Here is a 72,089-nt window from a genome sequence, read left to right as displayed (position 1 = left end):
AATCTAGACAAATGATAGGTGAAGAGCATAAGGTTACCTAGAAGAACTCTGACCAGCACAAGTGAAAGATAGATTGATGATGGATTTTGAGGGATCTTCCTTTTATGGCTTGGAAAGGTAATATAGTCTGCATGTCCAATCATATTATGAATCATTCTTACCTGACCAAGGAATATTCTCTTTACCATAAGGAAACTCCCATATTTTTCAACTTGATGCATTGTGCCGAGAGTTTCTACCAATGTAACTAGTCTATCTAAGTGAAAGACTAGATCCACAAAGATCACATTTTTGCCATTTGGTCATATAGACCTCATTTAATATACAAGTCGAGACTCAACCAATATCTAGGTTCACACATGGCTTCTCCACATAATGAGGTGTTAGATATGGTGACCTATCCTCATAAGGTGCCACCAATGATCCATGGTGCTCTAAGTTATAATGCCCCCATTAATAACATGGCTTCTCCTCGTAATGAGATATTAGATATGCTCAATGGCCCACCCTCATAAGGTGTTCCCAATGATCCATGATGCTCTAAGTTGTAAGGGCCCCACTAATAAGGAGAAGCCGTGTGTGAGCCCAATTTTTTGTTGGGTCCTAACTTGTATATCATATGAGGTCTATATGACTACATGGAAAAAAGGTTACCTTTGTGGATCTAGCCTTTGGGTTAGATAGAGTAGTTATGTTGGTAGCAATTTGAAGCACAGTGCATCAAGTTACAAGGTGTAGGAGTTATCAAGGGCCCCTAGTTTGGAGCAAATCTAGTGGGCACTCTAATCAAATCAATACAAGCGTGGAGTCAAAGTGTAGTGATGACAGCATTCAACACTCACACAAGGTGGATAATGTGTAGAAAAATGTTGGATAGGCCATCGCAATAGAAGCAAGGTCAACATTGACAACACACACAAGCTAAAAGTACAACATAGTCACAAAAGATAATGGCTATTAAATGCACAATCAATCTTGGTTGCTAGGATGGAAATTATTGGATGTGTAATTGCTTTCGAAGTAGCCAAAGGCTGGAGCTTATAGCATATGGATGTGAAGAATGTTTTCTTGCATGGTGATGTAAAAAAATATATGTATATAGAGTAGCCACTAGGCTATGAGGATTTAGAACATCCCACATATGTGTGCAAGTTAAAGAATGCACTCTATGGGTTGAAGCAAGAACCTAGAGCATAGTTTGACAAGATAGAAGAGTATATTGCCAATGTTACCTTTTATATTTTTAATATAGATCACTCACTTTACATGAGGAAAGGTGATGCAGGTTTAGTCATCATAGTCATTTATGTGGATGTCTTAGTCATTACAAGTGATAGTGACAATGAGATTACTTATGTCAATAGCCTTTTGAGGTAAAATTTTGAGATAATTTATTTGGGTGAGCTAAGGTACTTTCTTAGCGTATATGGCTATCCCAAAGGCAATATGGCTTGGATATGTTATCTGAGTATGGTATGACAACTTATAAGCTTCTTTCAATGGCATTGATACAAAATATAAAGTTGAGTGTTGATATTGGGGATGAGATAGAATATCCTAAAAGGTTCGGGAAGATAATGAGGAGTTTGACCTATATGACTATTACAATGTTAGACTTGAGCTATATTGTTGGACGTGTGAGTCAATTTATACAAGTACCTAGGAAGCCTCATTTGGATGCAATTAGATGCATATTGAGGTATATGAAGTCCACCCTACATTATGAAATTTTTAATGAGGTAGGTAAGAATGTGCATGTGTTTGGGTACATATATGCAAATTGGGCATTGGCAAGTCTGATAGAAGATTTAGTAACAGATTCATTTTCTCCCTTCATGGTACTACAATTACTTTGAGAAGCAAAAAGTAATCAACTATTGCTTTATCAAGTACGAAGGCTAAGTATAGAGGTATTGCTATGCAATATCTGAGATGGTATGGCTACAAAAATAATTGGATGATTTGGATGTGCAAGGAGATGGTACTGTTGTCATTCACTATGACAACATGAGCAATATATTGTTGGCTTGGAACCTAGTGCTCCATGCTAGAACAAAACACATTGTGGTGCATTACAATTTTATGAGAGAGAAGTTAATTACAAGATAAATTAACTTAGTATATGTCAACATGATTAAATCGTTGACATTTTCACAAAGGTATTGGATACAGAGGCTTCGAAAATTTCAAAGCTTACTTGGAGTTACAAAGATACATTTGAGCTTAAGGTAGAGTGTTGAGATGCAAGCTCAATATATGAGAACATTAATGATAGACCACCTGGTTAGATAGGTCTACACATCTATACTTAGCACGTTAGTTGTCATTATGATCCTCACATTTCCATTGACTTGTCACTTATTATATTTGGTTTGTTACATGTACCTAACAGCTAGCATAAATATAGCACCAATTCATTAGTATAGTCAGTTATGCATTGTTTGACTTAGTAGGTCACTTTTCTATATATTGTAACTTATCTATACTTTTTATACATTTTATTCTTAGAGAAAGAAAGAAGAAAAGCCAACAAGAAAAAGTTTTGGCCTCCATCTCTCTTCTTGTGTTCTTGAGTGTGCTTCCTCTTATGTGTATTGTGTGTGTTCAATGCAAAAGCTCAAACAGGTCCTCTCACCCACAGAATTCATGACACAATGTAGTCCAAGCTAAGTATCCCACACTGTTTGGGGGATACCTCCCTTAGACTAGTTCACAGAGTTCCTAAACTAGTATCTCTCGAGCCAGTTTCTAGTTGAGATTCATAGGCTTCACACATCATTACTATAGGCAAGTACCCTATAAAGAAGGGAACCATAGTCATAGCTCATCAATTTCTTCTAGATAGTGAGCACACACAACACCTATACAAAGAGCAATAACAACCGCAGCTCGCCAGCTTCTTCTAGATTGTGATCACACACACAACACTTATATAAAGAGAAGTGACAATCCAAAAAGCTAAGGAAATTAGAGCAACACACTGATTATGGGTGCCAAGGTACTAGATACAAAGGCTACACTAGAGAGAGATGAGAAAGATTTACCATGACCCGAGGACTACGTGATAGAGTTGAGGGATCAATCCTGACACTACCCGATACTATCTCATCAGGGATGTATGACATACTCTAGGGATGTATGACATACTCTACCCACCATTAATATTGACTAAGTGGAGCTAGTTATCAATGTATCGCATTCATATTCAACCACATAGCTAGACATGTACTACTTCATGTATCCACCTCATCATCCTTATATTGTATCCCTATATGGACATTGTCTTGCCTTATACACCTCTTTAGATTATTTGCATAGGATGTCATTGATTATCTTTTAACATGTCACACTTTGATGTCTAGCAACAATCATCTTTGTACATGGTTTTCTCTCACAGGCCAATTTTGGTCTCAGAAGATGTTAATTATCTTTCTCTCTTTCTTCCTTTCTTTCTCTCTACCATTCTCTCTCTCTCTCTCTCTCTCTCTCTCTCTCTCTCTCTCTCTCTCTCTCTCTCTCTCTCTCTCTCTCTCTCTCTCTCTCTCTCTCTCTCTCTCTCTCTCTCTCTCTCTCTCTCTCTCTCTCTCTCTCTCTCTCTCTCTCTCTCTCTCATATGAAAATTTCCATCTTGGTACTCCTTATGCTACTTGTACAATGCTTGTTACTATAGTCATGCTTGTTGGGTGTAAATGATGAATCCTTTGAATGCCACTAGTGGTCAAGTCCTTGACGTTAATATTGTTCCCACTTAAAATGCACAAAGGATGCCACAATATGAACCCCAATGTTTCATTAGGTCAACAAAGACTGGCACGTTGATATGCTAAAATAATGGCACCACTTTTGAGTTCGGCATTAGCACATGATATGCCTTTATTCCCTCCTTGGATTTCCTAGCTTGCGTTGGGCATGGTCATATATACCTAGGAAGGAGGAAAGTCTAACTTCACCCTTTACCACTTTTGGAACAAGTAAGCTCGCTAGTGCATCATTTTGGATTAGGGTTAAGGGCAGTAGAGCTCCTCAAATTTTACATTGAAGAAAATCAAACCAACACATACAGCAAGGAATGAGCTAGTGCCAACAGTGGGATTGTGGCTCAAGTGGTTTGAGTATGTGGGTGTATACAAGGGTGCATGAGTTCAAACCTTGGGTATGCCTTTGACGTATCCTTCAAATCTCAAGGGGAAAAAGGGAAAAGAATCCAGTTCCAATAGTTGGTTGAGGTGGGTGGGTGAGTTTCTTTGGGTCTGAGGGTCAATTCCTCCTTGCTATGCACTTGATTCCGTAGTACACTTTGGGCAACGTCCCAAATAAGCAGTCGAGAACGGCTCACATTATATATATATATATAGACACACACACACACACATACACACAAAAGGCTTTGAGGCAAGACTTTGCATTAGATAAGGGCAATTTAGTTGGAGATAGTCACTCTCCCAAGGCTCAAAAGAACCACTTGGTTATCTTGTTCATGCGACAGCCGACTAATTGGTAGGTGTAGACCTATCGCAGTGTACTACTACCTTGAATCGTAGGCTACCTTTAACGTCATCGTTAGCGATCATCGTTGCCCCTTCCTCATGTAGACCATCTGTTTCATGCAACCTTATAGCATCTTGGCTATGGCTGATATCAACTGAATACTTTCGGTTTGCAGTGGGTGGATGTTGCCTGTGGCGTCTCAGTCCTTAATCTTCTGTTCTTCCCACATCACACGCTGGCCATTGCGCCTTTCTTCCACCTTATGCTCCTAATTAGGCAACCAGTAGATAGATCTTCCAGGCATGAACTCTGATTCAATGTCCATAATCCAGTATGTAATCACTCATCTACTCTCTGGAGATACCCCCACCATAATAATCCATTAACAGCCTCTCCCTCATAATGGGGTGGCACCCACTTTATTCAATGTTATTGCTGATCATTTGATATATGTGAGATGTATCCCTGTGCACTAGTTTACTTTTTAAATTTTTCTATGATTTTTCGTAGTTTTGATGAAAATTTGGACATAAGTTGAGGTTTTGTTGTCTAGCATCTTTGTAGTTGTAACCGGAATGACAATCAAATTTCATGACAAGACTTGCAATAGACATTAGGAGGCAAGGTTCTCGCCTTCTTTTTCTGTATAGATGTAGGTAACAATTGGAGCACATCCTCCATTTTTTGCTCACAAAAACATCTTCTTAAAAGAGCATCTGACCCTACATGTTATAATTAACTGATGATCATTTAGAAGGGTGGAGTCTCAAGAAGAAGACAAGTGTGTCTTGCCTTCTCTACTAGGCATTCTGATCATCCTTTTTCAATCATTTGGACAATGTCATCCACTCAATATGCTATGATATCAACTTCAAAGAGTTGTGCCTTTTAACTCATTGTGAACGAGTGTGCAAGAAAATTGGCGTCAATTTGTGTAGCCTTTTTGCCACTTGTTATGGGAGACATGATCATTTGTTTTCTGCATTTTCACGCACACAATTACAATGGAATCAAACTCTAGTAGAAGCAATCGTCATCTTACAATCCTTCCTATAATGCATTTTGCGAAGTAGAGCAACCCTTTATAGTTTATGAAGAAGGTAATGATGTTGCAAACAAGTAGTATCAAAACTTCTATCTACATGCACCATGCACATTCCTTCCCTCTTGGTTGGTTGTCCAATAATTCATAGCATCAACAAGTCCCTCTTGGCTGTCAAATAATCCAGAGCATCAATGAGTTGTTTGCTAGCAAAATCCACTAGGTAGTCCATGTTGTGGCCTTTAAGAGCTTATCAAATTATTCTCTAACATGATGTGTATACCTAGGATTCATCAAGTAGATTCTTTGTTTTACTACCTTGGCATCAAGTTTGTTCGAATATAGTGTGAGTGATAGGATATGTAGCAAACCTCTTTTAACGTTTGTGTTTTCCAATCAAGTATATCTTAGAATTCCTTGAGAAGATTCAATGAGATTCTTGGTGTATGTCTCTTGGCTACATAGACATATTTGGATGTTTCTTCCTCGCCCAAGAGGTTAATTTCATTCACTTTAGCAAGTCTCTCAATAAGTTTGCTTGTCTCACTTTGTCTTTGATACCAAACATTGCAATTAGCCAATCTCCTTTTTTGAATTTCATGAAGCACTTTGGAAGATCTTGGGGTTTCTTCTAGTTTTTTAACTCCTTGGTCTTTGTCCTTCCTAGAATCCTTCAATTACTTCCTATGTAGACGAACAAGTCTCTTTTTGTTCTTTTGAGGATGGAAGGTTGAGGAATCTTAGGATCACTACCAATGCTAATTTATGAATCTGAGCTTGACCCTTTTGACTTCCCTAAGTGTTCCCCACGAGGGCACAAAAAATGATGAAACATGATATTGCCTTCACTTACTACCATTGATGCCACATGCATACATATACATGTGTGCATGGATGCATATTCACACACAACATAGAATTGTGGAGATCAAATGAGAATCATGTGTATTGAATGAAAGGACCATAAACAATATTTCTCTCACCCTCTCTTGCTTTATACTAAAAATAGACTCAAAGCAACAAGATTACAATGCAAATTGGGAGCATTGTCTCCCATCCATTGAGAGAGACTTTCCAATGCATGTGGTAAGTAAATATATTATTCCCAAAATGGCCCTTTTATATATAAGTAGTAATCAATTTTTTTCAATTGTGCTTACAAAGCAAAATAAAGATATAAAACATTCATATAAAATATCAAATGACTACTTGTACCTCTTAGCTATATGCCAACCAATAAAAATCATGATCCAAAGCTACACACCTCATCATTTTAAAAGGCAATGATGGCATAAATATAAAAATTTTAGTGCATCTCCACAATAAAATGATCACGATAATATCAAAAAATAGTAGTAATATGTTATAATCAAATATAAGTTGAATTTCCAACTCAACATTGCAAACATAAAAATGTGAATTAACAAATAGTGGTTAGTCACCAAAACAAATAGTTGGCTAGTCACAAAAATAAGAATTGGTAAATAATGATTAGTCAAAAACAAATAGTTAAGGGATATTCTATGAACAAATAGTGGTTAGTCACAAAAACAACTCTACAAACACTTGGCTATGAGAAAATGAAACTAGTATAACTTTTTGTGTATGTAAATACTAGTATTAGTTCATGTGAATATTATGGAATCACCCACTATTGAACTCACCAATGTACATAAAAGCAAGTCTCTAATTAAAAAAGATAGATTTTATTGGGACCTAAGAAAGAAAGGAAAGGATAAATGTCTCCATCAACTTTCTATTTTGAGAGAATCATCTAAGGCCATCATTGCCTTGATGAGAACGTGCTCCAATGCATAGAGGAGAACCATTTAAGATTACTACCCTCTCGCAATAAAAGTAATGTCATGTGGCAGTATACCCTCAAGATGGAAAAGCAACTATTGTAAGTTGCTAAATGGCAATATGTGTAAAAAGTAAAGTGAGCTAGAAGCACAAAGTATGTACTTTCATCCATTAGGATGCCTCAACCTAATTATTCTAATTTTCACAATATATCTAGACTAAGTATTTCTTACACAAATAGTCATAGGATCGGTATCTATGATAGCCTCAAGTTGTAAAATCTTTCTACACTCATCAAGCAAAAGGGAAGAGAGTTGTAAATTGGATGAACATGCAAAGTTTTATTAAAGAGTCGAAGAAGACTTGTGCAAAAATAATAAAATCTTCTTTAACACTAAGATATGATTAGATGAATAAAATGTAGGGATATGTTTTCTTCTACCATAAACAATTTCAAATTGGGTCTTTTTAGATGAGGTGTATCATTGTAGGTGAGGGATATGTATTCTTCTACCATAAACAATTTCAAATTGGGTCTTTTTAGGTGAGGAGTATCATTTTATGCAAATTGAAGTAGATGACTATAAGTGTCCCAAGTGTCAAGACATCAAATAGCATATGCATGCAAAAAACCAAGAGTTATACTATTAGAAGCTTCATTTTGATCATTATATTTAGGATGAAACACAAGATTAAAGTCAATTTTAGTACTCAAATTAACAAACAAGGTAACCCAAAGGTTATTGCAAAAACAAGAATCACAATTAGAAATAATAATCTTAGGTAATTGTGATGCCCAAAAATGGTTCGAAGAAATAAATGAGCTACTTAGAAATAGTCAATGTTTTCTTCCAATGAAAAATAGGTTTATTTAAATGGTCAACAATGGTCATGATCATATTCTTTTGAGAAAGCGTAGCTGAAAAATCAATCACAAAATCCATATAAATGTATTCCTAATGTAAATTCAAAATTAAAAGAAGTATAAGTAATTGATATTATTTCCCATGATGCTCTTTTTCCTTTGGCAACTTTGACGTTTGGAAACAAAAGAAGCAATATCTTTATCCATACGAGGGTAACAAAAACATCCTAAAGATTACAAAGAGTAGAAATAATACCACAATATCTCACATAAGGAGGATTTTACACATCCTAAAATAAGAGTTCAAAAAGAGTGAGTTATACAAATGCATTTCAACCAAAAGAAAGCAAACAACTTAAGCAAACTCCTCAATAGAGATCCAGTTGTTGCTAAAGATTCAAAGCAAGGATCATGAAAGTCAATATCATTCGTAACATTGTCTTTCATAAAATCCGAATAGAAGAGAGAACAAAAATAACAATACACATCAAAGGGCAATAACTTAATGTATCAACAACAAACAATTACACACTCATAACCAAGTTAGTGTTTAATGAACGTATGAAAAGATTGAATGAATGAAAGCTCATTAGATATGATGGTTAAAAATTTGAGATTGGGTAAGGATATGTTTTAAACTAGGTAATGAATTAACTACTGTTAGAAGTTCCTTATCATAAGTACTATACTTAAAATCCATAGGTTTTACCCTATATCTTAAAAAGGCAATTGGATGTGACTCTTACATTAAAACTACATCAAGATCAAACCAATCAAACATATAATTTGAATTGTCATCATATCCATCCCCTACTTAAGAAATGACTTCAGTAAGAGGCTTCCTATAATTGTTATTAGATATAAATTGATTATCAATATGACCTAATTGTTTGTATCTATAGCAAATAATATTGAAAGCTTTAGGAGAGTTTATTGTACTGTTATCATTAGCTTACGAATAGGTATTCTTCTTTCGTCGAGGCCTTTGATTGATCTTCTACCACCATTAAATCAATTTGAAAATGTTCAATAAAGATTACCATACTATTGATATTCTTGTGACCTTCAATCCTTTTTTTTTCCCCATTCAACATCATGAGCTAAAGAAATAGCTTCATCCAAAGTAGTGAGCTTGAAAATAGTTACTTCTAAGAATCTTTGAACAATGTTTCATGTAAGAGGTCAATCAACACTCTTACAAGTATATTAGAGATGACATGAACCACATTTAATCTCTTTTTACTTGATCTATTTCTACTCATCATTGATAGATTCATCCTCTAAACTTTCAACCATAGGCCTCTTGCCTTTCGTAATTTCCGAAGTCTTTTGTGAGCTCCTCAACCTACCACTCCATGGACTATAGCTACCACTGCTTTTTACATTTTCTTGAGGTCCAAACATATCTTCAAAGTGCTGATTTCCAAGCTTACCATTCACTAAAATTTTCTTCCCATGAGCATCATTATCACTACTCTCACAGGAATCTATGTCCACTACAATCTTGGGCTTGTACCATGATTCATACTCACCGAATCTAACATTCTTGCTAATGCAAACTTCCTTAGTCATTGGATCATAGCATTTGTAACCCTTGTAATTACTTCATTGACAATTGGATTGTGGCATGGTTTTCTATTATCAAACATAAAATACTTGTTAATTGAGGCCCGATTTAAGGAATCATAGCAATTAAAAATTTTATGATCTTATTCAATTATCATGAGAGATTCCATATCTTCTTCTCCAATGCAAGAAGGTTTTGATTTGCCTCTTTTACCATCATTGACATGAGGGAATGACTAGATCTACCTATGCAATTGGAGGAAGACTGCAATGAATGAATTTGGCTTCAAGAATAACTTTTTTCTTGGAAAATATGGCATGAAGAACATCAAAATCAAATTGCTCTTATTATGGTTACAATTCTTGATACGCAAGCTTAATGAAAGGATGTTAGCATTAGTAAGTGTACGTTTGAATATTAAACTTTCATAGAACTTAAGGTAATCACCACGATTCTTCTTGGATTAGACGATTGCAAGCATCCTCAAACACGCGTATATCTTCTTGTCTCAATCTTGAGCTACTATGATGATCTACATATCTGTTCAATAACACTACAATGAATCTACATATCCATGTAGGTTAGCCTGACAACAAATCACTTTGTCAAAATATGTAAGAAATGATGTTAAGATTGTGCCATTTTTGTGCTAAGGGATTTTGGGGGGTGCATCCATGTACAATCTATATCAATCTTCACAATATCTGACCTAATGACTCATTTTTTCTTAATATGAATGAGATCTAATCCAAGCTATACTATAATGGTGAAATCTACTATCCATGTGTCCTAAACCATGGCTACATCTACATATCAATAATGCGTCCCTCCACTTTGCTAAATATTTTGAGGAAGCTAATGCCAATCATGAACATAATCTATATCTTAAGAGCTCCTATAACCTCTGTAAGCAAATTAGTGACTAAAACAATGGCTTGATGACCATGAGTGCTTCACCAATCTATACTCTACTAATCTCATGGGGTACTAATGTTTTGCTTTGTATCATACAAGCTATCATCATTACTAGTGGCCTCTCAATATTCTTCTAGGTCTTTTAGCAAAAACACGAGCCCCATATTGGAAATCCCTATAACTAAGTTGGGATAGCCAATGTGTCAAACCACCACAACTTAGTTTGTAGTTACTACTACACCACACTAGTATTATATATCATATTAGACGACCCTCCCGAAGCACAAACCTTCTATGTCACTAACTCATACAAGGCATAAATTTTCTACTATAGATCCTCTACAATGCAAGTATCATGTAGTCATTACATGAGCCTAGCACGGGGCACTATGTCTAATGGCTTGCGAAAATCCACAAAGTGAATAATAGATCATCTTGCCATGCCCCCTACCCCCTCTAATAGCTCTTAAGGGTCAAAATATGATCAAGCATAGTGAAACCTCTCCTGAAGCTTGCTTGTCTACCTCAATGCTTTATATCCATGTCTCTCTACTCTGTGTTGCGCTCATGTTTTGAAATGTTGTGGTATGTCTCACCCATGTAGAGACCAATCATGATCATCCTTCGGTTCTTTGGTGCCATAGGATCCTGAGCAATACAATGGCATTAGGAAAAATATGGACTAAAAAATGGCCTTTAAGATTATGAGTTACTCTTTTTTGGAAATCCCTATAACTAAGTTGGGATAGCCATGTATCAAACCACCACGACTTAGTTTGCAGTTGCTACTACACCCCACTAGTATTATACATCATATTAGACAACCCTCCTGAAGCACAAACCTTCTATGTCACTAACTCATACAAGGCATAAATTTTCTACTATAGATCCTCTACAATGCAAGTATCATGTAGTCATCACATGAGCCTAGCACAGGGCACTATGTCTAATGGCTTGCGAAAATCCACAAAGTGAATAATAAATCATCTTGCCATGTGCCCTACCCCCTCTAATAGCTCTTAAGGGTCAAAATATGATCAAGCATAGTGAAACCTCTCCTGAAGCTTGCTTGTCTACCTCAATGCTTTATATCCATGTCTCTCTACTCTATGTTGCGCTCATGTTTTGAAACGTTGTGGTATGTCTCAGCCATGTAGAGACCAATCATGATCATCCTTCGATTCTTTGGTGCCATAGGATCCTGAGCAATACAATGGCATTAGGAAAAATATGGACTAAAAAATGGCCTTTAAGATTATGAGTTACTCTTTTTTAAGTGAGGGAGATTTGAGGTGTGGACCAATGGGAGAGGGAGTGGTGTGCACATTCTATCCACTTACTTTCCTTCCTTCAATCCACCACTAATGGTTTTCCTCAAAAGTCCAGTGGAAACAAAATCTTTTCAATTTTTTATTTGTCCTCACTTCTCAAGATGGACTCATGTGCTACCATATGTGAAGGTGATGGAAGGAAGACTCAATTTTCAAAGTGATGATAGTCACTCCTTCAATCAAAAACTATGTTTTTGACAGCTCACTTTTCGAGGATGTAGTGCAAAATAAATGGTGGCAAATCCACTCCAAAGACCAAAAAATTAGCTTGTTCATGTCGCAAATTGAACCCTTGGGCTTGCACTTATAACCCCATGGCCCTACCACTAGGCCAAGGGCCACTCACATATCGACACATTGAAAATAGATTTGATAAGTGTATTTTCATGGTGTCTTTATCTAGGACATCTAGAAACTCAAGTGACAAGTGACCTCTCATGGCAATTGCTAGTCATTGTAAAACTAAAATATGCACGATGCTAAAACAATATGTCTACTTGAGGGGGCAAATCAAAGAGAACCAACAAAAAAAAGGTAATCCCATCAAACAATCAATTGTACTTAATTGCCCCTTGGGGTTCTGTTACCTCCCCGTCACATGATGAGCTTCGCAAATTCCTATCTCTAGGACAATCTCACCACACACACGTGGAGAGAGAGAGCGTGTGTGTGTGTGTGTGTGTGTGTGTGTGTGTGTGTGTGTGTTTACACCTATCAAAATGATTCTTTCCTTCCAATGCAATGTTAAAACATGTGGCTGGAGAGGCAACATCTTCTCTCCAACCACTTCCCTCACTAGATGTTTTTAAGGCCTTGCTTGATCACTTGCCTCTACACTTCAATCCATCCTTTTTGTTACATGACTAATTCTCAAAATTTGCAGCAATGCATAGACCATTTATGAACAAGTGCTTTTGGTTAGCATGCACATATGATCAATTTTTTAAGAAAATGTACACACAATGTCCCAAGTACATGGGAAACGACAACGTAGCACTGATGCTCAGGCTGAATGGCAACATCTGTGATGCCTATTGAAATACTTTGAATCAATGACCCTTGCGGTGTCACTTGCATTCAATTGCTGACCTACAAGGTTCAATCTCTACGAAATGCACAATATAAAAAGTATAAATTGTTGGCACAAATAAATGCATTGTAACATAATAACAAAAAAGCCCATAATCTTTTTGCTCATCTACACCAAAATCATACCAGAGGATATTGCACAATTGCAAAACAGTCGCAGAATCAAGGTTATTAAGTCTAATTTCATTCTCAATGTGTACAGATTATTACTCCTCTGCAAGGCTCAAAAATCAATCAGATCTTGTAATTACTACTCACTCGTGTTATAGGTGCAGAAGGACAAAGTAAAGCTGGAATGAGCAGTATTTAATATCTTGATATCACTGATGAGGAGGTGAAGATGAACTTGTCTCACCTTCTATGAGAAGCCTCTAGATTGTGGCCATCTAGGGATTATTTGGTTTGGCTTCAAGCCTCTAGATCAATGCAAAGAGACCTGCATGCTATTGAGCAAGGAGGGATTATTTCATATGGAGAGGTCACTCGACACCAACTATCCTATTGGAAAGGATGTGACTCATAGAGCAATTCTAAATTACATGTCTTAATGCATTCAATCTAACTTCCAGTAACCTCCAAGTTGCTTAATTGGCCTAACAAGGACACGGAGCATAAGAAGTTTAACAAGATAGCAAAGCTCAGTTCGAGGATTGCTATCACTTCTTTTTGGTCTCAGCTGAATTGTCCCTTCCATATCCACCCATACATCTGAGTTCCTTGAAGTTACCAGCAAATTTTGACCAATTTGGAGGAATGCATCCAACAGCATTCCCCTTTACCTGCATTACAAGCTTTGTACCCATGGTTGAACTGGGATTTTGTGCATCTGCAAGACTTTTTGAATGGATCAGTCAATCATGTCAATCACAAGATAGTACAAAATAAAATATATGTGATTAAGAAAGCAAACAATAAAGTTTGGCCTACAAAGCTAAAGTGGCAAGTCCAATGGCTTTATTTGAGGATGTCTAAACTTTTCTATGAAGGGGAAGTATTTATTTAGGGGTTCTTATAAATGCTCTCTCCACCAGTATAAACACCACCACCACAGAGATCTCTACTGGTAGATGTGAGTTCTACACCATGTGATGAGACTCTTGGTCATCTCTTCATTTTCTATGCAATGGCTAGACAAGTCCAGGCTTTTATTTCCGGAGTATGGACTTCTATGCCAACTGCTTGCAGTCATCGACAACCACTGTACAGCAGAAGCATCCCCATCTCTTTAATTTTATGTTGGACATGAAATGCCTCATTTTTCATTCGACCTCAAGTATTCATGGTCATGTGGACCGTGTGTGAGGACTAATGTTGTAGCAAGTGGATTCCATGATTTCTATTGGTGATGTTCTCAAAGAGGTGGCTACACCATGGATAGAGATCATTCAATCCACTCAGCTTGTACCCACTTAGAAATTTCTTTCTTATCCTGATAGCCTTGTGGCTTATATGTGGTTTTCTACATATCTTTGGCACTGCCCAATGGACAGAAGGCGCTTTGTAAATTTTATTATTCTTTGATTCAAATTCCTTCACAAAAAACAGAACGTCATGAAGAGAGCAAGTACAAAAGATCATCATTACTCTAATTGGCGTGCTTTAAATACTCAACCAACAAGATCGTTAATAAACTCACATTTCACTTTTTTTCAAAAATGACTTCTTTCCCACTTAAGGGTAACATGACCGAAGAGGAAACAAACATACAGACCTACTTCTTGCCTCTTCATCATTCTGTGTCATGTTAGGCCAAGCCCTGCAAATAGACACAAGCCATCTACGCCATACTCAACATTCGGACAAGATTTTATGCTAAATTGTAAACAGTCCTGATTCCAAACATACGTCTAATTTCTTCATTCAAGATTGAACCCCTCAGCTCCCGACCAATGCGCTGTGTGTTCACCATCCCGCCATCGCACCTCCCCCGTTTATCCCACCGCTACAGCACCTCCCCACCCCGTCTGTCAGCGTGCCCCCCTCCCTAGCCGCCACTGCACCGCCCTCCCACCGCCTAGTCACCTCATGCTTCCCCCCCTCCCGGCAGCCACCGTGCCCCCTCCTCTTGCCGCCACTGCACCTCCCCCCCTTCCGCCGTCTGCCCACTTGGCCCACCCACCCCCCCCCCGTCTAGCTACAACACGCTCCATCCTCCCCCCGGCAGCCATCGCACCCCCCCCCCCCCCCAATCTACCCGCCTTTGCACCTCTCTCTCCACACCTGTCCGCCTGGGCCTCCCCCTGTAGTGTGCGCCCCATCATCGTGACAGGCTGGTCCCCCTTGTTGCTCCCTCCTTTGCAGCAACACACCCCCCCCCCCCCGGGCCGGCAACATTGCAGCGTGTTTGGTAGGTTCTCAGCAGGGACACGCAATGGAAACCCCTAGTCAGACGCTGGTGAATTCAGCGAGTGCCCCCAGTCAAACACCTTGCGTGTCGTCCTCTCTAAGGAACAGCTCTTAACCGTCCGTCCCACAAAGCTAAAGCTAAAGGAAACATCAATCTTTGGTCAGGTAGTAGGACACTCCCCATCCAAGGCCCAGCTTCAAGACTGGCTTCACTCCACGCTACGCATTGGCACAATGCAGATCATGGAGGCAGTTCTAATGGGCCAAGGGATCATGGTACGGCTCACCTCGACAAACGCAGCCAATGAGTTACTGGCCAGTTCACCCTATGCGTCCACGAAGGGGGTCATCTACATAGTCCCTTGGTACAATGGCTTCACAGTGGAGGCATTTGCACTCCACAATAGGTTTCTTCGGCACCCGTTCACCCTTCTCTTTCCCGAACTGGAGAGTATCGCCAGTTGGTGGAAGACTTTGGACGGCTCTTCGACACAATCCTTCCCGCCTCTTTAGCGGACACAATGACAGCCGCAGAAGTCCCAAAGGTAGGGGTGGTAGTGAAAGAGGCCAAGAATATTCCACAGTTCCTAGAGATTGAGGCAAGCGGACACTCTTTCAGGCAGCAGGTCATTGTGACTGGGCAGCCAGGGCAGTGCCTGCGTTGCCATGACTTTGGGCACCAAGCAATAGAATGCATAAGCTTCAGAGCTAGGGCGGCTTCATCAACAGGCCCACAGGTGGATACGGACGGTTTCACACAAGTACAAAGATGACAGAGAGGGAGACAGCACGGGGCGCCGCAGGCAACTCCGTAAACACAACCATGGCACGGAGCAGAAGGGCGAGCGTTGCCCCCAGTAGAGCACCACGCAGTCCCCCCCCTCCTTGCCCTACCCAACAAAATAACTACCCCAAGCTTTGTGTGAGGAGCTTCCTTATTGCAAAAAGAATGTAGAGTGTGTTCTAAGATAAGAAAATAACTAGAGCTAAGTGATCCTTCGACTACAAAAGAATTTAAGGTATGGAAAGAATGGAATGTAAAATACAAAAATGTAATGTATTAGTTATTTACAATCATTGATAATACAATACTAGGGCATATTAGAAATGTATAGAGTTCACATGCAGCTTGGACCATCTCCAAAAATATGTTTTTAGTAAATCATTAGGGAAAATATGGATTGAAAAAAGCACCCTTTAGCTTAAGAGTTAATGGCATCGAGGCTCTTGAGGTGCTCTCTTCTGCAACGGAAGCGAAAATCAACTGGCGAAAGTGGATTGGTTTCCTCACAGACCCGAACTCTAGCACGGAGTGGGACATCCACTTGGGATTTAGATGGATGAGCAGAGGGCAGACCGTCCATTACCTAGGGTTCCAGGTGGGACTCGACATCACTCCTGCCCAGCAGTTTCTTCCAGTTCTCGACTCTATTCGGAGGAAGCTGACCTACTGGAGCATTGCTCGCCTCTCACTAGTAGGCCGAGCCCCGGTGGTTAACCAAGTCCTCCTAGCGATGGCCTGGTACATTGCCTCGTGTTGATGCTTCTCCTCATCCTGCGTAGTGCAGCTTCACCGCCTAGTGCGAAACTTCCTTTGGTCCGGGTTCGACAGCTCCAGGGATTCCAAGGCCAAGGTGGCGTGGGCAACCATCATACGGCATCGGCCAGAGGGGGGGCTTGGGATCATAAACCCAGAGTATCAGAGTATGGCCCTCATAGGCAAGCTAGTAGTCCGCGGCCTAACACCAAGAGGGCAGACCTGGAAGGTCCTATTGTAGGAGGATCTTCAAGATTGTAGACCAACGCTTGGCGGTGAGTGGAGCCCATCCCTGAGATAGATCTTCACGACAACCCAAATCACCCCCCCCCCCAAGATCACCTTTTCTATGCAGCTTGCTCCGCGAGTGGCAGGGCCTCCGTAAGGCCCTAATCCAGAGCCCCCCAAGCTGCCAGGAGGAGATAGACCATCAGCCGGTGATTTGAAACCCCCAAGTCAAAGATTGGGAAGGGGCAGAGATAGGCAAGCGCCCCCACATCCAGTGGGCTGGTTGGGAGGCCGTATACAAGATGGTGGATGAGGAGGTAATGCAACGATTATCAAGCTACCAGAGAGAAGTGGAGTTGAGGGGAAGGGAGATAGACGCAGCAATACCTCGGGAGTGGCTTGCTCCCTCGATACGAGAGCCGATAGAGCCCTGAGAGGTATGGACCGCTAGGTTTTCACCAGCAGACACCTCCCTACAAGTGGCAAGTAGAGTGGGCGATGCTCCACCTAGGATCTTCTTCACCGTGCAGGAAGGGGGGCGTCTGGCTCTTAACAAAGGGCAGCAAGATGAGGGGATAGATGTCCTTTCATGGAGGAGGATCTTGGTGATTGGCCTTCAGGGGAAGACATGGCGGCTAGATCCTTTTGTCGTCTGGGAGGAGCTCAGGGAGTGGCGCCTCTGGATCTAGGAGGGCAGGCCACTTGATGAGCTGGAGTGGGATCTGGGAAAGTGGCTATGGCCGGCCACTACAGTTGCCAAGAAGGCACCAAGGTTCCTGGAGTACACTGCCAGGATTGATACACGTACTGATGGAGGAGGATATGGATTGGGCGCCATCACGTAGCAGGCACTGGATGAAGCAGAGCATCACCGAGCCTTTCCGACGGACCTTCTGGCGCCGCCTATGGGATAGCTAGAGGCCGAGGAGGGTATCGTATTTCTTATGGCTGGTGGTACATGGAGGCTTGACAATGGGAAGTTGGCTTGCCCAGATGCAGAAGGAGAGAGGTTGTAAGCGCTGCACACAGCAGCCTCTGGAAACCCCAAAGCACTGCCTTTGGTTGTGTGAGGCGGCGCAGTGCATGTGGAGAGGAGCATGTCGCATCCTTCACCGTATAGCACCCAACCTTGGATGTATCTCATGGGGAGCTTTCTACTGGCAGGCAGTCAGCCAGGGCCGTCACCTTCTGTATGAGGCTGGGATGCAGGACACGATATTCATTATGAGGTCGGTTTGGAGGCTCTACCTATCCGTCAGGTACTATAGCCCACAACAGACCGCTCTGAGGTATGGAAGATCATAGGGAGTCTTACTGAATGGCACATTTGGAAGGCATAGTGTCAGGAAGCTTTTGGAGGAGAGACTTTCAGTACAGGCGACCTTCACAGAGCTCTAGACCTCCATCATCCACTCCCTCCGCGGCCGATGGGATCAGGTGCAAGGCGAGTCCAGGGCTTGTCAAGAGCTCTGTTATCATTTCATGCCCACTTGGGGTGGCCATGACCTATTTTTGTGATGCAGGCAGGCAGCCTCAGATGGCAATACACCCCCCCTTCATGGCTTCTTGCCCCCATCCCCCCTAGAACGCCCTGAGAGGCTTGTACATATGATATATCTGTGACTCTGCATCAGCTCCAGCTAGTCTGTTGAGCATGAGCACTTCCTTGTATTCAGGGTTTTTTCTGAAGTAATATAATTAGCCACATTTTTCTGAAGTAATATAACTAGCCACATTTTATTTGCCAAAAACAGTCCTGATTCCATGTGCCTCCATTGTATTCCTTGTGGGATCATAGACCATCACTGCAAGCCAACGATGTGTATTATTTGCTTGTACCGGTCATTTGCTTGCCAAGGGAAATATGAGGTAGACAAAAATACACATATAATTATGCATGGTTATACTAGAGCTACTTTGAAAACTTACTTGGGTGCGGCTGCTGTTATTTTTCAGGATATTCAATCAATTACAGTGGAGATTGATCATTACAAGAACCATATTTCAAATAGGTAGTACAAGGTCACAGGATGGACCTGTAGCAAGGTATGGGCATAGCAGACAGGCTGTGACTGACTGCGCAGTTAATAAGGGATGTACATAACTATCTACTGCATCATGTACTATGTAGGGGAATAACATCTATTCAAAACCACTTCAACCACTCTCCAAAGGCATGACAAGAAAGGTGTTCTGGTAATTCAACCTGCCAAGAGATCTGAATAGTCAAGAGGCTGCATTCATAATTCCATCCAAACATGCTCAAATAGCAATAATGACCACAGAAAATGTATATCTGAAACTTTAAAATTAAGAAACATATCTCACAGAATCCAGGAAAAAAAAAATTGGACAGTATCTGAAGAATCCAATTTCAACTCAGCATTCAAATAAGTACGACCTTCAGTCCCCAGTGAAACCAAAGGCCAAATAGATACGGTGGTATTGACAGGTACTCATTTCAAGCAGGTTTATTGACTTCTTGGCAGTGGACTTGGAAAATGAGTTCTAGAAAAGCAGCTAAATCAAAGCCACATGAAAGACTTCAAATTTTTTACTTGGCATACTCTTCTCTAAGGTTTTCAGCAATTCAAACATCAACAGAATCAAACTGTCAAACGCTTCTTTAAAATGCAATAGCCACAGGCCACTGCAAACATGTGGCTCTATCTGTGCTTCTGTCTAGGGAGTGAGACTCCAGAAGAATACAAACTCAGGTAATGTTTCTTAGACAGTAATATATCCCTTTAAAATTTAAAACTCACTGAAAATTAGCCACTACAGAACTTGACCTGGGAAAGCCTTTTTGAGTGTTCTGAAAAAATCCAATGAGCACAAGGATCTGAAAGGCCAACCATGTGCAATGAGGCAAAAAGGGTCTTATCGACTCTCAGCTGTCAGAAGACCACGGAACAATGAATCTAGCTAGGACAATGACTTTCACAACTGGATAAATGATGCCATGCTCGATGCAAAACTAGAATGTAACCTTCCATGCAAAGTTCACCCACACTGGCCAGCAATCTCCAGCAGACTAAATTCTAATCAAAAGTCAGGATCGAGCACCTGATCTCATCACCGCAAAAACAAGAAAGATCCAGCAAGAGAAAATGTACCTGCAGTTGTAGCAGCAGAACATTTAAAACAAATGACTTCTGTATGCTAGTAAGGGTAAACATGAAAGTGTTTTCAAAAATTGGGGTCCATTTCCACCAAACTGGCTTCCCCACTTCATGGTCTTCCGGACATGAGCAGAGATATTGATACTGCTAGAGAAGATGAGCAGCTGCCCATGCAGTGATGTCCTTTCTGTCCTTTGCAGATATTGTAGGAGTGTATATCACCATTAATGCCATATTAGTAAAGATGCACTTCTCACTTCCTTTTCCTTTGCTCCCTCATAATTTCATAATTGCTCACATCAGCGAGTCAAGAGTAGTCCCTGGGGAAGTACTAGGCTGTGCAAAGAAACACACAAGAGTGTACGAACATGATTAACACAAATGAAGAAGAAGGAGATGAATAACGAATGCTGAATGAAAACGCAATGAAACACATGGAGTACATGAGGTGTGATACAAGTTACAACGGATGCTCAAAGAATGCAAGCTGTCCAACAGCCAATCTCTAACGGGAGCAATCAGAGGCAGTGCTGGAAAGAGTCATCCCCAAAAAGGGATCCTCAGTGCAGCAAGAAGGGATGAGGAGAGGATGCAAGAAAGCTATAGAGCAGTAAACCACCAATGCTAGATGTTGGATGATGAGGCAGAGATGCCCAAGAAGCAATAAGAGTAGTAGGACTCAGTAGGAGACCTAGAACAAAGCAGTCCCTCATGTGCAAAGGGATGCCAAGGCCTAGGAGACATTGGACAGAAGCAAAATGCAGGCAGCAGCAGATCGTGCATCATGGAGCAGTCCAGCGCAAGAACACAGCCACCAAAGATGACAACCAGATGAAAACTACTATTTGATGAATTTTTCTTTTTGGAATTGTTTGGAGAGATTTAAAAATGCAATAAATGTGGCAATTTCCACATCACTTTAACACCCTCTCAAGACCAAAAAGGATGAAGGGAGGGAATGAGAGAAGCAAGCTCTTAGTCTGGCCCAAAAGGTACCCCCCCAAAGAGACCAAGGTATCAGACAACAGGTGCACAATGTGCTGCCTGAGGGTCTACAAAGATTGCAAGGGTGGTCGATATCTTCTTTTGAGTTTCCCATGGCAGTAAAATCAAGAGATCCAACCAAGGGTGCCACAAAGAACTTCCCAAGGGCTTGCAATGATCGCAAAAGGCCATGGAGCTCTCCTATGGGACATGGAATTTTTTTTCACAATGTTTAACATAGCATATTAGTTCATTATAAAAGTGAAAGAAAAGTGTCCAACAATACGACCATCATCATGAGTGTCGATGTAGAAGACAGGTCGAGGTAAGGGATAAATGCAAGGAGTGAGGTAGGTGCTCTAAATCTTGGGCTGAGCAATGGAAGCTCATGACACTCCGCTCAATGATTAAAAGAAAACATTCTTCATACAGGTGTGCTTTTTTGCTTGGAAACATATTCAAACTAAGGTCCTCATCTGTCCAAGTGCCCAAATCACAAAACACGATGTTATGCAAAAGGAAATGCAATAAGGGGAATGCTCATGAAACAGGATTTCACTTGGACAGTGCCTCACAAGTGTTAGAACTTTTGTGAGAGAGAGAGAGATGGAAAAGAGAGGTAACAGTAGACAATGCAATAGATTCAAGATGGAAGCAAAGTAAAGTTAACTGTTTATTCATGAGAATGAGGTGCTTTTGGCTGTCCAACAACCTCTCTTGTGGGAATAGCTTATAGAGAAAGGTGTGTGACATACTTTGAGGGATCCCTAGTGCAATAAGCCACCGATTCTCAATGTTGAATGCTGAAGTAGCAGGCCTGGCAGCACGCTGACAGGAAAGAACTGCCAAATGCAACAATTCTAAGGCTGGAGGGTCGCCTAGGCTGAAAAGCCGCAGTCTTTAGGTCATCCATGGGCGCAGCAATGAAACGTATTGTCGTGACTTCCATATATGTCGCTTCACCAAAGTGGTGAAAGCATCCTTCGCATCCTGCCAATCGGTCTTCAAGCCCATATGCTGCATCTTATCCGCCAAAAGCTCTCTTAGCTGCGCTTACAACACAGGATCCACTACCTATATGAATAACTCCACTTTTTCAGGCTCTAAGGCTGCTCAACCTGCAGCACCCATCTCATAAAATCTAGACTCAAACTCCCGCTGAAGCTCAGTCGCCACCATGAATCCACTCACAGAAACTACGCCTCATATCCATCCTGATATCCTCCAAGAAGTATTCTTCCTTCAAGGCTTTCTTGAATGTAGGCCATATAGGACTCAAAGCATAAAGCTCACTAACGCGTGGCTTCAAAGAAAAAGTAACCAACCACACAAAAAATTGGATCATGATGTGTGTAGACACACCAAAGAACTCCATCTTTGACTCATAGAGCTTCAAGTAGCTCGTAATATTGTGGCCATGAAAGAGCTTCCTCTGCCTTTCTACCGCCTCCATAACCTTCATGGTTATAGCTTCGTATTGCAAGTTGGCTTGTAGCTTCATCTGTTGCAACATCTGCTACTAAAGGTCATGTTGTTGTTGTTGCATGAGTGCATTGAAGGTACAAAGAAGCTGCCTTCACATCTTCCGACTCGAATGTACCTGTAGAAAAGGGAGATTCTTCCATCTTGTCAACAATCAAGACGTGGCTTTCACGTCGGGTTCACCATTGATGTCAAAGGGCAGTCGCATCATGCCACAAATCCACAGAGGATCAGGAGCAAAGCAAGATGAAAGAAGTCACGAAACTGCAAGTGAGAATCCTTTTTATAATCAAAAATTGAAGCACAAGTCCTTTGTCAACTCCTTTTCCAAAACATAGTACTTTTGCTTTGTCGTAGATAAGGTTTCAATGTCTTTGATTTCAAAGATCTGAGAAGCTTAGGAAACAAGGGAATAATAGGGATTTCAAGTTGAACTTCACTAGGATGGCAATGTTTCATATTTTTTGGAACCTAAGAAGTTACAAACACTCAATACATCAATATGTCATGGATAAGCATGAACATGATAGGAGACATGGAATGCAAGGTAAAGCTTTTGAGAAAGGCAATGAACTGACGATGTGTTTGACAATGCATTAAGATACAGGCTCAAGGAATGAAGATTTACAACAAGCAAGAGGAGTTAGAACTTAGATGGCTCTTTTTAGCAGCACTTGTAGCCCATTTTGAGGAAGCTCTTTCAGCTTAGTTCCGTGGTACATTGGCACCTTTGTGGTAAATTCATGGGTGAGGTATTCTTCCAACCTGTGCCAACTAAGTCAAGTCAAAGGCCTTCTTAACATAGGCATGTGCATTGAGGCACTGAGGCCTTTATGGCTTCTGCAGGATCAATCCTCTTGTATGCAGCATTCACAGACCCTCATCCAATCTTCAACGAGGATGACGTTTGACAACCCCACAAATCTGTCAGCCTGCAATGATATTTTGGTCACCAAGAGATTGTCACCCATAAAACCAACCTAATGCTCCTTCTTGAGTTGTTTGTTTACATGCCATGGATTGCTGCTGTTGCAGATTTTATTGACACCCTTCTTCGCAAGTTTTTTCATTCAGCGCTGATTGCACTGCAGCACTTCTGTCAAGCTTCCATATCACCAAGTCGTAGAGTCAATAGCCCTTCATGGTAGTGCTGTAGCCCACGAAAATAAGCTTCTTGGACTTCAAGTCAAGCTTCGTCTTTCTCTTCTTCTTGTCCACATAGACAAATGTGTCACATCCAAAGATGCAGAAGTGAGACACATAAGGCTTTCAACCAAAGAAAGCCTCGTAGGAAGTCATGTCCTGTAATACAAAAGTCGGGGAGCAATTGCAAATGTGAACTGCAATAGCCACCGCCTCACCCCAAAGGCTATGAGGAAGACCCCGATGCTCCAACATCAATCCGGCCATCTCTAGTATAGTCCCATTCACATGCTCCACCATAACATTCTCCGAAGGTGTGTTCGGATGGATATACTCCACCCGAATACCATGATCCCTGCAATACTGAGAAAAGAGATTAGAAGTAAACTCTCTACCATAACCTCCTGGTGTGCCTCAAACTTTGGAAGTAGTCTATGTTTCCACAAACACCTTCCACTTGCAGAAATGGTAGTACTCCTTGCTCTTGTACTCCAGAAAATAAGGCCGCACATTACAACTGAAGTCCTCTATAATCACCATCAAATACTTGGCCTTCCCAAGGGAGGGCATGCCCATAGGCCTACAAAGGTCAATGTGAACCAACTCAAGCAAGGTAGCAGCCCTCCTAGTGGCAACCTGTGGATGTGGCTATCTATGCTCCTTGCCCATCAAGCAACTAGAACATAAAGTGTGAATAGGAGGAAAATCAGGAAGTCCCTCCACCATCTTCTTTTGAGAAGCCTGTCGAATAGCATCAAAGTTAAGATGACCACAATGAGCATGCCAAAGTAGCCCAAGCTTGTAGGAAGACCTTGCAACTAAGGCTATAAGCATATAAAGCCCACCCTCCTAGGATCCTGTCCAAAGAACAACACTTGTAGACTCATCCTCCACTGTCACCGCATCCTATATAAAGACCATGTGGATACCAAGCCGTGTAAAACAATGAACAGACAATAGATTAAAACCTAAATCTAGTACATAGAGAACTTTGGCTGAAGAAAAATGCTTGTCTAGCAACTAAGGAATAGTCTTCACTCCTTGAACGAGAACAATAGAGTTGTCGCCAATGGTGACAATGTCCCCTCTAGCACTCGTATCCTAAAGTCAATCCTATATGTAGGTCATGTGAAAAGAGGCCCTACTGTCCACAAGCCCAGGCTTATCCTAAGTAGAAGAAGCAAGAGTTGTATCCTCCTCTGCAAATACATGCACAAAGATAGACTTTGTCATAGCGGTGGTGGAGTTTGTATCCTTCAAATCCTTCTTCTTTGGCTTCAAATGGAGCTACTTTTGCCAACACTTCTCTTCAGAATGAGTGCCCTTCTCACAGTGTGGGCACTTGGGCTGCTTCTCCTCCTCATCATCATTATTGTGCTCATGCTTCTTGTCCTTGGTCTGCGCCTTCTTCTTCCACCCACCTGTACCTACAATAAATGTATCAGTGGAGCCAGAACCACTGGCCCCAACCTCTCTGAGTTGCTCGTCATGCTCCAAGAAAAGCGCTAAAAGCTCCTCCCATAAGAGTGTCTTGCGGGTCCTCGATACAATAAGGCTAGTATAGAAGACATAGAACCGAGGAGATGATAGATGAGTCAAAAGGATCATAGTTGTGTCTTCAAAGAATGTCATCCGACCAAGAGAGGCAAGCTCACCCTAATATTCTCCATCATAGAGGAGAAATTGTCAACACTAAGTATCCGCAACTTCTTCTCAAGGTGAATATTGTGGGCAAACATCTTGTCCTGATACAAAGACGCAAGTTTCTTCCACACTTCCGCTGCGGTCTTCAATCTACAAATATGCACACGGACAGAATCTTGCAAATTCATAAATAGAGAGGATACAGACTCAAGAATTGAGCCGATCCCACAAGGCTACTCAATCCATAGAAGTCCCATCTGTTGTTGAATCCTCCTTAGAACGAGTGATAGAATCAGAAACAAGAGTCCAAAGATCGAAGATATTGAGTATGCACTCCACCTTACATGACCACAATGAATAGTTGAAACCATTGAGTGTCTTCTTCGGGTAATGAAGGTAAGACAGGCACCTATACCGAGGGTATCAAGGATGGCATCTTCACTTCGGACGAAACCTTCTATGATAGATGAATAGAAAGGGGTCAATGATGTCGCCTAAAACCATCCTTTCTTCCATGGATGGGTGGTAAATCCCTGATTACAACTTAGTTACAACAACAACATTTATTACAAACTCAAAAATGCAAATTAACTCACAATCTTGCACAATGGACACCTTGTTGGCCCCAAATTTGATGCCCCCTTCGGTATTTCTTTAACTTAATTGAGGAAGAAGTAGATGTACAAAGGAATTTTTCCAATCCCTTACGGTATTCCAACTCCCCTTGCTGTCCAAAATGACTGGCAAGTCTTCAATCTGATTTGCCCCTTGATTCGGACAGTCAATTGGTCTTCCCTCACTTCAACGGAGATGGAAAATACCCCAAACTCAATGATTTGTTGATCCCTCCACTTGAATTTGACTAAAAAAAGCTTCAGCCTTGTTGAATCCAAGTCTTGGAGCTTCTAATTTCTGGCACACTTCCCAAGGTTGCTGCTAAACCCTAATATATGATGCTGTAGATTAGGATTTACAGTGAAGAAATCTGAAATTTCTCAATCTCTGGTGATCTCAATGCTGTAATCTTTGAAGCAAGGCTATAGAAAGGCTAGGAGATAAGAGAGAATGCTGTAGAGAGAGAAATTTCAGAGTTTCATCGCAAGAAACACTGCAAAACTATTGTTGCCCTACTTAAACAACCATGGAAGCTGTCACCCACAGCTTAGGACCACCAGAAAGACTACTACCCCCTCTTGTAGGCTGTCATCTACACCAAAAGAACCCTGGGCTGATGTCACCTGACCCTCGAGGGCTCTGAACTACGTCACATGCGGTAGGACTGATCCCTAGTGGCTGCAAATCACATCAGTAGTCTCTCCTTACTCTCTAACAACCTTCTCCTCTCTCACAACGGCTCGAATAGACTTCCACCAACCCCTAAAAACGTTTTTCCCACTTGTATGGGCAAGTTTTGCCAAGTGGCGGCCTTCTAATCCCATTTTTCAGCACTATTCCTAATTAAATATTAATTTTCGATCTTTAAATATTGAAAATTAATCTAATAATTATTTTGGTATCCAAAAAAATAATCTGACTAGCCAATAATTAAATTGGCTAGGCAACTTCTATTCTCGAGTATCTCTATGCCATCTTTGACCATCGAATTGGTGTTAGGTACCATTAAACACCACTTATTTAGTGTCACCAACTAACACTTGTGACCAAATGAATGACCTAGGCCAACAACTAGCACAAGATACCACCAAGTACTTGTACAGAATAACTTATAGCAAGTTTTGCCTTTGACATCTCGTGATTTCCTCGGGTCCCAGGCTCTTAAATTTACTCTAATCCCAATTGCACCTCACATGTGCAACATTTACTTAACCATGTGATTAAAAATTAATCCACATGTTAAGTGAGGTTTCAAAAATACATATCCTAATGACATTGCCTAGTCTCCAAAAGGATCCATTGGGCACTGGACCACTTGCATGCGTTGTTAATGCAACAAATGCAAGCTGAGATTCTACATTTGGAAGATCAAGGCTGCTCCTCCACAATGAACACCTACTCCTTCACAATAAATCTCCAAACAGTGTCCTCACTTAGGCAATGATACCATGTGAGAGTCCACAATCAAAAAGAAACATGAACATAGAGAGAAGCACACAAAGAGAGAGAGAGAAAAAGCAGAGAGAGAGAGAGAAAGCAAACAATGAAGAAAGAATATTGCATTGACTAAAGAAAAATGTTGATACAATGGGGATGGATTTATAGTCCCTGCATGTACCCCAAAGCATCAGTGAGAGCATCAGATCAAGCAATGACGATGGCAACACCAAGCACGGAGTATCAGAGTGTCGAAGTGTGCACTTGCAAACAGAATATTGAAGACTAAAGAGTGTGTATCTACCAAGTGGGGGTTGAGGCTATAAATAGCCAATACTACCACAATCTGGTTGACTAGCAATAAATGCTTGTCCACTAATGAAAAATGCCAAAAAATAGGGGAGGTCCCAAAAAAATCCCATATGACAATGGCAATGTCCAACATATATATATACAGACTGTCGAAAGCAAAAATTAGTCTAGGAATACACACAAAAAGCTAACAACTCAAGAAAGTGCACCCAAACTGCCAGAGCTTCTATGCCTCCGTCAAACTCTGACAAGAGCTCACAACAAGGAGATGACAAACTGACATAATTTACATAGGCAAGCTGATACAATCTGTGAAGATGTGTTAGGGTTTGTACTGAGGAAACACAACCTGTACGACCAAGATTGAAACACAAAAACTCAAACAGAGACAAGCAAAACTCAAACCCTAAATGCAAAACGCAAAATGCAAAAACTCAAAACTCAAACACAAAGAGGAGAAACTCTGAAGTGAATGAATGATGTAAATGAATGTAAGAATGTACAAAATGCCCAAGGCCAAAGCAATACAATGTCGGAGAGTGACATCCACGGGAGACGGATCCCAATGATATGACCACCAGTCAAAGATGAGAGTGTACTAAATAATAAAGAATAGCAAGCTGATCACCAGAACATAACAGTCGGAGACTGAAATCTAATAAATGAAATAGTGTACCACCTAAGGAAGGCTGAAAACTAATCACCCAAGGCAAAGAACTATCATACGACAATAAGAGAGGTGTTTGCTAATGTAAACGGCCTACTAGGAGGCAAAAACAGAGGTACTGTAGCAATCACCTAGTGGGAGAGATGGCAACAACTTGAGCCTGACACCAAATGTTGAAAATGCAAATTGATCAAGTGTTATGATGATGCAACAAATGGAGACCTCCAAACAGCAAGGCAATGGCTGAAAACAAGCCGCCTAGGGCTAGATAGTGATCGGTTGCAGTTGTGATGGCTAGACAGTAGACGGTAGATGGCTAGTGGCTAAAATCTATATGGTAGAGTGAGAAACCTATACAAAAGAATAAGGCTCAATGGTGGGCAACCTATCTATTTATAGATATTAAAGGATGCCCCAAAAAATTAGAACTTTAGGGGATCACTGAAACTCTCTCGAACCATGTACCAAATTTGTATTTTTCATTAATTAAGTGTGTTTTGGGGCTATTTAAGAATACTAATTGGTTGTAAAGCATATTTTAGCTCAACATCCCCTCTCAAGCCTAAAAGGAAAGACTTCCAATGTTTAGGGCATCGAACAAAGGTGCATATCGGCTGCCCAGTGGCCTACCAAGACTATAAAGGCGATGGTCATCTTACCAAGGGAGTAGAAGTAGTCACCCCAGAGAGGACAGGGCACTAGAGAAAGGGTGCTCGCCAACTGTCTAGTGGTCTATCAAGCCCTACAAAGGCAAATAGAATCACATTGAACTTTTCTTTTTTTGTGAAAAGTTAATTTTAGAAGTTGTGGCGATTAAGTAACAGTGACCCGAAAGACGAGAGTAGGAATGTTACACCCAACACATCACAAAATAGTACAAGTATACCCAACCACTCAAGGATATCAATCACAAGGGAAAGGTGATAAAGTATCATGGGAAGAAGGATGGTGGTGTAATCTGCCGATGGAAACAGCTTAGGATTTGTCCACTCGTGCTCTACACAATGAGATGTATAGTATGCTACATGCTAAAGAATGCTCATGTAGTAGGTGCCACTTCGATAATGTCCCTCGTGGGAAAATTGTTCACTTGCCCAAGGATCCTAGTACAAAGATGATGAAATCATACAATTGTTCGACAAGAACTAGGAGGCGGGGGGATGGAGGGGTCGACGTCGAAGACAAGTGCCAAAACCTATAGAATACCAAGAGAGGTAGGAACTCCCTCTCAACCTTGATGTTGAAGAAGGAAGAGAAGCCTGGATGTCAACATCAGTCTTTGCGTGGTGCCCAAAACCATGTGGCTGAAAATGATAAAGCATCCCTACTGGGAGAGCAAGGATAGAAGACATTGCCATGATAGCATCAAGAGAGATGCTACACGATCCACCTCAAGAGGGGAAGCCTCCCTGATGATAGAAGAGCAAAACTTCAAGTAGATGGAACCATGAAAGGAATAGCGCACATCTCCTATCTCCAATTCAACAAGGGCTAGTGCAAACCTACATGTGAGCCCTATACTGAAATACAAAACCCTACAAAAGAGATAAAAATCTGCAAACACAAAGGTGAGTAGTGAGATGCTCCAAAAAAAGCAAAACTAAAATAAAAGAAAGCAAAGCTGAGTCCAATGTAATGAATATGTATAAGTATGCAACGAAAGTCTAAAAAGGGAAAGGCTAAGTATGTGCCTACTAGCATGTATGGCGAGGTGAAAAAGGGGTCCTAGAAAATGTAGTGGATGCCCTAGGAATGGATGTGTATAGTGTAATAGGTAAGTCACTAGCAAACCAATCAGCTAATCCTTCAAGAGTAGCAAAGGAGATAGGCTGTTGAGGTTGTCTGTGTGCCACATATCCAATAGCCACTGCGGCAGATGGAGCAAATGGTATAGCAGCAAGAGGCGTAGCTCCATTGGACTAGCCAATCGGAGTGGAGGCAGTCGTAGCAATCTACTGTGATTTTCTAGGAGGAAGACTTTGAGCCTTGATACGACACTCCTCCTCCACATGGCCAAACCTCTTGTAGTGTGTACAAAACCTATTTGTCTTAGGAATTTGCTACCAAAGGAGTCGTATTTCTTTGGTTCCGTCAAAGTAAGTGGTGTCATTTTTGTTTTGGCTTGCCTTGGCATCTTGTGAGCTCTTGCCATTGGTGGTTTCTCTCCCAAAAAAAAGGCAACCAACTCCCGCCCCTCTAAATGAATGTGTATGGAGGACAGTGGACTTCTTATGGACTCGATCATACAACCTCGCATAACACAAGAACTAGCACTCAAACTCATAGAAGATCGGCAATCTAGGTAGTGAGATAATGTGTTGAATAAAATGAAAGTATTTGTCGGGCAACTTGTTCAAGAAGAATGTAACCTGATCATCATCCAACTTTTAAGAGCTAGTAGTAGCAAACTCAACGAGTAACCACCAATATTTGGCCAACTTAACTTTCAAATCATCCCCTTTCTTAATGGAAAATTCCTGAAGCTCAGCTCAAAATCAAGATTGATACATCAAGCGTGATTGCAAGCCACATATCGGTCAATGAGATGACTCCAACATTTAGATACAGAGAAAAAATGTTGTAATTGAAAGTGGAACTCACGAAGCTACCCATGCATTAACTCAACATTAGTTGTGGCATTGTGGACTCTCCATTGACAAATGTGATCAAGGTAAGCTAATCAAGGATCTGGCATACACTCAATGCCGATGGAGAGATCCCAAAGTCCTTGAGATTCAAGCACTTGTTGAATGAAGTTCAACCAAGTGGCGAAATTCGACCCGTTAAAACATGTCTTATCCGTGAAGGCATGCTTGGCCATTGCAACAACAGTGGTTTTGCTAGAAAATGGAGGTGTATAATGGGGGTAGGGTGAATAGGGGGAATAGGATAGGGAAGACTAGAGTGGAGTACACTTGGGAAAGAATCCCAAAGTGCCCACCATGCATACGAGAAGTGTGCATAGCGAATCCAAACATAGCAAGGACAGACTGTATATGGACATGGTAACCGCCTGTGAAGCCCAAGGCGGAGGGATAGGGACACGAGCAGTAGAGGATGGAAATCCCTACATAGGTGTGACCCAAGGGATATGTGACGACAATCCATAAGCAAAGAATGGATATCCTTGCTATGCCCCTTATAGTCGTCCCAAAGTGAAAGAATGTGGTGAGTGGGGATATGTGGAAGGTACAATATTAAAAGGGTGGCACTGCCCCCTCACGATGCACTAAGAGGTGGAGTGAATGGAGGATAGGTAGATGGTGGGATGGAAAAAAGAGAAAGTGCTAGGAGCGAAGATGGAATATCCAACCCCTAGTGTGCTTTGAGCGGAAGGGAGAGTGTAATCTAAGATTTTGGAATGAGAATGTGAGTAGATCAAAATGTGGAGAAGATAGTGGCGGGATAGGAGGGAGTTGAAAAGTACGGCTTACTTACTCAAACGAAACAAACAATAGAGATATATTTGACGAAGGGTATCTGCTTCAAAAGCCTCCTCTATTAAAGTTAACATACTGAAAACCATCCGGACCCTACACACCAAAAGGAGAAACAGAAGAGGATTTTGGCTCATACGACTCAAAAGGTTTATACAAACCTAACACCAGGCTTGGCTGTGATGAAGAAGATGGATCATTAAACACACTAAAGTGGTGAATCCTCTAAGATCAAAGAGATGGCTAGTATGATACTATATGAAGATATGCTAGGGTTTGCACTAAGGAAACACATCATGTATGACCAAGACTGAAACACAAAGACTTAGACAGAGACAAGCAAAACTCAAACCCTAAATGCAAAACGCAAAACGCAAAACGCTAAAACTCAAAACTCAAACTCAAAGACAAACACAAAGAGAAGAAACTCTGAAGTAAATAAATTTTGTAAATGAATGTAAGAGTGTATAGAATGCCCAAGGACACAGCAATGTAATGTTTGAGAGTGACTTCCATCGAAGATAGATCCCAAGCGCTATGACCACCAGTCAGAGATGAAAGAGTGTTGAATAATGAAGGGCAACACGTTGGTCACCAAAACACAGCAGTCAGAGACTCAAATCTAGTAAGTGCAACAACGTGCAGCCAAAGGAAGGCTAAAACGGATCACCCAAGATAGAGAGCTGACAGGCGACAATAGAAGAGGTGCTTGCTAGTGTAGACAGCCTACTAGACAACAAAAACGCAAGTACTACAGCAATCGCCTAATGGGAGATGGCAGTAGCTTGTCACCTAGCACCAGATGCTGAAAACGCAAGTTGATCAAGTGCTATGATGACGCAACACATGGAGAGCTCCAAACAGCAAGGCAATGGCTGAAAATAGGCCACCTAGGGTTGGATAGTGATTGACTACAGTTGGTGATGGCTAGACAGAAGATGGTAGGTGGCTGATGGGGCTGATGGCTGAAATCTGCACAGTAGAGTGAGAAACCTGCACAAAAGGATAAGGCTAAATGATGGGCAGCCTGTCTATTTATAGATGTTGAAGGGTACCCCAAAAAAATAGGGTTTTAGGGTATCACTGAAACTCTCTTGAACTGCACACCAAATTTGTGTTTTTCATTAATTAAGTGTGTTTTGGGGCTGTTTAAAAATGCTAATCAGTTGTAAAGCGTGTTTTAGCTCAACACTATCTTCATGCTCATCTTCAATGGACAGTGGCAATGCATTTCTTAACCCAAAGAAGACTTTTTATGTATGTAATGATCCAACCTCATAGCCTATTTAACCATGTAACAAAGCAAGGCCCTTGGGTGCCCACCATACACATCCTTTTTACGGTTCCCTAGACCTTGCTCACATGAAACACACCTATGCATAAATCTCATAGTTGAACTCACCTTTACATAAATATGGGAGATTCTAACTAGACAAATGGAACCGATAGAATAGGTTTTTAACTTCTAGGTATGATGATTACACACATGTATGCAGTTCCTCTATTGTCATGGCACACCTCTAATAAGAGTTGTCATCCTCAACATCTACCTTCTCTATGGCTAAGGTTGGGAATATTACATTATGTGCCTTCACAATTTCCCAAAGGAAACCTTCTTTTAGTCTATCCTTCCACTTACCAAAAAGTCTCTAAGATAGTGTACCTCAGTTCATGCAAGGTAAATCCCTTAGTACGTTTAGTTCATTGAGTTGAGTAGGAACCTCTATGTAGTCTACCACAGCTCCAACATTCATGAGATTATCACCAATTTCAAGATTCTTCTGGCTTGCTTATATATAAGACTTGAAGCACTTTTAAAGTCTGTAGCAACTTTTACTTATAATCCATAGAAAATTTTGAATTTTGAGTATAGTGAATGGACCACAATACCTAGAAACTAACTTTGGGCATTTGCCCATCTTCAAAGGATCCAAAGATATATGGAATTCTTAGACAAATATCCTCCCCCTCTTGGAAGGAGACCCATTTTTTAGCTTTATCAACATAGTACTTAGTATGATCTTGAGCACGCCACATACTTGAGCTCACCACACATCATCTTTAGTAATATTGAGCATATATTGATAGTATGCAAAAAAACTTTGACACTATGAATCCTAGCTTTTCATGTCCTACAAACATAGGACCATACATCAACATGAACAAATTAAAGTCTAATACGATGCTTTGAGCTATTGTAAGCAAATACCAACAAAGATAAATACTCTTCCTAGTTAGTGTATTTTTAACTTACATAAGCTTTCTATCTTCCTAGGGTTTGATTAAGCCGTCATCACTCCATGAGACATACTTACACTCAATGTAGCCCCTAATTTCTAATAAACTTATCTCCAAAATGATTATTAAACTTTCCCTCTCTGTTGCTAAATAGATTGGCAAGTAAACCATGTAGCCAATAAAAATCTACAAAGTCAAGCCAACTCTAGAATCTTTGCATGGTCTTAGTGGAAATTAGCCAACATAGCTTCGTTAGCAACAACCGATTCTAGATATTCCTATTGTGACATTCCAGTACAAATATCCTTCTACCTATCACTTGGGATCTCTAGGGGCTTTAGCAAGCAACCTACATTTAGGAACTCATCTTCATTGACCTAGCACTTTTGGTAAATGCAATGAAACTTAGCTCATCAGGTTTTGGCACTCTACTCAAGGCATTAGCTACGTTGCAGCCATCTTATGTGTATCTAAGCTAATACTCAAGTTGTTAGTACTTAAGTCTATTGAGTCATATTGACCAGATAGCCATTTGATATTCTCTTAATTGATTACTATCTAACTCCTCTTTAGGGAACTTTCCCTCTTTTAGCCTGAAAACCTGCATATGAAGAGCATGTGCTCATTTCTCTCTTGCAGAGACACAGGCATGATGATCATCTTTGAGGGCATAGTGCTATCTCCACCCATTTTTCAATAATTTTCTTGACTGTAAACGTGTGAGTTTCTGTCTAATGGATCGGTTCCCTGTGCAACTAAATGTCCAGCAGTAGCTACTGCAAACCAACTAGTAGACTGCCGGTCTGACTTATCTCTTTATCCATCTTGAGTCCTTTAGTTCGTCAAGACTTTGCATGGTCATCCAAATGTTATTCTATGCCCCATCTATCTCCTAAGGTTCATATGAGTCTATACTTGATGGTTAGCTTTTACTCCTAGCTATCCACTAACACTCTATAACATCAATAGAGTCTTATTCTTTAGGAGCATTGAAGTACCCTCTTCATGTATGATGCAGTTACTCCTTAGTAGTGTCTACTTGTTGGAAATACCCTTTTGCGCTCCACATGCTTCTTCAAGAAGAGTGCTTACGATAGAACAACAATCGCATAGGTGGACTAATAACTACAACAAGTTTGTTTGTCACCTCAACTTCATAGGCACATGGTCCATTTTGATTTTGCAATGGTCTCAATATCCTCAACAATTGTGAGCATGAGAGAGGCTTGAATGGTCTAAAAATGGAATGTTCCTTCTTTGACGAACCATATAGGTAGAAAAGGAAGAATGTGATGGACAAGTTTGGTTATAACCAGCAACTGGTCCAACTACACAGACACTGTGATGCTTCGACCTGCCCAAGATCCTTGAGTTTTTCCCTATTCAGATTCAGTTTGAGGGGAACAGTCATGATTGAATGTACGAATTTGGGAGCAAAACTACCATGAAATATGGAGTTAAAAGCTCCTCTAAATATACATCTTAACATCTCCCTAAAATCTCATGTGTCTGCAGCTTGTCAAGCACGCAATGGAACACTGTTGAGACTCGTGACTACCAGATGATCAAACAATGATTGCTAATGGAGTAAGTGCAAGGACAGAGTAATGCTCCTCAAGCCCTTTTGAAGTGCAGAACAAAAATTGTACTTTGACTTAATTAATACAATATACATCTGATCTTGCAGCCATCTTCAAGTTTAATTACCAGTAATCCTTAAACATTGGACACTATGCAAAAAAGCATTTCTTCTTTTTTAACGAATGGTTATACTGTATCAAAATGGCAACAATCTGTGAGAACGGTAACATGTGTCACTAAGCCATTGTATCATCTGATTTGGTCTTATATCAGCAAAATATTGCAAACAAATGACAAACCAATAAACAAATAGCTGACCCATGACCAAAACATTTCTAACTCGCTCAAAACTTTAACTTGTGCTAAAAGCCCACCTTGAATATCTCTCAAAAACAAGATCAAAATGCTCCACGCACCTTTCCAATCTGCATACTGAAGCCGTCCATAGACAAATACCAGCCATCCTCCATACTTCCATAATCTTCACCACTATCACACATATCCAGTCTATCTTCATCAAATTTCTTCCTCTTTTTCTTCTTCCTCTTCTTACTCCTTTCTACTCCACCTGTTTCAAGCTTTCTGAACTTGCTTCTGCCATGCCCCAACTCAACATAGCTGTGGCGGAACTCAACTGAATTCTCTGTAAGCAAAGTTTCTATGGATGTGGCAGATATGCATTGCTCTGTCATCAAAAAATACATGGACCACGATTCAAGTGCCATCCACTTGACCAATTCCCACCTGTTGGACTCATGTTTCAATAAAGCCCAATGCTTCCTGTCATTCAGTACTCTGTCTTTTTTCAATTCTATCACGAGACATTTCAAGGATTCTAGTTCATGCACATTCTCTGTGTCCATGAAAATGCGCAGAAGTTCCCTTGTATGACCAACACAAGCACTGCTTAGGAGTGCACAATTAAGAGAATGACATTTTTCTCCAAAGGAAAGAATTGTCTTAAACCATGTAGTTTTTCTATCTCCACCAGCCGGATGTTTTGTTTGTTTGCTCCTATTATCATCCATTTTTGAAAAATGAAGAGAGAGTTCATTTATAAAGGCAAGGAGATTCTTGTCACTAAAGAAAGGAAGCAGGCGCTGACACAAAACAGGAAAACCCTCCTCAGAAAAGAACACATCAAGCATTCTCCAAGTTGCAGATGAACCATCTGTCATTTTTTGGTAAAGCTTGTCAATAAAAAATTCTACATCCAAGGTAAGAAGATCACCTTCCTTTAGGGAGTCCCAAAGCTCATCTGAGCTCCAGAATGAAGGGACGTTATCAAGAAAGTTCTCTACAGTTGAAATAACATCAAGATCAAGGAAATAGTGAGGCTTTGAAGCCACCGTTGAAGGTGCTTGACCATGTGCACCCTTCCACTGCAGCTCCTTCCAGCAGTTATCCCGATGAATGAAAGCAAACCGTGCTATTGCTTGGGCACCCAGCTGGTAATTGCTTTTCCCAGTGCTAGAAAACTTCTCAAAGAACCAAAGGATCCGCTTGGGATGTCCTGTTCATAATTAAAAGCATAGAACAGTAAACAGATAACTAAGCTTGTTAACCTTTGACCTCAATGGAGACACACATCTTTACATACACTGTCATGATTATGATTTACAAAATGCAGTAAAATACAACTCTTACACTCAAGGACCTGCCTACATATAGTATAGTCAGATTTGTTCAGTGTACACAATCTAAAATGAGACAATAGTATTAAGTCTCAAGGTCAAGGATATTTCTTTTGACAATTCAGTTTCATTTCCTCCACTCCTTAATATGCATTGGTCTTTTGTTCCTATTTTTGCTGCCTATGTTGTGCCCAAAGAAGTCCGCCTATAGGATACAACTCAGTTTATGCATGCATGTGCATACATACATATCTGTTAGCAGTTTCATGTGTGAGTTTGGGCTATGACTCACATTAGTAGGTATTTTAGGCATTTTATGCTGGTCATTTTGATGCTTATTTTGGCATTTATCATGGCTGACCTGTTGCCATTTATGGCACTATTTTGGCCTATATATTCTGGGCTTCCCTCCTCAATTAATCATTCATCACCTCAGGTTCTATTGGAGAGAAGGAGCCCGTGCCAATGCCCATGTAGCTAGTGACTCACTGTACATTCTCGTGTTTGGTATATGGATTCCATTTCCCGAACATTCTTCTTAGTTCTCTTCTTTGCAATCTTCTTCTGTGTTTTTCTCTTCCATCTTGTCTTCAGCAGTTTATATCAATATCTGTTTATGCTTCCATTGTTGCATCCACTTCTGACAATTTCAGGACCTATGCTCCTATTGCTGTTTTCTGCGGATTACAAGTCTGCCCCTGCTGATAGTTGACTTTTCCTGACTGCTGCACACTATCTACAACCTAGCAACAGCTGCCTACTACCCATCGCCCTGTTTCCAGCCTTCTGTAGGCTGCGTTTTTGGTCCAGCCAGCTGCATTTCAATTTCTGCATTATTTTGTTACTGATCAATCTGTGTTTTGCTGCATAGTTGCTGCATTTACTGCCTTTGCAGGCTGGGTGACAGCAATTTCCAGCTTTTGACAATGTTTGTTGGCTGTAATCCATCTCTTCTCTTTGTTTTTCAGTAGTCGGTTTTGTGATCAATGGGTGTACACTGCGTGTGAACTCTGTTTAGTGTAGTCTATGCAATTGGTGTGGCTATACTCTCTCTCTCTTCTTTCCTTTATTTTCTCTCTCTATCCTCTCGAGGTGGCTCCCTCTTGTTCCACTAATGACAAATTACATGGCCCTAATTAACTTACCTAGAGTGTTGCTATGAAAGAATGGTTTGTGTAGAAACAGTTATGGTACATTGTGTCTTGAGCTTGTGAGTGTCCTGAGTATCCTACTCCTCTTCCAGCTGATTTTGACGAGGATAACTATGAAGAAGCTATGCTCACCTAAGATATTGATGATGCCTGTGCATATTTTGCTCTTCTTCACTGCATCTCTAAAGAAGTCCTTCTAACGTCACCTCCTACAAGACTTCTCCAACGATTTGGGCAAAGCTTCAAATGTTAGGAAGGCTCCGTCATCTATGCGTGCCCTTACCCTTTATGGACCGCTCCAATAGATGAAGTTCGAGCCGAGGGACACTATTCAGTCATTATTACTTTGTGTCACAAAGGTACAAGACCAACTTCAACACATGCAATCCGCCCTTTTAGAGGCTCATCTTGTGGGGACTGTACTCTACAAGCTCACTCCAAAGTTTGATGGAGTGGCCAATGGTTTGAGGGCTTGAACATCATTGACACCCATAAGTTTTCTACATATGTCCTCGATGTTGCTTGAGCATCAGATGTCTTTGCGATTACAAGGGAGGCTTCCATCACTACCTAGTGGCTCTAGTAAGCCTTTACAACTTTAGAGAGGGGTGACAACAAGAAGAAGTCGTCAAAAGCCTAGTGTTATCACTATAGCAAAAAGGAACATATGCACAAGGATTGCAATGAGTTAGCAACTTTGAGAAAGGAGAAGGATGTTGAGAGTGTGTTGCAGCTGGAGGAGTGAGCAAGTGAGTAAGCACAACACAGAGAGAGAGAGTACAATACAATTTGGGTGTACCAACAATGTATTGGTACACAAAGAATAAAATGTATTTATACTTAGGGCACATAAGGGTGCATTCACATATACAACTAAATAATACACGTGTACACTAGACAGAGGTAAATAAATGACCTTTATCCCAACCACCTCCCACTTAAAGGTCCAAAGTGAATCTCTAACCAACTCCCACTAGTCGTATGCAATGCTCATGTTGAGGTATGCTTAGACTTTTAGTGAGAACATCTGCAGGGTTGTCCTATGTTTTGATCTTGATCAATGTGATTAGACCATCTTCCAGAATCTGTCTGATAAAGTGACATCGCACATCTATATGATTTGTGCGTGAATGATACATGGCATTCTTAGCCAAATACATAGCACTCTGGCTATCACATCCCAACACTGGAGTACTCATAGACATGTTGAGATCCTCTGCAAGTCTGCTCAACCATATAGCTTCCTTAGAAGCTTCAGTAGTAGCTAATATGTATTCAGCTTCAGTAGTACTCAGTGCTACGATGCTCTGCAACCTGGAGCACCAAGAAACGGCCCCACCATCAACTGTAAAGACATACCCACTAGTGGACCTATGAGTGTCCAAGTCACCTACCATATCTGCATCACAATAACCCTACAAACTAAGAGCACCTTGCCCATAGCAAATACACTTTCTTTGTATACCTTTTAGATATCGAAGAATACACTTGACAGCCTCCAAATGTGTTTTGCCAGGACTTAACATAAACCTGCTAACAACTCCCACTACATGAGCAATGTCTAGACAAGTAGCAACCATAGCATACATAAGAGAGCCACAAGCTGATGCATAAGGGACTCCCTTCATACCATTGGCTTCCACGTCATCTTTTGGGCTGTTGGCTTTACTAAGCTTAAGATATGGAGGTAAGGGCACCCCAAGAGGCTTAGCTTTAGCCATGTTAGATCTGTCCAGTACCTTTTGCAATGTACTTCTCTTGAGATAAAAACAGCAATTTCTATGTTCTATCCCTGCAAATCCTCATGCCCCATATATGCTTTGCATTCCCCAAATCTTTCATGGAGAAAGTTGATTTCAGCTGATCTTTGAGCGCATCCAAGCTAGTCTTTCTTTTCCAGACTAGCAATATATCATCCACATACAAAACAAGTATGATGGGGTTGCCATCTGTATCTTTTTTCATATATAAACAATGATCTGCATGGCTGCATATAAACCCATGAGAGAGCATAAAAGTGTCAAGCTTTTTGTACCACTACCGTGGTGCTTGCTTCAACCCATACAAGCTGTGTTTTAGTTTACACACCATCTACTCTTTTCTAGGAACTACAAAGCCCTCGGGCTATTTCATGTAGATTTCCTCATTAATGTCACCGTGCAAAAAAGTTGTTTTCACATCCATTTGGTACAGCTCTAAGTCCAATACAGCAATGAGAGCAAAAAGCACACGTAGGGTGGTCATCTTCACAACAGGTGAGAAGACCTCTTGAAAGTCAATCCCTTCCTTCTATGCATACCCTTTGGCAACCAGTCTTGCCTCGTACTTGGGTTTCCCATCAACTGTCTTTACTTTGTAAACCCATTTGTTTAGAAGAGGTTTTCTTCCTTTGGGCAACGACACAAGATCCCAAGTATCATTAGTATACAAAGATTTAATCTCTTCCTGCATAGCTAGCTCCCACTTACTGCTGAATTTGCATGACTTGGCCTCTTTATATGTAAGAGGATCACCCTCATATGTAAACATCACATAGTGCAAAGGGGGGTCGTATCTATATGGCTGCCTTCTTAAGCGTGTAGACCTGCGACCCCCCAATAATCTACAGTCTTAGGAATTGGGTCTACATCTGGAGGTATATTATTTTCAGCATTTATTGGCTGTTGTAAGCCATTTTCAGCATGCTGTTCATGCTATACAGCACCTTCATTTTCATTAGCACTTGTATTTTCATAATTAGCACGCCTATCTTGTTGTCCATGACCTCCTTGTGCTTCTATTTGCTGTCCATCATCTGTTAGCAGTCATGTTTGTCATGCCTTGTCATCTCCTGCCTGTGAGCCTCAGTCTGAGTCAGACGAGGACATTAGGAGCTCTGACATGTCTGTCATGTGTTATGATGGGGGAGGCTAGTCACTCTTGACTGGCTGTCTTAGGTTGTGTATTTCTTTTTGCCCTCTTTTAGTGGGCAGCCACTGGCTGCCCGGCCACCTTTTTGGTCACTGTTGTGGGGCGCCCATTTTAGGGCACTTTTAGGGTTTGCGCCCATTTTAGGGTTAGGGTTAGGGTTTGTCCATTGCCTATATATTGGCAGCCCCCCTCCCCACTTGGTCAGTTGTCTTCTTGCAGATTCCGACACTCCTTCTCCCCCATGGTGGTGCTGCCATCGTCATCAGCCTGATCCGGTGCCCTCACTGACGCTGTGGGCTGCGTACAGGGACTGATCAGTCCATTTCAGTGTATTCAGCATTCATTTCAGTCAGTGCAGATTTCTCTTCCTTATTTTCTGCTTTCTCTCTCTCTCTCCCTCCGTGTTCGTATTTTCTCTTCCGTTGCGCACTCTCACATGGTATCATCACCAAACTGAGAGTGCACGGAGCTGAGTTTTACGCGGGAGAACACCCACAACTCTGCGTTTGCTGGTCAAGACGTCTCCAACAGCTAAGGCGTCATCCTCTGCACCATCTCCTTGATTAGGGCGGCCTGTTTTGGTGTCCACAAATTTGCGTTTGCTGCTGGCGCCTTCTCCAGTGGCTGCCACGTCATCACCACCCTCTTCCTGCCTGCGTTTTCAGCCTGGGCGGCCCTCCTCCAGCTGGGCGACATCCTTCCAGCCTGGGCCTTGCTGTTCTGGCTGTTGTTCCATCGTCCGGCGGCTCTTTTCCTGCTGGCGACTTCTTCCCAGGCTGCGTTTTCAGGCAGGCGGCTGTTTTTCTGTGGTGATTGCATCGTCAGCATTTGCGTTTGACATCATCCTTGCGTTCTGTGCAAGGCGGCCAGCTCAGGAGCTTCTGGTGTTTGTGTTTCGGCACCGGCAACCTTCCCTTGTTGTGTTTTGGTGTTTGCAGATTGGAAGATGTCTTCTCATCAGTTTACAGGTTTTGATGACTCAGATGATGAGCTTTTGTCTCGACATTCATCTGAACGGAGGCGTGATTTCTATCGCGAGGATCGTCATATGGAGTCTCTTCCTCGTTCCCGTCCCCCTTCTATTCATGTATCTCGGCGATCCCCTTCCAGTGGGCCGAAGATGCAGCCTTTGGTACCTCCTGTACAGGTACCCGTAGTTCCTCAACTGCCCAAAGAGGACCGGTTGGATGGCTCCAACTTTTCTCTATGGTCCTGCAAGGTGGAGTGTATCTTGGACTCCTTCGATCTTTGGGAGCTTGTTTCTGTTCCTATTCCCCGGCCTAAGGTGGATCCCGCAGATGGGACATCTATGGATCGTACAGCCTTATGGGATCGGCTTAATTCTAGAGCCAGATCTTTCCTCTTTCTGAGTTTGCAGGATTCTGTCCTTGTTCATGTTCACAGGTTGAAGACTGCAGCAGATGTGTGGCAGAAGCTAGCGTCTCTCTATCAGCAGAAGACGTTTGCCCACCGGATATCTCTTGAAAAGAAGTTGCGGATGCTCGCTATTGATGATAGTCCTTCCATGAAGGACCACATCAACAGATTACAGGATATGAGGGATGAGCTTGCATCCCTCGGTCGGACGATATCTTCTGAAGACATGGCTATGATTCTTTTGACTCAGCTGCCATCGCCTCGGTTTGATGTCTTCTACACCAGCCTACTTACATCGAGGACCCGTGAGAAGCTTCTATGGGAGGAGCTATCCCCGCTTGTCTTGGAGCATGACGAGCGACTCAGAGAGGTCAGTGCTAGTGGATCCGACTCCACTAGAGCCTTTGTTGCAGGTTCGGGAGGACAGAAGAAGAAGAAGAAGTCAAAGGCTAAGAAGAAGGACAGTTCTTCAGGCTCTGACTCAGATTCAGAGAGACCGAAGTGCCCACACTGTGGGAAAGGGACACATCCAGAGGAGAAATGTTGGAAGAAGTACCCTCACCTTCGTCCGGGAGCGAAGGATGGATCTACATCGGAACCTTCTTCTACCTCTACACCAGCTGTTACCCATGAGTCAGTGTTCCTTCATATCGGATCCTTCTTCCGTGGCTGCAGTGTCTTCTGCGCAGCCTTGGTTAGTGGACAGTGGTGCTTCGAGTCATATGACTCCCCGAGGTGATTTGTTACAGGATCTCCGTCCATCAAAGGGTTCAGTCACTGTTGGTGACATTTTATCGGTGCCTATTAGTGGTGTTGGCACATTGCCTTTGTTTACAGACCGACCTACGAGCTTCCTTTCACAGGCCCTACATGTTCCGGACTTGGGCCTTCCCCTCCTCTCAGTTTATGGCCTTACGAGGCTTGGCACACGAGTGATCTTCACCGAGCATGCCGTTGTTATTGAGGATTCTTTTACAGGAGCTGTCTTATCTACAGGTTGGCAGGAGAGCGGGCTTTACAGGCTCCATTCCCCTTCTTTGATGCAGGGTCCTCCGAGGCAGTCTATTGCTACACCCGTTCCCGCTTGTGCACCTTCTATTCCACAGGTTCCTTCCCATCCCCCACCTCCTCCGGTGGTTCCCTCGTACCCCCCATCCCTTTCAGAGGGGGACGATCTCGGTGATGCAGCTGTGGATTCCCTGGCCCCTAGTGTTTTAGAGGGGGCTTTCCAGGATTGTGAGGAGCTCCTTCAGCGGCAGTCTACATCGACAGACTTCATCGACATTGGCATTCCTCTTGCCACCCCAGGATCTATTTCCTCTTCGGCCTTCAGCCACATCCAGGATTTGAGAGGGGGTGTTAGCAGTCATGTTTGTCATGCCTTTTCATCTCCTGCCTGTGAGCCTCAGTCTGAGTCAGACGAGGACATTAGGAGCTCTGACATGTCTGTCATGTGTTATGATGGGGGAGGCTAGTCACTCTTGACTGGCTGTTTTAGGTTGTGTATTTCTTTTTGGCCTCTTTTAGTGGGCAGCCACTGGCTGCCCGGCCACCTTTTTGGTCACTGTTGTGGGGCGCCCATTTTAGGGCACTTTTAGGGTTTGCGCCCATTTTAGGGTTTGCGCCCATTTTAGGGTTAGGGTTAGGGTTTGTCCGTTGCCTATATATTGGCAGCCCCCCTCCCCACTTGGTCAGTTGTCTTCTTGCAGATTCCGACACTCCTCCCCCATGGTGGTGCTGCCATCGTCATCAGCCTGATCTGGTGCCCTCACTGACGTTGTGGGCTACGTGCAGGGACTGATCAGTCCATTTCAGTGTATTTAGCATTCATTTCGGTCAGTGCAGATTTCTCTTCCTTATTTTCTGCTTTCTCTCTCTCTCTCCCTCCGTGTTCGTATTTCCTCTTCCGTTGCGCACTCTCACATCATCATCTAGCTCAAAAATAACCGGTTGATCATCAGTTTCAGCCTGTGGTACAGCATCATGAAGCTCATCATTTGAAGTAATAGGTGGCTACAAACTTTGAAATTTGACCTTTTTCATGTCTTCATCAGAGACAAAATTACTTTTCAGCAACTTTGCCTCATTAAACACAACATTACAGCTGTGAACAATTTTCTTAGCCTATGGTAACCACACTCTATAGCCAAATTCACCCTCATCACCATAGCCCATAAAATGCCTTCGGTTGATTTCGAGTCAAGTTTGCTCCTCAGCTCATCTCTAACATGCACAAAAGCATCACAACCTAATATCCGTAAATGGTCATATGAGGCTGATTTGCCAGACCAAACCTCCTTAGGGATGCTATTATTTAAGGACCTGTTTGGAGAGAGGTTGCAAATATGAACCGCGGTTTTAAGTGCCTCTCCCCAAAATTCATGAGGGAGACTAGTAGTGGACAGCATGCACTGCACTCTTTCACATAAAGTCCTATTGTATCTTTTAGCCACCCCATTTGAAGAAGGGTTGTAAGGAGCTATAAGCTCCCTCTTGATTCCATGCAAATCACAAAAAGACTTAAAACTCTGTAGATGTGAACTCACCCCCATTATCAGTTCTCAAGCATTTAAGCTTTCTACCTGTCTGAGTGGTCACAAATGCATGAAAAGTTTTAAAAACAACAAACACTTCACTTTTCTTTTTCAACAGATAAACCCAAATCTTCCTAGAACAATCATTAATAAAAGAGACAAAATATGCAACACCACCCAACGATTTCACGGACATACTACATACATCAAAATGCACTAAGTTCAAGACATTGGACTTACGAAAGACACCAGAGTAAAAGGAATTTTTCATTTGCTTTTCAAACTGACAGTCATTACAAAAGTCAAGTTTAGAGCCTTTTCCATCAACCCTCTTCAAAGAGATAAGGACATCAAGTCCTTTCTCGCTCATATGGCCCAATCTCTTGTGCCACAACTCCAAATGACATCCAATTTCAGCAAATGCAAGAAACTTGTCATTCACAGCTTTACAATGCAAACAATACAAAGTGTCCTTCTTGGTTCCTTTTGCAATCAACATGGAACCCTTTTTCAATTTCCACAAACCACCACCAAATAGTGTAGTGTAACCATGCAAGTCAAGCTGACCAACAGATAGTAAACTCTTCTTGATACCAGGCACATATCTGACATCTTTCAACACAAGCTCTTGCCCATTATCCAAAGACAAGTGTACAGTGCCTATCCCGTCAATGTTGCAAGCATGGTTATTTCCAAGATACACTTTTCCATAAAAACACTCCAAGCAAGGAGTTACATGAAAAGAGGCACCAGAGTCTATAATCCAAGTCTAAGTGACACCATCATCAATTGACAAAAGTGCATCAATCACATCAGCCTTGGTAATCTGCATATCCTGTATACGACATACAAGGGCATCATAATCAACTGCACATAATACATCAGCCTCTGTATCAGAGAGCTCCTCTATGACTATTGTAGAGGCCACATAGGACTTTTTCTTGCCTTTGGCTGTCTCAGATACATCTGTCTTATCCTCTTTCTTCTTTTTGTCTCCTGCATTATTCTTTCTCTCTTGTTCCTTCTTGTAGTACCTGCAATCAAGCTTCTTGTGGCCCTTCCAACCACACTGACAGTAAGTAATATCACTCTTTTCCTTTCCTTTGCTCTTTGCTTCTATTTCTCTGTCCAGCATTTGCATTCTTCTTTTTAGCTTTGCCTCTAACATTATAAGCTGAGTTGCTGCCTTCTCCACTAGACTTACGTCTAATTTCTTCATTTAAGATTGAACCCCTCACACCATCATATGAGAGATTGGAATTATTACTGAGAGAAACTACCAAGGTCTCCCAAGAATCAAGCAGTGTCATGATCAGAAAGATCACCCTTACCTTATCATCAAAATCCGAATTGGCATCCTTGAGCTAATTAAAAATGCCAATAAATGCACTCTCAAGTGCTCACAGCTGCAAGCACACTCATCCAATCGCCTATTCACCAACTTGCGCATTAAATGCACATGATTAACAGGTGTGGTGATCTCATAGGTAGTTTTCAACTTCTCCCATATTGCATAACCATTATCTAAGCCCTTAATGTCTATCAAAATGTCATCAGTGACACCCATCTTTATATAAGCCCCAGCCTTTTTGTTGACTCTAGCCCAATCTCCATCAGACATTTGTGCGGGTTTATCTTCCTGCAAAGCATCCTCACAATCCTTTAAGAACAATATGCCCTGCATACGGTCTTTCCAAAGGTCAAAACCCTGACCATCAAACTGTTTGATTTCCATCAAACTCTTAATGTCAAAACTGGAAGAAGTTGCAATCATTTTTATCACAAATACGAGTAAATGCACTGAATTGCAAAAGCACAAGCTGAACCAGCATATACACCGCTATTTTTGCCCAACCAGAAATAAATCTCTACTGTTTTTACATAAACCAGCCACCACACAGGCAAATGCTGCAGAAATTTACCAAATTCTGCACAAAATCCCAAATTTCCAAGTCCAACAGTACATAAATGTCAGCCAATCTGACCCAACTGAGCAAAATTTCATCAATATATGAAAAGCCCTAATTTTTCCAGGTCCAATGTCAAGAAATTCTACTCGAATGAGTAAAATTCCAACAAATTTGGCAAAATCCCCAATTTAACTAAGATCAACACGCACAATGTCTGCAATTTCTAACACAAATGTCACTGTCAAGCATAAACAACTTCAAAACTGAGAAAAGCCCTGAATTTCTGGGCCAAATTTGCACAGATTTAAAGAATGTGCTTCCATGCATGAACGCCCGTCACAACAAGGGGATAAGTGGGGGTAAGAGAATTTCTTATAAGGAGGGGCGGGTGGTGTGTGTTTCTGTTGACTCGCCAACCCGTCACATCTAACGGCCTGTCCGCCGCATGCGCCTAGTCAGTTGCTCACCTCATCAACCATCGCGTTGGTCGCCACGAACTCCGTCCCGCGCGCAGCACCTACCACCTAGTCCACACCCGCTGCCCAATCGCGAGCACCTACCGCCTGGTCCACGCCTAGTTGCTTACTGTTGTCTGGCCGCTACCCGGCTGTCCACCGACTTGTCAGCCACGCGTTGGTTCCTTCATCACCGACAGCCCTGTCGCTGGACCGTTCGCTCCCTACTAGTCTCAATCTGGTCACCCCTAACTTGTTGAGCTGCAGCTGGCGACTAATGCTTGTGGTCTTGAGAAGCGTGCACAACCTATGCTCTGATACCAATTGTTGAATGTGTTGCAGCTGGAGGAGTGAGAGTGACAGAGAGAGAGAGAGAGTACAATACGATTTGGGTGTACCAACAACGTGTTGGTACACAGAATAAAATGTATTTATACTTAGGGCACATAAGGGTGCATTCACATATACAACTAAATAATATACGTGTACAAAACACGAAGGTAAATAAAGAACCTTTATCCCAACAGAGAAGACGAAGAGGAAGCTGCATACGGACTCCTCCATTGAATCTGCCTCTTCCTCACTCCGACTACTCCAACCAGAGCCAAGGCACGAACACAAGAATCTTCTGCTTTCTAGAACAAGTGATGCAATCATCCCTCATGAATCTCCAATGCCAAAGAAGGAGTGTGAGAGGGTGGTGAGGTGGGGTAAGTGAACCTCGTCTATACAAGTATACAAGTGCATAGGTTCCAAAGAGAGACATCCCTGATACATCGATTGAAGTCTGGCAAGTTCAAATCCTAGAGTTGGGATTGACATCTAGGTCCATGATGGGCCACTACTTGACAGAGAGCGGGATTGGCTCCTGGTCCAAGCTCACGTGAGGAGACACTTTGGTGGTCTAGCTAAAGGCAGGGAATCCATGGTCACATATGTTCAGAGGCATTTTTGACATGATAGTCTTGTATGCTAGTGTGAGACATTGTTGACAGACAAAAGATCTGTTATGATTCTTCTCTATTTTTCAAACTTCGGTATGATCAACATCCACACTCAAGTTCTTTCCAAGGCACCTTGGTAGTGGCTTCATAGTCACAGGGACGCAGGGGAGGCAAGCCCGGAACACAAGGATCTCATTCCGAAACATGGGACCCATTCCCAATGCGTCTCACAAAGGCTACGTTTCCATGCAATGGTCCACCACAAGAGGACACAATGTGAGATGGGTGGGACGCGAGCTGGGGGGGGGGACGCAAGGGACGCCACATGTCATAGGGTTTGTACTATTTGCACTATTTCTTGTAGTTTTTAATCCACTAGTTTTACTATTTCTTAGCTTGTACTATTTATTGTAGTCTCTAGTTTGAGGACCCATTATTTATTGGTTACTTTTGGACTTTTGTCTTTATGTCATATGACATTATGATTCCTCAATTTTAACTTTTACTATATTTATCGGTTTGTATTGTTACTTGTTCAATATTTACCGTTGGACTTTAGTCTCAAAGTCACACAAGATTTCCTAGTCACCATTTGGCATTGACAATTATTGCTTTTACTCTTCTATTTGAGTATTCATCATTATTTATTTATGTTTCGACTTTCATGGTTCATGTATTGTTTAAAATTTTTATGGGATATTTTTAGAACGTTTTTTAGTTAAGCTATTGTTGTTGTTTAGATTTTTTATAGTGTCTAGAAAACATATATTTTTAAGGTCCCCACACCCATCCCCGTCTCGATCTCCTATTCCCCATCCCCTATTTTCCTCCATCCCTCTGTTTCCCCCCCCCCCCCTACCCCATCCCTGGTGACTATGAGTGGCTTGATCATCCACTGCTCAGGTATCCATGGTTCTATTCTAGTAGTCTTTGTTGTATGGGCTATGATGAGTCATTATCATTGTATCATTATATTGTATAAGATCACCCACAATTTGAGAGAGGTGTTAGCAATCTAGTCAGTTCATGTGAGAGTTTGGGCTGTACCTAACATTACTATGTATTTTAGGTTGTGTTAGTCATTTTGATGCTTGTTTTGGCATTTATTGTTGAGCGATCAACATTGAATGCTAGCAAACCTACTGCCATTGATGGCATTATTTTGTGTCTATATATTTTGGGCTTCCCTCCTCGGTCAATCATTCATCACCTTAGGTTTTGCTGTGGAGAGATGTGAGAGTGCGCTGCGGAAGAGGAAATACGAACACGGGGGGAGAGAGAGAGAGAGAAAGCAGAAAATAAGGAAGAGAAATCTGCACTGACTGAAATGAATGCTGAATACACTGAAATGGACTGATCAGTCCCTGCACGCAGCCCACAACGTCAGTGAGGGCACCAGATCAGGCTGATGATGATGGCAGCACCACCACGGGGGAGGAGTGTCGGAATCTGCAAGAAGACAACTGACCAAGTGGGGAGGGGGGCTGCCAATATATAGGCAACGGACAAACCCTAACCCTAACCCTAAAATGGGCGCAAACCCTAAAATGGGCGCAAACCCTAAAAGTGCCCTAAAATGGGGCGCCCCACAACAATGACCAAAAAGGTGGCCGGGCAGCCAGTGGCTGCCCACTAAAAGAGGCCAAAAAGAAATACACAACCTAAAACAGCCAGTCAAGAGTGACTAGCCTCCCCCATCATAACACATGACAGACATGTCAAAGCTCCTAATGTCCTCGTCTGACTCAGACTGAGGCTCACAGCCAGGAGATGACAAGGCATGACAAACATGACTGCTAACACCCCCTCTCAGATCCTGGATGTGGCTGAAGGCCGAAGAAGAAATGGATCTGGGGATGGCAAGAGGAATGCCAATGTCGATAAAGTCCGTCAAAGTAGACTGCCGCTGAAGGAGCTCCTCATGATCCTGGGAATCCCCCTCTAAAACACTAGGGGCCAGGGAATCCACAGCCACATCACCGAGATCGTCCCCCTCTGAAAGGGATGGAGGGTACGAGGGAACCACCGGAGGAGAAGGTGGTGGATGGGAAGGAACCTGTGGAATAGAAGGTGCACAAGCGGGAACGGGTGTAGCAATAGACTGCCTCGGATGACCCTGCATCAAAGAAGGGGAATGGAGCCTGTAAAGCCCGCTCTCCTGCCAACCTGTAGATAAGACAGCTCCTGTAAAAGAATCCTCAATAACAACGGCATGCTCGGTGAAGATCACTTGTGTGCCAAGCCTCATAAGGCCATAAACTGAGAGGAGGGGAAGGCCCAAATCCGAAACATGTAGGGCCTGTGAAAAGGAGCTCGAAGGTCGGTCGGTAAACAAAGGCAATGTGCCAACACCACTAATAGGCACCGATAAAATGTCACCAACAGTGATTGAACCCTCTGATGGACGGAGATCCTGTAACAAATCACCTCGGGGAGTCATATGACTCGAAGCATCACTGTCCACTAACCAAGGCTGCGCAGAAGACACGGCAGCCACGGAAGAAGGATCCTCCTCCAAAGCATGGATATGAAGGAACACTAACTCATGGGTAACAGCGGGTGTAGAGGTAGAAGAAGGCTCCGATGTAGATCCACCCTTCGCTCCCGGACGAAGGTGAGGGTACTTCTTCCAGCATTTCTCCTCGGGATGCGTCCCTTTCCCACAGTGTGGGCACTTCGATCTCTCTGAATCTGAGTCAGAGCCTGAAGAACTGTCCTTCTTCGTAGCCTTTGACTTCTTCTTCTTCTTCTGTCCTCCCGAACCTGCAACAAAAGCTCTAGTGGAGTCGGATCCACTAGCACTGACCTCTCTGAGTCGCTCGTCATGCTCCAAGACAAGCGGGGATAGCTCCTCCCATAGAAGCTTCTCACGGGTCCTCGATGTAAGAAGGCTGGTGTAGAAGACATCAAACCGAGGCGATGGCAGCTGAGTCAAGAGAATCATAGCCATGTCTTCAGAAGATATCGTCCGACCGAGGGATGCAAGCTCATCCCTCATATCCTGTAATCGGTTGATGTGGTCCTTCAGGGAAGGACTATCATCAATAGCGAGCATCCGCAACTTCTTTTCGAGAGATATCCGGTGGGCAAACGTCTTCTGATGGTAGAGAGACGCGAGCTTTCTCCACACGTCTGCTGCAATCTTCAACCTGTGAACATGAACAAGGACAGAATCCTGCAAACTCAGAAAGAGGAAAGATCTGGCTCTAGAATTAAGCCGATCCCATAAGGCTGCGTGATCCATAGATGTCCCATCTGCGGGATCCACCTTAGGCCGGGGAATAGGAACAGAAACAAGCTCCCAAAGATCGAAGGAGTCCAAGATACACTCCACCTTGCAGGACCATAGAGAAAAGTTGGAACCATCCAACCGGTCCTCTTTGGACAGCTGAGGAAGTACGGGTACCTGTACAGGGGGTACCAAAGGCCGCATCGTCGGCCCACTGGAAGGGGATCGCCGAGACACATGAATAGAAGGGGGACGGTTAAGAGGAATAGACTCCGGACGACGGTCCTCGTGATAGAAATCACGCCTCCGTTCAGATGAATGTCGAGACAAAAGCTCATCATCTGAGTCATCAAAGCCTGTAAACTAATGAGAAGACATCTTCGATATCTGCAAAAACCAAAACACAACAAGGGAAGGTTGCCGGTGCCGAAACACAAACACCAGAAGCTCCTGAGCTGGCCGCCTTGCACAGAACGCAAGGATGATGTCAAACGCAAATGCTGACGATGCAATCACCACAGAAAAACAGCCGCCTGCTGAAAACGCAGCCTGGGAATAAGTCGCCAGCAGGAAAAGAGCCGCCGGACGATGGAACAACAGCCAGAACAGCAAGGCGCAGGCTGGAAGGGTGTCACCCAGGCTGAAAACGCAAGCAGGAAGAGGTTGGTGATGACGTGGCAACCACTGGAGAAGGCGCCAGCAGCAAACGCAAATATGTTGACACCAAAAACAGGCCGCCTTGATCAAGGAGATGGTGCAGAAGGTGACGCCTCAGCTGTTGGAGACGTCTTGACCAGCAAACGCAAAGTTGTGGGTGTTCTCCCGCGTAAAACTCAGCTCCGTGTACTCTCCTTGGACTCTGATACCATGTGAGAGTGCGCTGCGGAAGAGGAAATACGAACACGGGGGGAGAGAGAGAGAGAAAGCAGAAAATAAGGAAGAGAAATCTGCACTAACTGAAATGAATGCTGAATACACTGAAATGGACTGATCAGTCCCTGCACGCAGCCCATAGCGTCAGTGAGGGCACCAGATCAGGCTGATGATGATGGCAGCACCAACACGGGGGAGGAGTATCGGAATCTGCAAGAAGACAACTGACCAAGTGGGGAGGGGGGCTGCCAATAAATAGGCAACGGACAAACCCTAACCCTAACCCTAAAATGGGCACAAACCCTAAAATGGGCGCGAACCCTAAAAGTGCCCTAAAATGGGGCGCCCCACAACAGTGACCAAAAAGGTGGCCGGGCAGCCAGTGGCTGCCCACTAAAAGAGGCCAAAAAGAAATACACAACCTAAAACAGCCAGTCAAGAGTGACTAGCCTCCCCCATCATAACACATGACAGACATGTCAAAGCTCCTAATGTCCTCATCTGACTCAGACTAAGGCTCACAGCCAGGAGATGACAAGGCATGACAAACATGACTGCTAACAAGAGAGTCTGTGCCAGTGCCCACGCAACTAGCAACTCACTATTGTACGTAACATTCTCGTGTTTGGTATATGGATTGTATTTCCCAAGCATTCTTCTGATTCTCTTCTTTGTAGTGTTCTTCTATGTTTTTCTCTTCTATCTTGTGTTCAACAATTTTTTTCAGCATATGTTTATGCTTCCATTGTTGCATCCACTTCTGATAGTATCTACATATGTACCTGTCTGTGTATCTATGTATCTACGTACTCCTACAACTTATATTAGTGCATACTCTCTTATATGTACTCTATATATATTTCTTAAAAAAACTAGTCTACTAAGTAAAGTAGAAATCGCAATATATGTGAACATATTAAATATGTGACTGAATGTCATTGGTAAAAGTATTAAAAGCCACTTTTTTACCATTAAAATGACCATCTAGGACCATTTTAAATGTCCAAAACTTTGGTCTATAATGTATACATGGTCTAATAATAATTCTGACAATGTTCTAACTCTTTCTATCACCAAAAAAATGTTTGTTTTGTCGAGGAAAATTTTAAATGCCCCGAGCAACGTAATATCCTCCACAAAGATAATATTTCCTTATGTTCGTGGTTGAACTATTCAATAAAATAGAAAGAACAAACACTTGAGGCAGCCAGGATTGAGGATGGGCTTTCCCCCTCTCCCCTTCCTTTGCTTTTGAAGAACTATATTTCTGCTCAACCTTGGAAGAGCTAAGTTACACTCAACCTGAGAGTAAGTAGACATACTTCTCAATCTCACAAGATCATGTTACCAACATATATGCACACATGCATCACTTAAAGAACAATTCATTTTGTTACAAGATGAGAGTAGAAGAGGGAAAATCAGCCTTTCTTCATTGTTAAACAACAATACATCAATATAGCTTTATTGTTGTTCTTGAAATAAAAGAAGAGCTCACAAAGAAGATACTTCGTTGTTAAACAACAATACATCAATATAGCTTTATTGTTGTTCTTGAAATAAAAGAAGAGCTCACAAAGAAGATACTATAATGAATTCATATTGGCATGTAAAGCAATAGTGAAAAAAGAGAGAGTATGGTGGTATTTGATGATCAAGTAGAGAATGATTATGGCTTTCTTATTGTTTATGAAATGGAATAAGAGCTTGAGAAGAAAATGCCATATGAACCTTCTTTTCGAGTATATCACAAAATAAGAACAAGAATCTTCGTATCACTTTTCTATGCAAAGATGTATGATTTTAAGCTTTCAACTTACACAAGTACATTATACAATCATTTCATGATTATGCCATATGATTGATTGTCACTACCTATTCTAGCGAATCTAGCCCACACTTTAAGACATTAATCCTATGTGCCAATCTAACCATGATCTACTTGAGTTCAAATCACAAGCGCCCAATCGGATCATATAGATAAAAGTGTATACTATCTTTTCTCTAGCCCACTCTATGGATCCACCATACATAACCTATGACCACTCATCAATGACTAGCTCTAATGCACTTTTCTAGATATCTAGTCATTACAAAGAAAACAAATTCCATAAATAACTAAATATACCAATTAATCAAAAGGACGCAAATTCATTTTCCTTTGTGTTGTGACAACCTTCCAGCTTCTATTCAATTGTCCTCAACTAAAAAACTTCTTCATATGGCTAAAGAATATCTAAGTAATCCTTCATGAATTATTTGTCTACCCATTTTAAATCTATTATGCATAAAACCTATCAAAAATAACAAGTATACTCTGATATCATGGCAAAATAAGCAACAATGCAAAGAGACAATAGGGTTTGCCGGGAATAACACAATGTGTATACAGCAAAAACTCAGAGAGAAGAGAAACTCAAAAACACAAGAAAAACGCGACGATGATGCACTAAATCATGCTATGAGAAGAAAAGCTGATACAACGGAGCCGAAGCACAAAAGATAATTGCACTATCCAATCTGAATCAGGCTGCGACACCTATGGAAAATCTACATAATGAAGGGAGTGAAACACAGTCCTCCAAGCAATAGGCTATCGAAGTAATCCATGGAAGGTGAAGGGCAGCAATTAAGGGAGCGAACCGCAGTCCTCTGATGTCGTCAAAGATGTGGAAGATATCGCCAACTCTCGAGGGAGTAAACCACAATCCTCTAATGTTGGGGAGTGACTTGGGTAGCAAAACACAAATCCCGAAGTGTTGGAGCTGTCAAACATAAGGAGAGCATCCCAAATGTTGAAGCCAAGTAGACAATGATGACACCACATGATGGAGGATGAGCCGGGCTGCAAAAACACACGTCCCAACAGCCTCTATGTGACAGACAAGTAATGCCAGGTGATGGAGGAGAAGCCATGCTGCAAAAGTGCCGGTCCCAATAGCCCATGTGATAGACAAGTGACACCAAATGATGGAGAAGAAACAAGGCTACAAAAACGTAAGTCCCAAAAGCCCCTGTGATAGACAAGTAACAAAATCACTGACGCTCAATGATGTAGACTATTGCTAGAGACTAAGATGTTGACGCCAAAAGCAGAGGATGGTGACTCTAAGTGGAAGATGCTCTAAACACAAGGCCTGATGCTAGAACAAGGCACCTAAAGCAAAAGTGGAGTAAAGGCACCCACGAGCTTCAAACCGCAATGTCCTTCTGAAGGGGTGTGAGGGCAATGGAAGGGGCTAGTGAGAGAAGGGAAAGGTGTTTGATGACAAAGGAAGAGGGGTGAAGAATGACTGAAGAGTAGTGAGAATGAAGGAAGTGACTGCCTACATATAGGCATAAGCTATCTAGGGTGGCACACCATTGTGTGGGCTCCCACTGAAAAAGTGACCAAAATGTGGACGCCAACCCTTTTTAGGGCTATCAATGTGAAACCCTAGATGAAGTGTGTAAACTAAAGAAGTGGTTTCTCAACACCCCCTCTCAAGCCCAAAAAGGGATGAAGAAAGAGGAGCGAAGAGAGATACGATGAAGAGGTAGAGAATCCTGGAGATCCAAGATTTCTACCTAAAAGGTAACTTATAGTAAGGAACAATAGACAAGATAAACTGTAGAACTTGACTCCACCTCGGGAGAGAAGCCACTAGCTCCATAACTCCAAGCTAAAAGGAATTCAAAGGTCTCGTCACCAAGTCGCGGCGAAAACTCCAAGGCCCTGATCTAGGTGGGCTATGAAGATCCTAGATATCAAGAGTAGAAATGGCTGCTCGAAGAGAGTCATCCCAAAAGAGTAAATTGTACGTGACGTACTTCATGATGAGTAGGTACCCCTCCTAAGGGTGGAGGTGCAAGGGGCCCCGCTGAAGCCAAAGATGTAGAAGTCCCCTCTAAAGGCAAAGAGAGTATAGCCCCTATAAAGAAATACCCTAACACAGAAACATAAACAGAAACCGTACAACAAAGCACATATTGACTGAAACAGGCAGGGGGACATAGCGGTTGGCTAAAGTAGCATTGATAGACTGGTAACTGGAGGCATTAAGCTCGAAAAACTGTCATGAACTGGGCCAACTGCTAGTTGCACTGCGCAAATGGTGGCAGCACACAACATGCAGCTATTAAATGCAATTAGGCATGCAGGGGTGACGCTCAGTCTTGCCGATTTTCTGGCCCCTTTTGGAGGACTACTCTTTCATACAATCGCTGTGCCACTTTAACCTTATTCTTCGTCTTAAGAATGTTAAATTGTCACATTTTTTGTGCCTACCATCCTTTCCTTGACAAAAAAATAACAGACCCCAACCTGAGAAGAAAGAGCGAATGAGCTTGGTGTCTTTCGCAAAAAGACGCATGATTCTGCGTGGCTGTTTCTCGCAGGCCAAGCGCAGGACTTGTCTCAAAAGGATTTCCGCATCATCTTCGCCTTCTTCATTGACTTCCCCATCCTTCTTTTTTCCTGTCTCCTTGACATTCGTTTTGGCCGCAAAGCCTTTTACAAAATCCAAGAAAATGCGGGCCTGCAGGTCGGAGGGGACTGCCAAGGATCCAATAGCAGCGCACAGCCATAGCCTGGCTTCTGCGCGACCCTGAGATCCAAGGACTCGCCAGATAATGGCCTCCACGCTAGCCAGCCAATCTTTTCTCTGGCTTGCAAGACGTGCTCGAGCCTCAGAATTAAGCTCATCGTCACCATCGTCATGGCAATTCAGGTGCAAGCAAAACGAAGCTTCTCCTTCCATGGCATTATTCTTCACAGACGACCTTTAAATCGCAGCTTCTCGTTCCATGGCATTATTCTTCACAAACGACCTCCCTCTACTTAAAACATATGAGGCGGCGGCAGGGTTTAAGATAAACTACCAAAATCTAAGCTAATGAGCTTAATTGAGGAGAGATTGCTAGATCTAGGATCAAAGGGGAAAATTGTAGCAAGTGTAAGGGGAAAATTGTAGCAAGTGGCAACCTATTCAGATATTTGGGGGTCCCTTCGGACACAAATGTCAGTGAAGCGCAAAGAGTCCATTGGGTCCTAGACAACATTAAGATCAAGCTAGCCCAATGGGAGAGCATTAGGTGGTCCATTGCTTGTCAGGCTCAAAATCATTAAGCTCTTTCTCTAGCCCTCTCTTTAGTTTTACCTACCCTTTGTTTGCTAGAGAAAGAAGGCCTCCAAGGATCTGGACTCCATTATCATCATATTCATTTGGGGGAAAAGCCACAATAAGAGGTCTTTGGCTCTAACTGGACTCAATGAGATAAAGAAAGGATGGGTAGAAGGAGGACTACAATTAATGAAGGTAGAGGAAGAAGTGGTGGCACTCAAAGCAAAAACACTTTTAAAATGTTCGAAGTTCGACACCACCTGAGCGACAACACTAGCAAAGTTGCTCACAAAGGAGAATAGGCAAGCTGCAATAAGGTGGGGGCTTAGTACCAAAGACATGCTCAAATCTCAATTCCCACTCGTAATCAAAGGATGTGGGATAATGGGATCCCTCATTGAGTCATAGCAGAAACTAACAAGTTCTAGTAAGATTGAAGTTGCAAGTGTGTGCCCAACCCTAGCAAGAATGTAGTTTGTTTATGGAGTTTCACCCCAGCACTAGTAGATCAACTAGGCAATAGAGTGAGGCCACTAGTCTCAACACGGGCCACCAAGATATCTCACTAGATTGACCAGAGAGGTCAAATTCTCTCAAGCAACTGCACCCCCTTTACTTATCAACTAACCGAGGCAAGCAAGCAATATGACGTGGGATTTCATTGCCTTCAAAGTCAAAGAGCTCCAAGGAATATCAAACTCTAACACCAGGTTGGAATCCCTATGGATTGGGAAAAAGATATTGACTCATGGAGTGAGTATTGTCATGGTTAGGAACATGTTGCCTCATGGGATGAAAGATGTTCAGTGAATCAAGGACATAGGGGGACTAGAGCTCTTTGAGGAAGAACTCATGAAGGCATTTAGACTGTTATGGTCCCATTAGTAGACAAACTTTTTACCTGGCAAGTGCTGCAAGGTGCACTCTGGTTGGCCAAGAAACTTAGCATAAGGAAAATCTATAATGGTAGATCTAGTTGTGGAGAATTGGAAACCATCAAGCACATCTTCTAGGATGATTGCATGGCCAGGAGAATCTAGGATCAAATCTAGAGTTTCACTAGGGCAAGGGTTGATAGGGAGAGTCTCTTAGCATTATGTATATTGGGTCTGAAGGAACCTAGGAATCCCTTGAGGTATCTACTATATAGCTCAATCCAAATCTTGCCCTTAAAGACATTCTAGGAAGCCAAAAACTCGCTCTATTTCCAAAAGAGCACAATTGAAGTGTCATGGGGTAGTATCAAAGTTAGGGTCTTAAGTTTTTGGAAAGCAGCAACATTAATGTGGGGAATGGACAAAGAGAGCTTACATGCCTTGAGCAACTCTTGGTCTAATCCCTTTATGTACTTGAGAATATTCTTTTTTGACTAATTCATAATATGTTTTCACATTAAAATCTTCACTTTCACCTATTTTGGTTAGGGTCTAAAAGGTCAATTAAATCGATGCAACTTACTTGAGCATGTCTCCACCAAATTCAAGTTTCCTACCATGCTCACAAACCCCTTACGAATTTGTAGGTTTACATGTTTTGGAGTTTGGCATAAGATTGCAAACCAAAAACCTTTTCCAACCATCAAGGAAAGCATTGGTAATAAAGGTTTGCTTCGAGCTTCACATGTGCAAGGCTTTTATTTTGCCAATGCAACATTTCAAGCTCTCAAATCCATAAATTATTCCTTAAAAATTTTGCTCACACGTGTGGACTAGTCTTTGTGGGCTTCCCACTCGTACTCGAACTAGTTGTGAACCTTGGGCCTCATGGAGGCACGTTCCTTTATGCCGTTAAACTCATACCCCTCCCACATGACGAACTAGGGGGCCAAAAAGAAGAAACTAGGTGATTGCTTTAGTGACATGGTGGCAACTAGTGTCCTCCCATTACCACAACGAGATCCTATGTTGAACCTTAGGATGATTAAACTAGGTTTATACATGCAGCAATGTTTAGGTAGTGGTATTATGTGTGCTTTTTTGTTCAAGTTCTTATTTCTAAATAATTTAGAGGAGTATGGTTTACTTTCTATTGCTTGAGAAAAAAAGTTGAACATAAAATGCATTTTTAGAATTGTGTGTGGTCTATAAAGCAATCAAAATCAAATGAACGTAAGCATATGAATGTATATTTATTTATGACTAGAGCACCATTCAATCATTAAATATAGTTTCACATTTGAATCCCTTTGTTTGGAAAAACTATTTGATTTTTTAGAATGCTTTGATCGATTTTAGCTTATATTTCTACATTAAAAATAAGTACTATATCATGTGTTTTTAATTTATGATATTAATCTCGTTGAATTGAATGCCATTTTAACCATATCTAAGCAAAATGAAACATAGATAAGCAATACTCACAAGTTTTTGAAGCTTATTAAATTTGGCTAAAAACTTATTGTATAGCCTAATACTTTGTTTTGATGGAGAGTACCTACCAAAACATAAAATCAAAAATCATAAATGGGATGGCTTTCATATTTCACTAATTTTTATGTTAAAACTTAACTTATAACTTCATAAAAGCATTGCAATAACACAAAAAAGGGTGCACTATCATGCACAAGAGCATTGCCCTTCCTTTGTTTTTTCCAAGTGAAAGAGTGTTTGGAGTAACTTGATTTGCTTGCTTGCATATGCTTATTTCATATCTCAAGTATTTTGAAAATACCATTGGTATTCATGACCACAAGGTGGAATAAGCTTAGCATGATGTTGCTCTATCACTCAAGTGTTGAGGAGCTTAGAGCTTGTAAATACCTTAAATGCCCAAGGATAGGGATGTGACCATTTCATGATCCTTGTTGACTAGTTTTGAGAGTCAAATTCTTGGCTAGATGAGAAATAGACTAGTTTTGAGAGTTAATATCTTGGCTAGATGAAAACCCTTTTAAGGGAGCTACTTACCTAGGAGATTTTTATATGCAAAAGGAAAACCCTAAACCTCATTCAAAAAACAAAAGCATTATAGCTTTGTTTCATCATTGATTTCAAATACCAATTAAAATGATTTAATCTATTAATACCAAACACATACATGAGTTATCCAAATCTATAGTTACATACTCTTACTAATTTTTTTTTCAAATATGTCTATGACTTTGTGTGGGAAGGGCAAATGCTAGATAAACCAACAATAACATGATAGTTGTAGACGAAATTAGCCCACCCAAAGCATACAATTCATATGATCTTCTCCAAATGACTAATTTCCAATAGCATTCACATGATGGATATCACTTCTATGATATTGATACAAATCAATATACAAACACTTCCTCAATAATTCCATGTTTAACACATTCAACAATTAACTGTGACCATGAGCTTGCACTTTCATCTGGCACTTTGTCAAACACATGGTGTGATTTTGCAAGTGCACCACATTCAAGATATACATCCACAAGAGCAGTTTCCAACAAACCAAATTATTGCTATTACAGAGGTATCCCTCACATCCTTTGCCTATGGTTTCACTATGCACCTTTTGACTAATTGTAAGGCTCCTAGCATGCAACAAAACTTTATACAAAGAACTAATGTAAGAGCATCCAAAAGTATATTTTCTAGTTACATCTAGTTGAAATAGCTCTTCATCCCTCTTCATCAATCACATAACTAATGTAAGAGCATCCACAAGTATATTCTCTAGTTACATCTTGTTGAAATAGCTCTTCATCCCTCTTCATCAACCACATAACTACCCAACAATGTTGCAGAAGTAACAATTTCTTCTAAACCTAGTTCAACAATGTGCTTTATGGCACTTGTTCCTTGAACATTGCCAACATTAAGACACATTCAAGAAATTATAGTTGGTTGGAAAGGCATGTCTTATACGAGTTTTTTAGCTTCTTGTATTTGTCCCACACTCCCCATTAAATCAAGAACACGGTCAAAATGCTAAACATTTGGTTTGACATCAATGATCTAATACATGTTTAGCAAGTAGTGTTGATGTTGTTCTAAAAAACCAGCATGGCTATATGCAGAGAGTATACTTACAAAGGTGGCTCTATCGACTTTACAAATTTGCTACATACCAAAATGTGAAGGACCTCATCACCGTATCCATAGTACATGTAAGCTGCAGGTACAAAAGTCCATGCAATTGAATTCTTGTTTGACATTTTGGTAGAAATATTTGATGCATCTTCGAGAATCCACAAGGGTAGTTGATATAATAGCATCTAACTCAAGTCTTTTATGAATAGCATACATGTGCTTTTGAAGTTTTCCTTCTATTGAGACTCTCAGGGTAGCACAAGAATCCAATATAGCAAGGAAGGTAGTCTCATTTGCAATAATCCATTTTCTTTGCATTTGATCAAACAGGTCAAAAGCCTCAATCCCATTCCTAGTCTATGTTTTGAGCATCATATTTCCCCTCAGTCCCATTCCTAGTCTTGTGCTATGAGCATCATATTTCAAGAAGCTACATTTCTCTCTAAAGTTTTACTAAAAATTTTATAGGCATGTCCTAGCTAACCACTCTTGCCAAACATGTTGATGAGAGAATTCTCAACAAGAACATCTTGTTCCATAACCCTACATATAACTTGATTGTGAATGTGCATCCCATTCCCTAAGAATCTTGTAGATTAGAAACCAAAAGAATAGAAGCAAATGTGAAATTATCAAAAGATGCTTCTCTACGCATATGGTCATAAAGCTCTAGAGCCTCCCTACTATGCCCACGTTGAGAATATGTTGAAATGGCATTCCATGACACAATACCTCTCGTTGGGAGTTCAGTAAAAATGATGTGTGCCTCTAATAGAAGATGCCATTTGCTATACATGGTCATGATAGCATTGTTTAATGAAATATATTCTCTAAACTAACTACAACAACAATGTGATTGTGAATTTGTTTTCCTTTAGCAATGTCATGTTGATCAACACATGCATTAAAGGTACCAATTAATATGATCAACCTTCATCATCATGTATGTGAACTGCATCACTGAATGATAATTGTCATTCTAGCATTATTTGTCAAACCAACTAACATTGTACCCATTCTAGGCACTAAAGTGCCATACAAACAATTTATTAGGGAAAGCCAATGTACACTCCAAAGTTTCTAAGACAGACATTGTTGATCAAATAATCTATGCATTAAGTTTACAATGTTCCATCCTACTTATTAGGTACTACTGTTTTGTTGATCAAATGATCAATTGATCTATGCCTATAATTTACAACGTTTCCTCCAACTTCTTAGGTACTATCTCGGGATTAAATATATATTTGACAAATACCCTTCAACCTTCATACAAGAATACATGATTTCTAATAGTGAAAGCATTTCCTTGATTTGATACCAAACAAAAAATTTGTGCAAAATTTTATTGTTTAACTCTCTTACTGCACTAATAGGTTTCTTTACCTCTGCACATTTCTTCATGTTACCTAGTTTGTTTGCCTTAATCAACTTTACACGCCTTGTATATATATCTCCCATCATCAACAAGTAGACTAAAAGTATCTTCCTAATTTTCCTCCACAAGTTGTTGAAAGCATCTCTACCCTAAATCCAATTCTCCATAAACTTTACATGCACTAAGAAGAGCCATTAATATATCCCTAGATGGAAGACCCTTTGTTGCTCTAAGAAACCTATCTAATTGTCAAATGTCTCATGCTCTAGCAAAAGATCAATCATCCAAGCATAATCGTCAAATATTAGCTCAATATCATTTTGTTATTTATTCTCTTAAAATATTTGCATTCCTCATAACACCTTTAACCATACTAACCTCATGATTTTTGCCATAAGTCTTTATCATTGCAATCCATGATATTGCATCTTGAAACAACAATTTATTGAAAACTTTATATCCTCTATTTTTGTAATGTGAGCATGGATTTGCTGACCTGCTTCAAGAGCTCCTATTGCGGTACATGCTTTCAAGTATTGGATCAAAATGAGAAAATCCATGTATGAATTGCCTCTATTTGAAGCAGCTCAAAACTGTGTGAATAAGCCCATGTTCAACACATTTAGCAATCAATTGAGACCATGAGATTGTACTTTGATCTAACACTCTATCAAACACATGGTGTGATTTTGCAACTGCACCACATGCTAAATACATATCCACAAGAGCAATTCCCAACCAAGCACTATGTTTTACAAAGGTCTCTCCCAAATCCCCTACCTATGATTTCAATATGTAGCTTTTGCCCTAGTTCTAAGGCTCCATGCATGCCTTCTAATTATGAAACAACTCAAAACTTCATCAGTAAGTTCATGTCCAACACATTTAGCATTAGCTACAACCAATAGTATGTACTTTGATCTGGCAATTTGCCAAACACATTATGTGATTCTACAAGTGCACCACATTCAAGATATATATGCACAAGAGTGATCCCCACCAAAGTACTGCAATTACAAAGGTCTCTCTTGCATCCTCTCCCTATAATTTCACTCTCCATATTTTGCTTCGATTCTAATGCTTCTAACATGCAATAAGCCTCCTAGCAAAGAACTAATGTAAAGGCATCCTCATGCACATATGCAGCAATTAGTAGAGTCCATAACACTACACCTAGGCTTGGTATCTTGTTAACACATGTTGTGCTTCTAAAAGCAATCTACATTGCTTGTGCATATCCACAAGTGTGCTTCCCACATAAAGGCCTTTGTCCCAACCCTTTCTACATACTTTAATGTGTAGAACTCTGCTCACTTCCAAGGCCCCTATAGTGAAACAAGGTTTTATACACCAAGAACTAGAGTCAATCAATCCAAATGGATACATTCTAAATGCATTTGTTGGAAACACATCAGTATCTCTTCATTTATCACATTTTTAGCACATCCTTTAATCAATATAGTTCATGAAACTACATCTTGAGCTAGAAGCTCATCAAATGTATTTTTCCATTTACATGTCAATTAATGCATTGCTCATCGATAGATTTTCCAATCCTACCAATCAAATTTTGGCACATAATTATCCACCCACTTTCACGAATCCAATGGTCCCACAAGCTCTCAAGCAGAGAATGAACATGACATCATCTCCAAATACACTTTCTATAACAATGGTCATGTTCAACATATGTTGCAAAAAGAGCTATCCACATGACAACGTCCTTAACTTGTAGTTTTTCAAACAATTGGTGTGCTTTTATGAGCAACTTGGATTTGGCATACATAGCCCCCAGTGTGGTGCTCACATGGAACTCTTGCTTCAACCCTTTTTGAAGGATTTTTGCATGTAGTTCTTGGCACATTTCCACAATCCCTATGGTTGCACAAGCTTTCAAAAATAAAGATATGTGATAGCATTTGCAGGCAATCTTTGAAGCTACATCTAATAGTGGCAATAATAAACTCTACAAGGACAAAGAAGGCTCACGAATGAGGCCATCTACCTGGAAGTTATAGCTATTAAATTTCCTCCAAACCAATGTTAATGCCATGGTAGCTAAATGTCAAACAAAGTCCCTTTACATTTGACTATATGACTAAGGAAAGATGGACCTTTTATTGTAGAACCTTTCTAGAACCCAATCTCAAGAGATGACAAATAGAATATTATCATTTACAAAAGATGACAAGACATTGATTAGAAAGGCCAGCCAAATTTGAATCACTCAACAAATGTACAACAAATGCATAGTAAGTAAAAAATTCTTCCAAGTAGTGTTCCCACTATTGAGAAGGCATTAATCTTGAATTGATACATGTCTATAAGGGAATATTGAGGCCTTTTGTCACCTCAAACCTAGTAAGTTGTAGAATTTCCTTTTAGATTACTTGTCATCCAAAGTTGCAGATTCCCTGTTTGGGTTATCTATCATCCAAAGAAATGAAAAAAGAATTAAGATCCAACCCTTAGCTCACAAGACATGGTCATAGAAGCAATAACTTTATCGGCTCAAAGACAAATAAGCCGATGATGCCAATCATGGCTACTCGCGAGTTTCATCTCTCGGCATTTTTTGAAAACCCCCAAAAAAGAAGTGAGAAACTTAGGCTCCTCCTTAGGGGCCTCTACCTACATTCAACATCATAACATTAGAAAAATCATCACAAATTATAACCCATTTTGTAGTAAAACAAATGCTAACAAATTTTTTTCTACCAAGAAGGGTTCACATTGACGTTTCAACTTGTCTTTCCTACTCCTTTCCTAGCCTAGTTGATGCACCCTCATAGGCCATCTTTTCTTAAGGGTAGAAGGAAAAAAGGTCATGCTACATAATAGAGAAGTCATCACTTGTAATCTTATGATATACATTAATAACCATTATATAAGTTCATGAATAATGTTGACAAAGATAACATTCCACAATCCATACTAAGATTCCATTAAACCTCATGTTAGATTTTGAAGACAATGCTTAGACTTATAAGTGCAAACATGATGATACAAGGCATTGCAAAAATATAGAGAAACTTGAATTTTTACCCAAAGTGTACGCAAAGATCCACATAGATTCAATAAAATCAGAGCAATTGGCTCTTTTTCTACATTTCTAGCAGCTAAAGATGGGATGCAATAGGATGTCTATAATGTAAGTAAGAATGCATGCAAGAATAATGTCCACAAATTGTTCTCATACCACCATTAGACCATGAAATGTTGGCAATGGGCCTGCAGAGACCATTGTTTTCATAGCACATAGATGTCACCAATATGCATATCAATTTCTCCTTCACATATATACTTCTTCTCTACCTAGCTAAATCACTTCTGGTAACCTACAACTTTGAACAATTCCCAGTTCAAGCATATATCAAAAGTATGCATAACGCTTTCAAATTCCAAATTCCTTTGCTAATCCTTTGCCAAGACAAGCATGGGGAACCAATAACATGTGTGTCCAAATAAGTATTGTTGTTTAGTCACAAATGGCATCCAAAACTAATTGAGAATCAATGCTCAACCATTTATAATACAAGGAGGGTGAACTTATTTGGAACCAAACTTAGGCATTTTTGGGCCAAAATTTGGGCTTGATTTTGGCCCATGTTTGGGCCTAATTTGAGGCCTATAATAAGGTTGCATAGCCTTTGCTTAGGTTTAGGGCTAGAGATGAAGTAGTGGTAGGATAGATAGCTACATTGTTCAGAGAGCTACCACTCAACACCTAGGCTTCTACATTGACATGCATCATCATACCGCTCTAATCTCTCTCTCCAATGCTCCTTTGAAGTTTGGGAACAAGCACATCATATCTCATGTGAGGTATTTATCCTAGATCACATATTGCACTAATGCATTTACATTTACCTCAATCTACTAATGTTGTTGCTTATCTAGGTGACCACCATAGCTTGGTTCAACCTTGTAGCCCACAGAGAATAGGCCTGAACTTGTACGAAGCATTAAGATAAATGTCTCACTATAAACACTAAAAATAAGAGTTGGTTTTCTCTTCAAGGCACACAACAGATGAAGCCAACATCTCAAGGCTTACCAACATCAAGCTATCCCAATGTTGCTTAGTGTTGCACCTTTTCCTCCTATTGCTTGATATCATGAATACCCTAAGTAAAATTAATAATGATGAGATGGGTACATTGACCAACATTTCCAAATTGGTGAAAGAGAATGAAGCAATACATTTCCCAATATTGACCAACGCAATCACTACATAGAAAGCCATAGAGAAGTAGACATGATAAATGCTCCAACATAGAGTTTTCCTATGTCCAAGGAAGGAAAGGAGGAAATGCAAGATGCCTATGGCTAGTTTTGGATCAATGTTTGTTCTACTCTTAAAAATAAGGAGTTGGGTATAAATTTCCACAAAAATGGAATAGACATGCCACAAGATTATCCATTGCACCTTGTCACTCTCCATTACATTGAGTGCCTTCTTATGTGACGGGGCATAAAGCATACACTTACCCATTGAGAAAAGTGAGGAATCTAGTCAAAGAGAAAGGTTTAATCCATGGGTAGTTGGGCCAAACATAGATGATACTTTTCTTTGCTTTATTAGGTAAGAGAAGCCCTAGTCCTATTTTCTAATCATGATAGATTACCACAAGAACCTTTTCAAGAGCCACTTTGCATCTTTGTGTGAGAACTGAGAAATGCAAGGAGTTCAATATATTGATTATCAAGATGCTTAAGCAACCAAGTTCTACTAAGACAATTGATATAGTCTCATGAATTGGGTTCCTTCACATTCAACTCGTTTAGTAAACTTGTGTCCCCTTCTTCAAGTTCATTGTCCACAATGAAAGTTTAATTCTAGTTTCATGAGATGAGCAAGGGAGGGACTATAGAAGAAACATCTTGAAGTTGCATATAGTCCTTGCATGCCCAAAATCGGTCTGAAGCATTTGAACAAACAACATGCTCATCGCCTCTACAAATAAGCTCGAGAAAGAAAAGGCATATGGATCAATGACATATATTTGTTTGATGAGAGGGAGGTCCATAAAGATGCCCTTTGTGGATTGAGGTTGGGCACCAGTAGTGGTCAAGCATTGATGCATGCCATACCTCATGGAACCCATACTCATGTGTGGTACACAACATGCAGTTATCTTTTAATAGTAAGCAAACTTATCATGATGATTGGCTTTCAATCCATTCATTATAGCTTCAAAAAGAGCTGTAATTTTAGAAAGAATGAACCTCAAAACAAAATCATTTGCCACTCAACAAGCCACTCATGAATAATGGCATGTGGGTATCACAAATTCACATTTTTCCTTGAGTTCAAGGTTGATCGTAAGAGCCCAACTAGTCTATCAATTTCATGGCTTTGACATGCAGACAAACTCCAATATTACCATCCTCTTATACTAAGAGTAGCCACAATTGCACCTAATGTCTTGTCAATAATACAATTCCAAAGCTGCACCAAATTCTCTAGTGTAGATTTGTTGAATAAAGGCTATGGAACCTACATATGACTTGGCTGTAGGATATGACAGCATGAGACAATGTGATGATAGCACACACCATCTTTGCAATCGAGGGCCAATAGAGTTTGTCCTAGTACATAACCATGTTGACACTAAGTGTAGTGTAGAGAGAGAAGCGTAGCAAGTGTTGCATCAAGATGGAAGCGATAGTGTCTGATCTACTTTTTTTTATGAACCCATACTCTCTCTCTCTCTGTGCACGTGCACATGTGGAAAGTCCACACTTTTCTTATATTGACAGTTATAGCCTAGCCTTAGCCTTCAATTATTTTTTGACAACATGATAAAGGAAGGCAAATGTGGAGATAATATAAATACATTTCTTATGCTTTGATTCTCATGAGAGAGAGAGAGAGAGAGAGAGAGAGAGAGAGAGAGAGAGAGAGAGAGAGAGAGAGAGAGAGAGAGAGAGAGAGAGAGAGAGAGAGAGAGAGAGAGAGAGAGAGAGAGAGAGAGAGAGAGAGAGAGAGAGAGGATACCTCATCTTGCCTAGCCATGCAAATAGTAAGGAGAGTAGATTATAGAGAAGAAACATATCATTTTTCTTTACTTTTTAAAAACACATCCTTCTTTCTCAAAGAGCAGAGGTATCCACCGAGATAACCCTTGAAATGGACCACTCAAGTGAAGTTAACATTGGGTAAATTTTTTGGGTCACGCACCACCTTGTCATTGTACCATTGTGTATAAGCATATTCCCTAAATGCCATAACCACATAGATAGCAAGGAGAGCACATTGCAAAGAAGAAATGTGCATGATGTAGGTATGTTAGAGAGAGAACATCATTTTTCTTTACTTTTTTAAAATAAACCATTCTTTCTCAAAAAGTAAAGGTATCCACCCAAATAAGCCTTGAAATGGACCACTCATTTGAAGTTAACATTGGGTAATTTTTTAAGGCCATGTACCATCTAGTCACTACATTATCGTATAAACACATGCCCTAAAGGGCAACACTAAAAAATATATAGCACAAGTCTCTTCATTGTTTGATAGTTATGGAGGAAGGTGATATTCATCCATCTTTCAAGAAGATATGCACTTTTATTAGCTTTTCTTTACTATTCAATATGACAAAAAGAAAAAAGGGTAGAGTCCAACCTTATGAAAGATTATACATATGAAGATTCCAATTGCTTTTACTAAATTGAAACTTGAAGTGATGAGATAGAACCAATGAGCAATCTATGACATTAATTATAAGTACAACAAACTACGTTGATTCTAAGTACAATAATTATTAGTTCCTTGTTCCAAAATAAGAACCAATAATAAAATATGTAATGATAAATAACTAAGTAAATAAATGATTACATATTTGTCTTTCTTCTTACTTACTAATTCATTCACTTGTACGCACATGAGCGCACGCGCACGCGCACACACACACACGCCCTTCCTCTCTCTCTCTCTCTCTCTCTCTCTCTCTCTCTCTCTCTCTCTCTCTCTCTCTCTCTCTCTCTCTCTCTCTCTCTCTCTCTCTCTCTCTCTCTCTCTCTCTCTCTCTCTCTCTCTCGTCGCACAAGTAATCAACTACAACGATAGATACTAGCCCCATGACTAGCAAATTGACTAATTAATTGATTAAGTAGCTATTAACTAATAATATTAACTAACGTTAACTAACTAAATATTAATGGTATTACCATAACTAGTTAAGTAACTAATTAGTATTAACTAATTAGTGAACTAATATTAACTAACTAAAAAATTATGGGACTATCATAACGAGTTAATCAGCTAATTAATATTGATTAATTAGTTCTTATATTTTTATTTTTAATTAAGTAATTAATTAACTAATTATTTAGTAATTGACATTGTTAATATTAGCTAACTAAATAGTCATGTGACTAGCATAAGTAGTTAATTAACTAATTAATCTAAATAGTTGTTATGTTAACCGACTAAAAAGTTGTGGCACTTGCATAAGTAGTTCATTAACTAATTGATATTTATGAATTGGATTCTATGTTTTTTGATTTCTATGATTTTTCCTAATAACACTTGATACGGTTGGTACGATAGAACATAGTGACTCTCTCTCTCTTTCTAAAGAGACTCGATTAAAGTCAACCAAAGTGGGATCTATAGGAATAAGGGAGGTAGGAGGATAGTTATTACTTCATATCACTAAACAACATCATTGAATGACATTGTATGAGTGATGTAGACGTAGTGACACCATGTGAACAATTGTTGTGCAACATTAACAAGGTTTGGGCTAACTATTGTACAATTCTAACAGGTTTGGACTATTGTATTGATGAGGTTGGACTGTTCCACACACACACGCGCGCGCGCGCGCGCGCGCACACACACACACACACGCACACGCACACGCACGCGCACGCGCACACACACACACACACACACACACACACACACACACACACGTGCATGCACGTGCGCGCGCACGCACACACACACACACACACTCTCTCTCTCTCTCTCTCTCTCTCTCTCTCTCTCTCTCTCTCTCTCTCGCTATGCCATGTCCAAGTCCATTGGCTTGGGCATGTGCACACTGAACTTAAATATAGCAACCATAGACTTGCATACTTGAGGTGAACCCCACCTCCACTAATTGGGAGGAGAGAGCCTAAATGAGGAGAGAGGTAGCCCTTTAAAGGAGAGAAGGGTGAGAAAAAGGAGACTCGGAGAGAGAACAAAATATTTACCAATAGATGGTTGTAATGTTTTTAAACTCCATCTAGTTCATGGAGTACCACCACGTTTGGAGGTACTCCATGAACTCCCAAAAATTCTAACATGTAAGTTGAGAGTGGTTAAATAAATCATCACAACTTATTAAACTTAACTATATAAACTTGTGGAAATAAAATTTATTTAGGTGTATATTGGCTCTGAGTCTTTAGAGTTGCTCATGCATGGGTTCCCAATAGGAAACTATTTTCTAGAGAGTTTTCCATTTCCATAAGCAAATTGAAGATATATAGGGGGTCTCTAAAACCACCCACTTGAATAAAATATTAAAAAAATATGTATTTTCAAATTTGGGAAGGTGAAGGTAGACCTTAAAGACTTCTCCCAAAAATTTACTTTGGAGAAAACCTTGGGGGGGGGGGGGGGGAGGGGGTTTCTCAATGAGAAGGGGTTTTCCAAAAAATAGGAAAATCTCGCATATGACGGAGGAGGGTTTCTAGATTTTTGGAAAGAGTGTTCAAACA

General features: G+C 41.0%; 1 protein-coding gene across 7 annotated transcripts; it reads right to left on the bottom strand.

The window, feature by feature from the left end:
- Positions 1–13,274: 13,274 nt before the first annotated feature.
- LOC148010474 (uncharacterized) lies at positions 13,275–57,733 on the bottom strand. 7 transcript variants are annotated; one of them, XR_015689591.1, is made up of 4 exons: positions 57,194–57,730; positions 36,290–37,386; positions 19,248–19,417; positions 13,800–13,926 (listed from the first exon to the last, which is right to left on the bottom strand). XR_015689591.1 is itself a non-coding variant. In XM_087672193.1 (4 exons), the coding sequence occupies exons 1-4, from the start codon at positions 57,627–57,629 to the stop codon at positions 19,358–19,360; spliced, it is 1,047 nt and encodes a 348-aa protein (XP_087528319.1). In that variant the 5' UTR covers positions 57,630–57,728; the 3' UTR covers positions 19,045–19,357. The 7 variants fall into 7 exon arrangements, 5 of the variants coding, with proteins under 5 accessions (XP_087528320.1, XP_087528317.1, XP_087528319.1 ...); XR_015689590.1 differs by lacking the exon at positions 13,800–13,926 and adding an exon at positions 18,824–19,016 and having other exon boundaries at positions 19,141–19,417; XM_087672193.1 differs by lacking the exon at positions 13,800–13,926 and having other exon boundaries at positions 19,045–19,417; positions 36,290–36,558; positions 37,105–37,386; positions 57,194–57,728.
- Positions 57,734–72,089: the final 14,356 nt, after the last annotated feature.

The sequence above is a fragment of the Lygodium microphyllum genome, chromosome 29, assembly GCF_053477565.2.
Source record: "Lygodium microphyllum isolate KBCC chromosome 29, Lygodium_microphyllum_v1.1.10, whole genome shotgun sequence".
Taxonomy (NCBI): domain Eukaryota; kingdom Viridiplantae; phylum Streptophyta; class Polypodiopsida; order Schizaeales; family Lygodiaceae; genus Lygodium; species Lygodium microphyllum.
Note: the sequence above shows the minus strand (reverse complement) of the source record. Positions and strands in the feature narration are given on the sequence as shown.

Coding starts and splice junctions, on each gene's coding strand:
- LOC148010474 (XM_087672190.1), bottom strand. CDS start 57,629: ATGGAAGGAGAAGCTTCGTTTTGCTTGCACCTGAATTGCCATGACGAT. Junction 37,387..57,193: donor CATTCGCTCTTTCTTCTCAG/GTTGGGGTCTGT, acceptor AATTATGAACAG/GACATCCCAAGCGGATCCTT. Junction 19,418..36,289: donor TCAGTATGCAGATTGGAAAG/GTGCGTGGAGCA, acceptor ATCTCTTGGCAG/GTTGAATTACCAGAACACCT.